Consider the following 58,168-nt stretch of genomic DNA (forward strand, 5'->3'; position numbering starts at 1 on the left):
AGGATCGGAACGATACACATTGCAAAGATACACACATATAGAATAAGTACAAACATTGCAATAACTCTCAAATTGACATATACCAGCTCCAACAAAAGTGAATTTCCCTGTGATTTAGATATATCTATATTATTCACTATGGACAGTGAATGGTAATCATAATTATTTGGTCACAATTTTTCTTTGCTAAAAAAGATGATAATTTTACTTCCCCGTTTTATTCAGAAGCAAAAGGTTATCCTCTCATCTTTATTAACATAGTTTATGACAACGAACTCTTAGACTTAATATTTGATAATTGCAGTCGGATACAGAGTTCTCAGCCTTAATACCAAATAACTGATCTCATTTCAAACTAAACCATATCAGTCACGTCTGCATATTTATCGAACAGTAAGAAAGAGTTCAATCTGAAGTTTCCAAGTATAATATTAGACATTTACAGCTAAACTGTATAAAGCAAATTCCAAATCCAGTTCGGAAATATGAAATTTCTCTGTTTATACTTGTACATCTGAACTGTATAAAGACAGTTCAAAAGTTGAAGTTAGGGTCAATTCATAAGCTGAGTTTGAAAAAAGCAGTGAAATAAAAAATGACCCCGGGTAATTTTACGACTTTTGGTCTCAATTTCCAATGTTAAAACCTACTCCAAGTTCAATATTTACGTTGAAAAAAAAAAAAAGAAGAAAAATCACCCCTAGATCAATTTTTACCGGGGTCAATATTCTTTGATACATCAGGAAGTATATTGTGGTGAGGACGCTTTGATTTTCTGGAGAAAAATAATAGCAAGAATAATTGTCTGAAAATTTATTACGATTTAACAATTTACGGAAGTTTTTTACTCGCAAACTTTCACCAGTGATATGTTTTTAACATATTCTGTAAACCCTGTTAAACATCTAGAATATATTTTACATTTTTATTCGCTTTTAGCGGAAAACCATACAAATACATTTAAAAGGTCTAAACTTTTTAAAATTTTGCAAAAATTTAACAGAAGCTTTCTCTCTGAAACAAATACATTACTGACACAAATGTTTTATTAAATACACATGTTGTTCTGAGACACATGTTCAGACGCATATTTTAAAAATCTACTGAAAAATTTGCACTACAACTCAAGCTCCCAAAGCAATCATAAAAGAAAAATCTGTTTCTCCATGTTCCCGTATAAAAGCCTAGCAGGAAGTTATATCCAAAGTCGACAATTTCAAAAGTGTTTTGAAGATATGATGTAACTTTCATTTATTTCCATAAAAGTGCAATTGTGCTTATCCTGGTTATAAAAGGCGAGGAATATATTTGCATCTATAAGTAAGTTAACTATCCTCGGAATGTCTTATGCAAATGGTGTAGTAGAAGTGTCGTTTCACAAGCAACATTAAAACGTCTATTTAATACAAATTTTCTGCAACTTCGCAGAAGATTTATCTCGTAACTGGTGAAAGACTTACTTTTTATCATAAATGCACACCACATTAATGACGTAGTTTAGAATTTTAATATCGTGATTAAGCTACGATAAAAACATATATAAATGATACGTAAAAACTTCATTTTACCGAAATCGTTAGATTTCTTTTTGGTTCAAATCAGATGTAAAGGTAAATGGCATTAAAATCAATAGGTATCATAACCATTTCTGACAAATATACTCACTTTGTCCGAGTTCTTTGTTTTGTAAGTGTTTGACCAGGTGTGTCAGTTCATTGATGACGTTTTTTATTTCTTTCAATATCTGGTTGTCATTTTCACAATCATTACTGGGCCACTCCTGAGAATGGTAGATGCGTTGTGCTCCCGAAAACATAACAAACAAGGCAACGAGAAGGAATGTTGTTGGTACGAATACCGAAGGTCTTTGTTTCATTGCTCACAACATATGATGTTTAACTGAAACCCAAAATGTACTATAGAAGATTGCGCACTGTGTGTGTCTTTGATGGAAAAAAAGTTTGATACCTAGAGCAAAACACGAATCGTATATAGGAACCAGCACACGCGTATATAAACCCATTTAGTTCATAACACATGATTGCATACTTTTTTACGCATTTCTTTGTATGTGCATTGAAATGTATATTTTTGTCATTTTTCTCCTGGCTTGGAATAAATGCAAAGAATTACATTACAACCAAGTAGCACTGCGATGTAAGACATACGTCCACGAAGGTATAAACCTCTACAGTGAATACATTTATGTTAAGATAGTTCGACACACCAAAATGTTGTTTTAAGTTTATCAGGTATTTAATTTCAAAATAAACAAATTTGCCAATGCACAACGAGGAAAAATCAAACGAAAATAAAACGGGAGAAGATATTTTCTTCTGTACAGTATAACACCGTATTTTAAATGACCATCGCTATCCAACCCTCTTAAGACAGATAAGTAAGTATGCCCGAGCAAATTTTCAACAACAATCACTCTTTATGAACCTAGTGATGCGTCGGAGGAAATCTTATTTATAACCTATTCACCGTCTTAGCAAAAAAACGAGAAAGACATTACAATTTGATAAAAACGAAGACCAGAAAAGAGTCAAAGATTGCACACGTGCATGACTTAACAAATGTCTAGATCTGGGATATTTGTAAGATTTTCTTTATACTTATTCAAATTGTTTCTCGATCCCAAACTCGATTAACCCTTCAGTTAAGACAATGTAGTGCAACACCTACAGTAACCACTTCAAGATATGATGACAATATTAATTCTGTAGGAATAACCCTTTTGCATGTTTTGTGTAAAGTTTGCGAAAAAGTCAAATATGCTATAGATTTTCAGATGGATACACGGAAAGACGCAGAGCAAAAGATTCACTAGAATAAACTTTTTACAAAATATGTAGAAGTTCAGACTACTGCACACGAAAATAAACAGAGAATGCAACAGTAGTTATTTTGGAAATGTGACTAATGGGAGAGATATTGTTTCGTTGGTTACTGACCGCCAACAAAAATATGTCTGTCCAGGCTGAGTCCCCTATGGACTTTAAAAATGCTCCCATTGCCACCGACAGTAGAGCACTATTCAGGTAAACAAAATTATGTTAAGGTCCAAATTTATTGTTTATTAGAAAGAACTATAATGAAAACTGCAATAGTATATACATTAATGTTGTACAGAAGTCGGTATTTTGCTACATGCTTCAAAGCGACAAACAAGTTGTGGGATATTAGTATAGCATTGAATCATGATTTTTTGAAGTATACACTCTCATAACTGCAGCGGTGTGTGCATACAAATTGAGTAACGCGCGTTAGCGCGTTATGAAAATGTGTATGCACACACCGCTGCAGTTATGAGAGTGTATACTTCAAAAAATCATGATTTAATGCTTATATTTACATTTTTTTAACTTCTTGCCTTGTCTGCAAATGTGATTCATACCTTAAAATAACTATCTTATCCTAAGGGTAAGTTAATATTAATGGAAGAGCCACAGTAACAGCCACAAGCGTGAACTTTGATTTTCGCTTGTGACGTTGCAGTTTACAGCGTTCAACGTTTGTGACGTCATAATAAAACTCGTCAATTTGACCTTTGACTACTTGTTGCATTTAGAGGCATTTGAAGATCACAGAATTTAATGGAAAAACACAGTAGAATGTAAATATATACATGTAATAGTGTCATTTTTGTCCGAGGCAAAATAGGAAATCTAATCTAATCTAACTTGCATCCTTTTCATTTAATTAGTTATTGAAATTTAAGATTTGTCAGATAACAAGCCATCATATATCAAAAATTTAGCTAAAACAAAAAGTAACCAGATATAGAAACATAATCTGAACTCGTATTGGTTTCAAAAGTGATGACGTCATCCTTCTGAAGACGTAAGATTGCGAGATTCGATCCGTTATCCTTGTACGAATGCTGTGATTTACTCGTGGCCGCTCTTCCAGCCTCTTTGCCATTCACCAGTAGCGTTGTTACAACCATTTCTTTAGCAATTGTATTCCAAAATACCAAGTATACACCGGATTTTGAAGTTCGGAATTCGGTGTCCGAGAGCGAATCTGTCAGGTCTATGTATTTCCGGGTAAAATTGGCAGGTGATGAAGATGTGGGGGAGTCAGAAGACGCCATAAATGTCGGTCTCGCCTTGCCTTAAATAGAAATCACACGTACACTGAATTATACTTATTTTCTTTACATCAATTTTTAAAAAGATGGAACTTTGTGTGTTCACTTTATGATACGGAAATGTAGTACAATAGACAAAATGCTTAGCATTATATATATAACTTAACCAGAACACGCGCACTATTATTACAAATACTCAAATATTACTTTTGGGATTACTTTATTTGCTCAGATTACTTTAAGTGTCTCTCGATGATGCAAGAAATTTTTCATTATTCCCATCTTCACTAGCCAAGGATTTTCGGTCCACTTTGCTCCCCATATACCCTTGGCGGATTTTATTATGTAAACTCGGTGATGTGGTGGCGCTATCTAGCGAGCAACTTGATAAACCTGCACTTACATGTATTAGACAAAGGAAAAGGGTAATACAATAATACTATTGATAAATGAATAATAAAGAGCATTGGAAGTACATGTATAATTATGATACATGTATTTACATTGTATATTACAGGTGTGATAAATAGATTTTTATTTAAATTTTTAGGATCTGTCAACATTTATGTATATAAGGAAATAAAGAACCTCAAGACAATATTCAGAGTGTTACAGGAACATAATTAACGATGTTATTAAATACGAATTCAGTTATAACCTAGGGAAAGCACGGGATGTTTTATTCATAGTGTTTTGTAAGAACCTGTACCGGGAGTGAAAAGTCGCCGATTGATATGAAAGCTTTTATGCCATGAAATCAGGTATCGTTGTCGTGAATATTGCGGACCAAGGAAATTAAATAAAACACAGCTCACTGAACCCTTAAAAACAATAATCATAAGCAGGAACGTATATACTAACGGGATAGGCAACTCGCTATGTTTACTTCCAATGCTATCACGCGAGCCTTGACAAGTTTGTAGAACTATGTTCATTCCCAGTAAAACATACAGGTTTGTTTTAAAGCTATCTGGTTAGACCATCGTCGGGGAGGCACTGTACTCGAGAACTTGTGTCTCACCTTGTTAAAAGCACCGAATGTTTTACCAAAGATCACACTTGTGTTTTCTTTTAAAGGTAAATCATTGGGAAAATGATTTTAACAATTAAGGGTACATGTTTAACAAATTAAATGAACGAATATTAAAGAGACACTACAGTTCATTTTGCGCAAATACCATGAAATAACATTTTTTCGGTAACTTGGATGCAAAGTTAAAAGAATGAACTTTGCAATAATAACGCTTTTTCAAATCAAAACATTCTCAATATATCGCTTATATAATTGATTTTAGTCGGATAACACTTTGAATATTGTTTGCCCAGCCTTTCGTTGAAAACCACATGAAAAGGATTTCACATAAGTTTCAGCTTTTCCAGCTGATAAGTTTTTAGGAAGAATATTTTTTAAAGAATTACTCTATGTATTCCTATGTAAAAATGTGACCCCCCCCCCGCCCATTAAGGCCGAACCCTAATTCCAGGGGTCATGATTTTCACAACGTTGAATTTATACTAACTGAAAATGCTGCCACACAAGTTTCAGCTTTCATGGCTGCAGGTTCTTTAGAAAAAGTTTTTAAAAAATTTATTAAAAAATCTCAATAATTCCTTATTTTCTCTCCTTGAAAATAAAGTTGGTCTTTAATTTTCACAAGTTTAAATTCCCTTTCTTTAAGGTCAAAATCTAGTAAATGATTTCAGTGTCTTTTTGGTGCTAGAACCATTATGACGTCATTATTGATTTCGATGAATCTTTTCCCGTATTTTACGGCTTTAAAGGAAATATGTAGAAAATAAAACAATATTTTGACATTCTATATTTAATCACGTAAAAAGTAATCCCGGTACCTATATTCAATTTGACATCATTTTAAAGAGGAGGTCAAGAGCTTGTTCAATGCCGTTTTTGGAGAGACTATAGGCATTCTAGATATATTTCATAAGTCAAAAAATGGACAAATGTCCGAGATTTGTTACTTTTTTCCTTCATATTTCATAGAAAATGTTTGTTTAAAACATGATTTTTCATTGAGTTTACCAAACAATTTTACCCCCGGTACACCATATGAAACAAAAATATTGTTATGAAGCATCATCGCGACAGAATTTATACCTTGAATTTCATAAACCTGTAGGCACCTTTCATTTACTAGATCTTGACCTTAAGAATGATTTTTGCCAAGTTCAGTTACGATCGGACCTGTTACTTTTAGAGAAAATGTTGAAAATGTGAAAAGTTTACAAAGAAACAGACACACAGAAAGACAGACGGACAACAGACAAAATGTGATCAGGAGAACTCACTTAAGCTTTTAGCTCAGGTAAACTTAAAATGGTTTCATAGTTGGAAATAATAAAATACCATTTGGTTGGATTAAGTGTACGCAGCATTGTTACATGGTTTTTCAATTTATCCTTTGGTACATGTGAACTAACTTGGTCCAATAAGCCATCCGGAAATAGAAGAACGGGTAGCTAAGAGAGTGCTGTTGGAGAAGGAATACCAGGGTAGTTTGTCGCCGTACGAAAAAGTCCCAACTAACAAAGAGGACGATGTGTCTTCATTTACATATGCCCACATCCTAGGAATGGTATGCATTTCCTCTATGAAGATACTATCAAACGTTCCCATGGTCTCAACAGAGATCGTCAGAGCCCAAATCCCTGTCTCTGGGATGGTGATAACGCCACTATCCGGGTTATATACATGTTCGTTGTCGGTCAACACGCTCTGGAATTTGTATCCACTGTCACGGGAAGCAGGAGCTTTCAAATGAGTAGAGGCTCTGGCATAGAAGGACGGGGTGTCTACAAAAACACAATTACATTTAAGTGTAAGCATAACCAAAAATTAATAATTTTGTTAAGGTACACGTTTACTCAGAATGAAAAAAAATTCCATTGATGATAATAAAAAACCATCTATTGTGTGCTAAAGACCTATCATCGTAGTCCTATTTTTCACTTTCAAAAAAGTGGATCAATGACCTACTTTTCGAGATAATGGCCATTGAATATTTTTCAATGTCCCTAAAAATTTTACACTATGATTGAAATTTTCTTCATTGTGCAAATAATACAAATTGCTAAACTCTTTTAAAAATGAAATACAGTTTATGATCGGCAGTGACACTAAACAGACACAAAGCATTAAGTTTTCATTCACAATTTTTATGAATATTCCAGTCCGAATTTTCTCTACCAGTTTTTAAATTTCTACCCTTTTTTGATTCAATTTACAAAAAACTGATGATGATAATATTAAACAATTATAGCATTAAACTAGGTATATTGACCTTACTCTGCAATCATAAAAGTTATAAGAGGTCAATATTTTTGTAGTGGGTGCAATTCGAATATCTAAACGAAAAAGTGAGATAAAACCAACAGAAAATATGCAAAATTGTGTTGTCTAACAAATAAAATCCTTACTTTAAATATTACAGCACTACCAAAAATATTTCAGTGAAAATCAAATCTGAAAAATTTTCGTCCGAATTTCCTCTAAAAAGTCCAACTTTATTTGAGCCTAATTCGATAATAAAGTAAAAACATCGAATGGTTTGTCAATACTTATTCATTTCATAAATACTTTTAGTGTTTAGAAACAATTTTACTCATGACATTGAACTTTATGACAATCCCAATTTGAAAACTCAAACCCTGAGTAAACGTCCTTAAAAAGGTTTTACGTGTATTCATACCGTGCTGTAGTTTCCAACCCGAAAATGTAGAAAATTCCTCTATAGCTGTTCCTTTGAGGATGACTCTGACCTTGTCACCGACAAGAAGGTCATACACGACGAACCCAGTGCTTGACCCTTTCGAGACGCTATCAGACCCCCGAGAGTATGTAGCTGTAGACCCCACCGATACGTCATTGACGAGGAGATCAGCTGTTGTTTGGTGATGCTGGCTGCTGGCAATGGTCCAAGAAAAGACGTAAGTTCCGCTTAATTGACATGTAAAGATACCCGATGTTTTATCATAAGCCGCTCCTTCATTGGTTTTCACATTGTTGAATCTGACGTAATTATCTGTCACTGATGACGTCAGTATTGCATAGAAAGCTATGTTGTTTACTGAAATACAAAGACGTTTTTAATCATTTATTAGGTTTTAATTTAAATATCCTTTATGGTTATTTAAGTCATCAAAGAAATTGATTTTTATTTGAAATGCTGAAAAATACTTTTAAGACTATATACGTCTGGATAAATTCAATACTCTTCGAATTTATTAAATGACCCATAATGGAATTAATATGGGTTGGTTTGTTTCTTCAAAGAGAAGTTTAGAGCCAATGACAGGAATTTTCATCAGATATGGTAAAAGAATGACATGTGGTAGTTGCGAGAAAAACTTTTTTTTTTTCAAATGCAGGAATTGTCAACTTCTAAACTCCAATTGTATGTAATTACATTAAATAAAACTATGTTGTTACCAAGTACGAATCTGTTTTCATAGATGTGGGTCATCACTATTTCTTGAATCTCCACACAATATTGAGGATGCCCACTGTTATACTGACTGCTTACGTTGTCAGGGCATGTCTGTCTATTTTTCTCCGTTTAACAGTGGTTGTATGTTTGCATTATCTAAGTTGTGTCAAAGGGATATAAATAGACAAACATACGCTCATTGTTGAAAGTAGAAAAATATGTTTCTTTTTACTTTCGCACTATCTTTATTCTAACGAAGGGTTTAGCCTTTTTTAATATTATCAGTGACCACGTAATTTCCCCATCCAGGTAACTTTGTGAATACTAAATTTTATGGGAAAGAGTGATCACATTATTTTCTGACAGTGTCGCATGACTCTGTCTATTAGTTTACTGCACATAAGCCACAAATCGGAAGCTGCGTGTAGAACACATGAAAAGAATGTACGCAAAAAAAAGAGTACAAAAAAGTTCATTTCAGTAAAATGTCTTTTTAGGCCCTTAAAGCATAATCCAAACTCTATCTTAGAAAACAAACAAATACTTTGATTGGTAAAAATATTCATTTGGAACGATTTTAGGTGTTAAGTAACTGAGTGCACATAACCCTTTCAGTTGGTGGGACGAGTTCATTAACCATTAGAGGGGTTGAAGGGTGAATTGTAAACCTCGTCCACCACAGTAAAGTTGAAAAGCGCTTAAAAAGTTTGATGTGATGGTGTGACGCATTTGGGCAGAAATCACACTTAAAGTATTCAAACCTGTGTCAAAGTCGTGCCTAAAGGTCATCAGAAAAGTCGAAGTAATTTCAGAGGAGAAGGACACCCTCCACGGCGTTCGCAAGTATATTTCGCGGAAGACAACTCTGAGCTAGAAGAGATGTTTGATCAATGCACAGTTCAAGATATGTGGACTGTAAGTGCACATAATTCAGAGACAACCGATGATTGGGAAGTTACATTTGACATTGGCAACAAGAAATCAACTTTGGACATTGACAGCGGTGCACATTTCAACATATTATCCAATACAAACGCAGAGAATTTTTCGTCAATTGTTCCAATCAGCGATGGTAACGTTATTATCATTGGTGTAGGTACCAAATGTAAATCATATGGACAAATTCGCCTACCATGGAAAGACAAGGACGCAGAAAGACTACTAGTTAGTTTCCAAGTGATTGATAATCCTCGACCCTGGCTGTCACTTGGTAGAAAAGACAGCATTCTATTTGGCCTGATTGCAAGAGTTAACGGCGTCAACGTTTGTACGGCTGCAGGAAAAATAAGTAAAGACTATCAGATGTCATTGGACAGGACATTGACAGCCTTACTGGCGAATACGAAATTAAAAAAAAAAATAGCACTAGCCATTCATGCACCTAGAGCTATTCCAGTTTCTATTTATGATCAAGTTAAATATGAGATTAACAATTTAGTTCGTTGTGGCATCATATCTTCAGAACAGAACCAACTCCATGGGTCAACAGTTTAGAACGTGTACGGAGGGAAAACGGGCCGCGTGCGAACTTGCATTGACCAATCATATCTCAACAAGGAGATCATGCATAAACATTATCCAATGATCAGTTTTGATGATATTGTGGCAAGATTGAATGGAAGCGAGTATTTTTCAACTTTGGATGCCAACACAGTTTACAATCAGATCAAGTTGTTTAAGAACAGCTCTATATTAATAACATTCAACACACCCTTCAGAAAATATCGATATCTTCCTAATCCAACGAGATTAAATTGTTATGGTGAAGTTTTTCAGAGGGATACGGTGATTCATTTTCACAGCATGGAGGGAGTAGAGATCGTGATATATTACATATTAGTTCACGGAAAGACCTTGGAAGAGCACACAGACCGATTAACAAAGGTTTTGAAAAAAAAACCTACACCATCGAATTTAAGCTAAACTTGTAAAACCGGAAGTTGACTACGTTGGCAATCATCTCAAAGAAGACGGCTTGAAACCATCAGCAGGCAGAATTTAAGCAATTCGGGAAATGAAGGACCCAGCCAAGAGAGAGAGAGAGAGAGAGAGAGAGAGAGAGAGAGAGAGAGAGAGAGAGAGAGAGAGAGAGAGAGAGAGAGAGAGAGATGATGATGATGGTGGCAGTAGTCTGGATGTTAAGGTTTCCACAAACTGGTGCATGGAAAGTCTAATGTGAAAGAAGACCGTTAAGAACCGGAAGCCATTTTTAAAAAAAATATTCATACAGCTCCAATGAGGATACAAAAAATGATGTTAAAATTACAGCATAACGAATTCAACCTCATCTACATTGAAGGTAAAGAAAATGGATTGGCAGTCAGTCTGAGCCAAATACCGTTAGAGAACTGTGACAAAAGGATGATAGACGATGAAAGGATGAGCATGAAACCTGAAACATTATTATATTAAACACTAGTTGAATCTACAAAAAAAGATCAATAACTTCAAATTCTAAAACAAGTTATTTGCCAAGGATGGCCAGGGAGGAAATGTGATGTACCACTTGAAGTCATGCCATTCTGGGACTTTCGTGATGAGCTATCTACTTACAATGGACTCATCTATCGTGTAGAGCGTACAGTTATACCGTTAGAATTAGTTCTCATCAAGGGATCCTCAAGAGTAAACAAAAAATCTGTTAGTTATCACAACATGTCACATAAGAGACAGTATAAATATTTATCTAGTTCTGAGCAAAGGTGTCTCAAAGTCAATTCAAAACACTTTATATAGTGTTTTTGCTTATATCATACAGGTATTTACTGGGTTAGCAGGTCTAGGCAACTTCCGTTTTTTCAGGATAGCTCTATTTCAAGATGGCAGCCAATTTGTTTTAACATATATGGAAATTCGCACTGCATCCTGGATGAAATTATTCCCCATTTTAGAGGATAGCATTGGTATATTTCAAAGGCTTCCTGCATATCTTTAATGAAAAATTGTACCACACCATATGGAATTTTAATGTTAATGAAATAAACTAATGATTGTAGGCAGCGATTTAAAATTCTATGTATAGTATTTTTACAATATTTTCACAATATACTTTAAAAGTGTTTACCACAGCTGCCCAGTTTTACATGTGACAGAGACTATTTATAACTGTTTCATTTAAATAAAATCACAAAATGGATATATTCTTCCTCTTTCAAACATATTTGAATTAATTCATCTTGATCAGCATGGTACATGTACACAGTACTTGTAAATGTTTGCATATCTTTGGAACCTTGTAACTCTTATTTCCTAAATAATTTAAACATTAATATAAAAAACGCATCCCTCAGCAAAAAAACACGTTGTCAAATTGAATCATCAAAATAATATCATTTATGAATATAAATGCTGAATGTTAAAAAACAATCAAAAAGTCTTCGTTTAAATTTAACTTTTCTCTAACAACATCTCTACAATTATTTCAACTTGAATATTTACCAAATATCATCAATTATGATAATTAATGACGGCTTACATGTAATAAGTTGATTTTTTTATTGTCTGATGATAACATTTTATGGCCTATTTAATTATCTTTGTATAAACAGAGTCTTGCATGTGTAAATATCAACCGGGGGGGGGGGGGGGCGCAAGCATCTATCCTCCAATTTTTGGAGGATAAAATTTATCCTTCAAAAACGGAGGTTGCCTATACCTGGTTAGAGGACAACCTAAGATTTGTTGGAAATGACACAAATGTTGTCATCAATTCAAAGTCAAACAAATCATACCTTGCTCGATTCCCAGTCAATCACTGTTTTTCTAGATTCTTCACTTCAAATGTAAACTTGAAAAAATTAGAGAAACAACCAGCTATCATCTGGCACAGGGGAAGGCGGGTTAACATCAAGACCCGTTGAATTAGCAATAACTGTTTTGTTGGACTTTTAGTAGTAGAAACGATACATAATGTTATTAACACAGGTTTAACAATAAGTCTGTGTTAGATTAATGTAATATTAATAGTACTTATTATTTGTTTTCAGCATAAAATATTTATTATTGAAATCAAAGGCTTTTAAATTCACCTTAGTCCCATTGATTTGAGCATATAACTACATTCATCCCTCGCCAAGGAGTTACATCGTGTGTGGAGAATACTAAGCGGCTATATAATACTTTACGTGTTGTTCTTTTTCCTTATGACACATACATTCATCAACTTCCTTTATAAAATTGCTTTATATCTAATAATTTTCATTTTGCCAGGTATATGCATATGTTACCGTGTTGGTATTACCAGGTATATGCATCGTGTTTTGTGTGTACATGAAACAGCTGTCGCATTTAACATAGAGTTTTCAAAAACAAGATTCTGGAATTATTTTACATCATTAGCTTATATCAATGATCTGACTTTTCTGTGCGAGAAATGTTTTAATGTCCTTGTGTAATATATAAGCAAACAAATAAGTCACACCAGAGGAAATAGTGAAAACTGTTTAAAAATCGATTGACTTGGGACACTGGATACTTGCTTGAAGATGAAAAAACCTCTCGGTATATACAAGCCAAATGGCAAGTTAAGGAGGCTGCATGGCCAACAAAGTAAATATCAAATCTACCTGAAACTTTAATATAAAATTGGTTTATCTATTAACTATTAATTAGAAATGTACATTTTCACTCAATTTAGCTTTTTTCTATTGGTGTATTTTTATCTTTTTATATAAAACTCTTCTTCTTCTTCTTCTTCTTCTAAAGGAGATAAATACAGTTTAAAATCACCACGCCCATCGAGCCCTCTTAAATACAACGTCGTATATTTATGGTTTCATTCTTAGTTTTTTAATCAACTTTTACCAATAATTTATGGTAATCTTTAAGTCCATTTAAATAAGTAATGTTTCGTATTTGTCACAAAAGTTAAAGTGTTACGTATAGTAAGAGGATTTAGTCAACCATCAACTTTGACATCAGTTTTATAAACAAATGGATCTCATACATAGCAGCAGTAACATCATTGACTTAGTTTATCATTACATGTACATCAAATTAAACTTTACCATCATAGCAATACTACGATGCTCATCAAACTACTGAACATACCTTAAATATTCATATTAAAATACAATTATCAAAATATTCAAATCAAAATACGAATATTCGATATGTAAGAATACTTTTGCACATGCTTAAAAAACCAGGCTAACTGCATTTTTGCAGAAATAAAATGATTTATCTTTGATTGTCCACATTGGATTTAAAGATGTAAAGTGAAATAACTTAAATAATTAAATTTTCATAAACATTTCTGACAAATATACTCACCCAGTCCTAGTTCCTTTTTCTGTAACTGTGTGACTAGGTGTGTCAGTTCATTGAGGTCCCTCCTGATCTCTCTGAGAATCTGGTGATTATTGTCACACTTAGACCACTCGTTCTGAGGATTGTAGATGGGCTGTGCTCCAGTGAAAATCACAAGAAAACCAGTAAGTATGAATATTGGTCGTACGTATGCCATTCGTCTTTGTTCCATTGCTTACAAAAGGTGGACTACTTGGATTCATATCTTAACTCTGTTTATGGAGGATCACGCACTGTTTTTGTCAATTTATAGTGTATAATGATTTTACTTCCTTTTTTGTTTATCTAATTGTATTGAATTGAATGTATATAAGGGAGAGTATCTGAACTAATTATTGCAAAGCTCATATTATCTATGAAGGATAATTGCTAATTACTTCATTCTGCTGTCTTCGACATTCACTATGTTCATGTTTAACTCTGAAGCAGCCCCCACAAAGTTTGTTCCTCTATCTGATCTAAATTCTGAAACTGCACCACGCATTGCAATGAACCGTCTCATGGCGTTATGAATGAGGAAGAGGTCATTTCCTCAATGACCTCAATGTGGACCGCTCTGCTGTACAGACAAGTGAATAATACAGCCCAGCGTTTTGAATGTGCGCTGCCCCCTCTTGTACGTCTTGTGATGATAGTCCAGGGTCCAAACACATCTACCCCTACAAAGGTGAAGGGTGGTGACTTTGTGAGTCGGTCTTTAGGAAGATCTGCCATCTTCTGATTAAGTGGCTTTCCTCTCATCTTGCGGCACGTAACACAATGATGAATGATAGATGACACTAGGTGTTTCCCTCCAGTAATCCATAGTCCTTCACTCCTTATAGCACCTTCTGTATGATGACGCCCTTGATGGTAAATTTTCTCATGATGATGGCGAACTAATAACCGAGCGATATGACTCTGGCCAGGTATCAGGATAGGTGTCTTTTCACAGACAGGTAAGTCACATAAATTGATACGTCCACCAACTCGCAGCAAGCCATCATCTAGGTATGGAGACAAAGCTAGAATTGTGCTGTCTCTTGGCAGTGGTCTACCAGCATGTAATGCATTTATTTCTTTCTGATAAAACTGTTTTTGAGTCTCTTTGATGATCAACAATTCTGAATCTAGACGAGATATTTCATTTCCTTTCTTACTGAGTCTTCTCTTGATAAGTGTTATGGCACGCACTAGACTCGACCAACTCCCAAAGCGGTTAAAGCGAGAAATGCCTAAAGTTGACTTGGATGATATGGTCTTTAGAGTCACTATCTCTGCCCGTATCTCTGTATCTTTATCTGGATCTACCAAAAAGAACTTCTCATTATTGTGATTTCTTAAGTTTCCTCTGAGGAAGTCTGGCCCATTTAACCATAAACTATCACAAAGTTGTTCTGGCAAAAGTCCACGAGTTCCCTGGTCCGCCGGGTTTTCTTCTGTAGCTACATAATTCCACTGATGTGGAGAGGAACTCTTTCGTATCCTGGATACACGGTTGCATACATAAACATAGAACCGTCTGCGTTCATTGGATAGATACCCCAGTACCACTTTGCTGTCAGAGTAATACTTGATGTCCTCTAAAGGAAGGTCGAGCTCCCTAGATAGCATCTCCCCAAGCTCTACAGCTAGGACTGCCGCACAAAGCTCCAATCTTGGAATCGTATGTCGACTTTTTGGTGCAACTTTACATTTCCCAAATACGAAACCTACGGATATCTTCTCTGAAGTCACACCCCGAAGGTAGGCACAGGCACTCACTGCCTTTTCAGAGGCATCGCAAAAGATGTGAAGTGTCTTGAGGACGCACATTTGGTATGATACAGAAAGTAGCCACCGTGGAATATGCACACCGTTAAGTCTTTTGAGTTGTTCTAACCAAAGTTTCCATGCACCCATGATAGTTGTAGGTAAGGGATCATCCCAACTTTCAATCCCAGTGAAAGCTTGTCTCATGATGAATCGTCCATTTAGAATAATGGGCGCAATGAAGCCGAGTGGATCAAATAAACCATTTACAGTTGACAGCAATCCTCTCTTGGTGAATGGCTTCAGCTCCTCCGAGGCTTTGTAGATGAAGGTATCTGTAGCAAGGTCCCAACTCAAACCTAAGCTGTGGTGTATAGGCAGATCATCTCGATCTAGATCAAGCTGTTCCATGGATTTTGCTAGATCTGCAGTTGAAAACTGTTGCATGACTTCTTCACTATTCGATGCAATCTTGTGGAGTTTCAAATTTCCACCTTCCAGGAGTGTCTTCTGTGTTTGCTTTAGAACATTAACTGCTTCACTCACACTGGGAAATGATGCCAAACCATCATCAACGTAAAAATTTCTGGTAACAAACTGTTTCACCACTTCACTACAGTCATCTCTTACACAATGTCGAAGGCCGTATGTGGCAACTGCTGGGGAGGGTCTGTTGCCAAACACATGAACGCACATTCGGTACTCTAGAAGTTCTTGCGCTGGGTCGTTGTTTTGATGCCAGAAGAAACGGAGGTAATCTCGGTGAGGTTCTGCCACACGAAAACGGAAAAACATTTGCTGAATGTCTGCAATCACGGCTATGGGCTCCTTCCTGAATCTCATGAGCACTCCATCAAGACGATTCATTAAGTCTGGTCCCAACATCAACACATCATTCAAGGAAATGCCATCGTGTTTGCAGGAAGAGTCGAATACCACTCGTATTTTGTCCTTCTTCTTAGGGTGGTACACCCCAAATATGGGCAAGTACCAGCACTCCTGTCCGGGTTGAACAGGAGGCGCATCTCGGCATGACCAGAGTCAAAAATGCCCTGCATGAAACTCACAAAGTGTTCTTGTTTTGTTGTGTTTCGACGAAGGCTCCCTTGAAGCATGAGTGCTCGTTTCAATGCCATTGATCTGTTGTTTGGCAAGATTTCTCGGGTTTCCCGGAAAGGTAGCGGAGCAGTCCAATTTCCGGTTGAATTTTTGGTGAAGGCTTTATCCATCAGTTCAATGAATTGGTTATCTTCAATAGATTGTCCTAAATCATTGTCGTTTGCTTGGCGTCTGAAAATGGGATCATCATCTAATTTGAGTGATATATTGTATTCACATTTGTCGAATACACTAACTCTGCCACTTTGATGCACAGTCGTCTTCAAGACGTTCACATGTACACTAGCAGGTGGATGGAGGTTTCCAAGACAAACGTTTCCGATGAGAACCCATCCCAGGGCTAGCTTCTGGGCAAAAGGAGTTCCTCGTGGTCCTGTACGTTGATCTTCAATGTGGTGAGCCTCTGGTAGATCTCGACCAATCAACAGTAGAACTTGTGCTTTTTGGTTAAGCGGGGGAATATCTACCCCACTAAGGTGTGAATGAAATTTAACAATATCTGGTGTTGGAATTTCACTTTCCTCCTCTGGAATTTGTTCGCACTCTGTAACCCGTGGCAGCAGTAATCTACAGGAACCATTGTTTGACTCCACCACTAGTCCAGAAGCCTGCCTCCCACTTCGTTGAAGGGTGCCGGCACATGACTTCAACGAGTATGTTGTAACTGAAGACATTGGAAGTGTATGGGTACTCTGATCGTCTATCAATGCGTATACACTCAGTGATTTTTCAGGCTGATTCACGGGATATACTCTGACTAGAATAGTCTTGGAACAAGACCTCCCTGTAAAGTCTTTGCCACACAGTTCTGTACAACATGAACTCAGGTTAGTCCTGGATTCCTCCCCGTCATAATGTGATCTGGGTGTAGAGTCTGACTTGTTGGATTCCTCCCCGCCATAATGTGACCTACGTGTAACACCTGGTCTCTTGGTGGACATGTCACTGACGTGTAGTGCTGCAGGATGATTTCTGTTTCCACAAATATCACATTTCACAAATGCACTACAACCTGTATAAGTGTGTGTGGTTGAATCACAACATTTAAAACAGAAGTTGTAGTCTTTCAGAAGTTTCTTACGTTCGTTAAGAGTCAGCTTTTGGAATGTCTTATACTGATTGAGCTTATGCCGGGACACGTGTAAAAAACAGTTGTTTCCCATGTTGATATTGGAATCTTCTTGCGATGTGTTTACAGCTGTTTTCTTCACCTGAACATTGTTTTTCTTAAAAGAGTCTCTGTGTCGAAAATCATTCACAAAGTTTGAACGATTTGAACAGTTGGTACTGGTTTCGCATGTTTCTTGATAATTAAAGCTGGGATCATTCCGGATACGGCTCATTTCAGTCACGAATTGTACAAGGTAGGTAAATGGTGGGTATGTCACCCCGTTTTGTAAATTGTAATTGGTTTCACGTGTCGTCCACTTCTCCTGCAAGTTAATTGGAAGTTTTGCAACAATTGGGCGCATGCCAGTGGACGAATCTAGATATGCAAGGGATCGGTTGAGGGTAGGATCCTCCATCCGCAGCTGCACTTCACTTAACAAATCTGCCAATTCAAATAGTTTCTTGCTGTCCTTACCGGTCAATTTTGGGAATTCTGACAATCTTGATTTTATAGATGATTCAAGTAGGACTGGGCTTCCATATCGGTCATCCAAGCGACTCCACAACTTCTCCAGAGCTTTCTGTGGGTTGTTGAGATTAGCAGTTCGTATGCTCACAGCATGTTTTCTAGAGTCAGGTCCCAGGTAGTGGATCAGTAAATTCAGTTCTTCTCTTGGATTGGCATTCAATTCTTGGGTAAGTACCTCAAAGCTATCCTTCCATGACTGATAAGTTTCAGGACGATCATCAAAGGTGACCAATGACCAACGCAGAAGATCTTTCTTATTCATGTAGTAATGCAGGTTGTGGTGCTTCCGGCTGTGAAGGTTGTGATGGCTGCGATGATGCTGGTTGTGATGATTTTACTTGTGATAGTTTCGGCTGTGCAGGGCTACTATGGTTTGTTGGCTGAAAAGTAGGAGCATATGCGTTCAACGAGCTTGTGATTGGTGGTCGAGTTCGCTCCGTGGATGGCATAACTTGATCTTCACGCTTAGTACACGTCCTAGTAGTTGCACCAGTCTTGGTGTCAGTGTGCTGTTGTACACTGAACACAGGAGGAACACTTCCTGTTTGTGTGTCGGTATTGTTAGAACGCTGTTGTACACTGAACACAGGAGGAACACTTCCTGTTTGTGTGTCGGTATTGTTAGAACGCTGTTGTACACTGAACACAGGAGGAACACTTCCTGTTTGTGTGTCGGTATTGTTAGAACGCTGTTGTACACTGAACACAGGAGGAACACTTCCTGTTTGTGTGTTGGTGTTGTTAGAACGCTGTTGTACACTGAACACAGGAGGAACACTTCCTGTTTGTGTGTCGGTGTTGTCATTCTCCATAAGTTGAGAACAAAAGTATTTGGTGAGAATATCACTGTTGTTGTTATCATCACACACGGAGTCTTCATCCCAGAGATCTAATTCCTCTTTCATTCCAAGGTACTCCGCATCGGCTACAGCAGCTTCTTTTCTGACTGACAGAACGTCCATCTTTGCCTTTAACATAGCTTCTTGTTCTGCAAACATAAGTTTTACTTTGGCTGCTTCTCGCTTAGCTCGTTGTCGTCCGAGGAGAAATGCCACACTTGATGACTTGCTTGAAGATCTTGCAGATTTAAAGCTGTTGGATTTTGTTTTTGGTTCGCGAACTCTGTGAACACTATCCATTTTCTTAACAAATTGTTCTACACGTTGAGCATATGTGGCTTTAATGAGCGTAAGACCTGCCTGTTCGCGTGCACTGTCGTCTGTGTTGTGTCTGATGAGGAAGTTCAGAAAATCAGAACTTAAATTTTCATATGTCTTATAGACTTCAAAGTAGTTCAATATCTGTTTCCTCACATATAGTTGTGTTAAGTAAACTGTCAAGATCTTTTCCAACTCTTGTTAGTTTTGCTGATAGATGGTCCACTCGAGACTGATAAAACATCAATCCTTTTTCGGACAAGGTTCTGTGTTCTCTTGTTGTCACCCCTTCACATGTGTCTGTAAGCTCTTGCTCTTGCTCCATGGACTGTGGAGTGGACATGGTAGGTGTTAAGTCATCCTCTGTTGGCTGTGACATTATGCTGAATTGCACCAGATTTCTTACTGTAAAGCCTTGTGGTCTGACACTGCTTTATTTCTTGATATGCATACATATAGTATATGTATATACTAGTAGACTAATAAGAAATCTATGCGGGACTATAACAGCATAAAATATATGCAATTTGGAGTGGGCGCCATGCCGTGTAGAACATTACAAATACGGAAATGCTACTAAAATGCAAAATGGTAACGGATTCAATCCGGAATTGAAATTTCTGAAAAAATAAAGGGGAACAACTCTATGTTGTAACAATACAAGCACTCTTAAAAAATATTTGTGTCTCTTCCGTCAAAACATTGCAAAAAAGAGAAATGTCTGTCAACATTTTTGTATAATTTGTTTTCTAAAGTTCAACGTTTTCAAAGAGTTATCTCTCTTAATCAAATAGTGTTCCTTCCTTTCATTATCTAGAGTTATCTTTCATTTTTAATTTAGAGTGTTAATTTTCCACTTTCTGTTGATTCCTTGTGTGACCCACACAAGGACATTCACCTTCCAGTCATTTTAATTCTTATGCTGCCACCCACTGTAAGTTAACCTGTATTTTGATTTAATTCTTTCGCGAATATTCGTTCATATGTACCTGTTCTGTTTGATATATTTATATTTGCAATAATAAGAAAACAAACTATTTTCTCTAAAAAGTATGGAATACCTTTACTGTCATAATAATCATGTTCAGAGAAACGTACGTTTGTCACAATTTTCTTTGGAAACCCATTTGTATCAAAACTTCATTTTTTGGATCTTATATTAAATTTGAATCTCTTTATCATAAGCTTATTTAATATTCAGATTTCATAGTGTCACGTTTTTGTTGCCTTTATGTACATTGTTAATGATTTGTAGAATTTATGAGTAATTCATATTTTGTTTCTTGTTCCAGTTTTTTACCACTATGATACCATATACAATATACCTTTATTGTGTTTGTTTAACTATCTGCAAGATAAAGCTTACCTTTACTTACATTATGCAATGAAAAATAAAAAGCATTATAAGAAAAAAAAATGTAAACATAAATTGGATTAACATAAAAAAGTTGCATATTTATGTCTAATTTATAAAGGGAAATATTTAAATTTTTTCAACATTCAATAATGGTCAGAAAAACTCTCGTGATTGTGTATTTTGAAACCTGAAAAGGTAGATATAGAAAATTGATAAATGTTTTAGTGCAAACAATGTATACAAGAGCTTAAAAAATTGGTGGCACCGAATGCACATAACAATTACCTAAAAACATATGTAAAATAAGGTCAGGCTATCTTCGTGCTTTTCAAAATTTTGAAATTATTTGATAATATTAAAATCTATGGATTCACGGGTACAAATATTTTTTACCCAAGCTCAATTATCGCCGACTTTTCAAGAACATTACTATTTGTTGTGTTTATCATGAAATTTTGCATCACAATTTACGCCACAAAAGAGCTATTTTCGACAGATTTCACTTTAACGAGGCCGAGTACAGAACGAGTACGCACGCTTTCGCGCAGCGTTTCATTTGTATTGTGACGTCATCTTTTTGCTTGTTTGACGCCATGGCGTGATAGTTTTATCTGCAGATATTCAGCGAAATTTGTTGAAAATGGCTCGTTTAATGCGTAAAATTAATGTTATATTGTGGAATAAACATAACTGTCTCGAAGTATAAGCTATATTTGGGCTCGGGTCGAAAAAGTGAAGAGGGTTCAGCAGGCCAAACCCTCTGTCACGTTTTCTTAACCCGCCTAAATATAGCTTAATTCATATATTTCAAGACAGTAACCATGTATTTTATATTAATGACCCTTAATATGTGATGTTATATATTTTTTTATTACTTAAATATGTCTGAAGGCTTTAATAATACTATAAAGATCACCTTTTCCGCCTTTGTCAAATAAAAAATAGCCATTATCTGACAAAACTGGGAAATTGGGCATACAAAAATCAACTTTGATAAGACCCCTGAAACAAACCAGGAGGTAAAAGGTTTTTTTTGTTTGACCATTTGATGCCTTTTAGCAATAACTTTAATATGTAGAACAGAAAAAGAAATCCCTAGGGCAGAAGTTTAAAAAAATGTGCAAAATTGATATATTTCAAGCGAAATCCCATAGGGTCCTATGTTAAAGATTACCAAACTTTGAGATGACCCCCTAAACAAACGGTGTGGTAAATGTCTTATTTTTTAATCTTAAAATAATAATTATATCAGTAGAAATTCAGGTAAAAAATTTCATTAAAAAATCTAGGGCAGAACTAATTAGACCCGGCCTCGTTAAATCTCCAGTTGAAACCATGACGCCACGGCGTAAACGAGGCAAAAATATGACGTAACAATGCATTAAAACGACATATTATCACACGAGGTATATTTGGGCATTGACTGAATATAGCTTTGGTTTATTGGGTTACTTATATTTGGCCAATACAAGGGGTAGCTGCAGGGTAACACCCCTTTCCTCATATCCCCTTTGTTATGATCTACATCTCATGAGTTTATAACATATTAATATCAAAAAATCAATTACAGTGTTTAAATGCAAAAATCCCAATGTGCATTTTTAATATTTTTGAATAAATTGCTAGACATGTGACACTTTTTAAGCAAGCCGAAAAAAATGTGGACAGTTACTAATTAAAACTTTCAATACTGGTCTTTCAGTACTCTCATTGCTCCGAATTTCTCCCCCCCCCCCATTTATTCCAATTTCATTAATGTTGCAATATCCTGTTTTATATTATATTATGAGTGTATTTTTATATTATGTACTTATTATACTGTTATACTTCTATAACTTAGATATACTTGATTTATAAGATGTAACTTTGATCCTTGGGGAGAGGACTTACGTTGGCACTGTCTGATGTCCGGTTCTTTTATGTATCCATTTGCATTATAAAATATTTGTTATATTAAAAATTAAATGTGTACCCCTTGCGAAAACTATTGGAAATAAAATTTTGTAGAAATAAGAACTGGACACTCAAAATAGAGTATAAACATTGGTCTAAACTATACCAACTAATGTTTTTTGTGCAAACTTTTGTAATTATGTACGCTTTGCCGGCTTTACATATTAGAATACAATGCATGCAAATGCGATCCAATGTCAATATTTTACCGCTATAATCTCAAAATTCAGTAGTCCTTATGGAAATGGTTCTGTAAAAACATATTTTGTTTCAGTTTTCTGCTTAGATCTATCGATAATGTTGGAGACCTTTTAAACATTAATTAATTCATGATTTATTCAATACCGAAAAGCGTATGTCTTTAAAATCTAAATGGTTTTAGTAAACGAATAAAAAGGAACATTAAAGGACAGGATGAATGACCATCTTTAAGTCCTCCTTAAAGATAGCTTAAAGGTGTTTAAAGGTAGCTTAAAGACGATCTTTAAGCCACCTTTAAGCTACCTTTAAGCTATATGTATTGCTTAAAGGTGGCTTAAAGAAAGCGTAAAGATGGCTTAAAGTCAGCTTAAAGACTATCTTTAAGTCACCTTTAAGCCACCTTTAAGGACAACTTATAGGTCCTTAATGTTCAGACTTCTTTAAGCCACCTTTAAGCCACCTTTAAGCTACCTTTAAGCCACCTTTAAGCCATTAAAAAAAAAATTAATTCAATGTTGTGCTTAATTTCCAACAAAATGTATTAACTTTATGAAAGAAAAAGTATTAAAACGGTTTTTGTTCTAGAAAGAAAAATGAAAAAAAAACACAAAAAAAACCAGCCACGGCGAGAATTGAACCCGGGACCCTTAGTTTACTAGCATCACCACACATCCTCTGCGCCACGGCAACTTACATTTATGTAAGCGTTTTTATATCCTATATATCAGTGGATATTGAATCACTGTATTGAATGTGTTTACTTGAAAAGATTGTGACAAACCATTCAGTTTGTAACAATCAATTATATCTAATTTATAAATTACATGCATGCATGTATTTAGAATGAAATACGGAACTTGGTCTTCAGTGAACAAAAATATATATTACCTAAATGGAAACCGTTAGGTTCACTATAGTAGGCTTTCTGACATGTAGTTAATAAATTTAAACCGAGTAGATATAGGTTCATCTTATTTATAGCTATAAAAATGTAAGAAAGAAAATGAAATCATTTCTTTAATTAAATGCATTGATACTATTAGGGTATTTGTTCAATTTCCCACAATTTCCAGGTTTTCATGATCGCGGTGCCGTTCCAATATGTTTAAATATTTACATGTAATTGTATGTACATGATTTATAAACTATCAATTCTATAACAAACAAAATTACCAATTACCGGTGACGTATTTACTGCATGTGGCAATTGCAAATGACTTGTACATACAATTGTATGATGTGCCAGGCCGGGTATATTTGACATATTTACCCTTATACATATATTTAAATAATCAACCCCTATTTATGATCACCGGTAAATTAATTAATTAGCCTCAAGATTTTACTCTTACATACATGTATCGTTAATTTGTAGACGTAACATCTTTGAAACCCAGAGCTAGGAAATAATACTTTGAAAATGAATTACAAATGTAAATTAACTTTTATTCACTAGACTTATCGTATACTCGTACATACTAAAATTCAACGCCTTTAGAAACCCTGACGTGCACCTGGGCACACGACACACCTGTTGTGTATATCTTGTATATTCTGTGTTAGTTCCAGGGGTTTTCTTAAGTTGGACAAACAGTAGACTTTAATTAGATATACACAAACCTGCACCTGGGCACACGACACAACTGTTGTGTATATCTTGCATATTCTGTGTTAGGTCCAGGGGTTTTTTTTAAGTTGTACAAACAATAGACTCTAATTAGATATACACAAACGAACAAAACTATGTCTAGACAAACAAAGCAGTAATATCCTGCCCGATATAACAAAGGCAGTTGAGAGTCTTTTCATCTTTAACATGTATCTAGCAGATCTAGAGTTAGAAATAATGAAAATTGAAAAAAAAAATACAAACCTTAAACCGATTAACAAATTAAATCATGCATTTTTGGTTCATTATCTTTATTTTGTTTAATAACCGGATGAACTGAGAGAGAGAGAGAGAGAGAGAGAGAGAGAGAGAGAGAGAGAGAGAGAGAGAGAGAGAGAGTGAGAGAGAGAGAAAGAGAGAGAGAGAGATTTTTCACCGATTAATTTATAATAGGAAACAAACATACTTTAATTAGTTTTATGCACATATTAAGATACAGAGACTGCGCTAATCCCTACAATAATTTTGAAACCCCCAAAAAATTATAAATAATTTTTTAACGGCAATCTGTGTCCATCGGAGCGGTGCTGATGATAGCGATCTGTGGAGCGACGATTAAAACCGCCTGGAACACCCTCCCCCCTTCCTTCGAAATTATATTATCACTCGGATGACCCCTTCCATCTCTATAAAAGAGCTTTTGCATTTAATATATGTGTTTATTGTTCAGCTTGAACAATATTGACTTAAAGGCAACTTAAAGACAGTGTAAAGGCAGTGTAAAGAGAGCGTAAATGCCACTTAAAGATGCTTAAAGGTGGCTTAATGGTGGCTTAAAGAAGTTTGGACATTAAGGACCTATAAGCACTTGCTTAAAGGTGACTTAAAGGCGGCTTAAAGGTCGTATAGCCTTTAAGCTCCTTTAAGTCACCTTTAAGCCACCTTTAAGGACTTGCTTAAAGGTGGTTTTTCGTCCTGTGTATAATCATAGGCCTGATAGTTATTTTTAATCGTGCTGGGTAAACTATGCATTGGGGAACAGTGTGATATTAGGCAATTTACAGCATTTTAATTCCTTACGTCCTATTATAAGGATTTTGATGCAATGTTTATTAATTTATTATGTAATTGTTAATAATACGAAGGTGTATGGATCAGTAAGCTACCGATATAATACTTAGTACAAAACAAATCCCTACTCAAAATTATGAAAGAATTTAATTTCTATATTCACATTCACTTTTGCGATCTTCGACTTACTAGTTATCACCTTTACGATGGTGAAGCTAAGCATACTACCGGATTGTGACGTAATGCAATATACTCGAACTTATTTAAAGAGACTTAAATATGATTTGAGCTCCTAATTTTCAAATGTAAAATGTAAATGTAAGTTTGCTATTGTTTTATGTCTATAGAATTATTAATATGGGTACTGTTAATGCGTCTTCAAAATTTGAACGCGAATAGTAAGTTGTTTGCAAGATACAGAGTTTAAAATTCTCTGTTTTGTCATTGTTTACAAATCTGTTGTATTAGTATGCGTTTCAATTAAATGGTGCTTTTTTTGTTGATAATATTATATAATAAACACAATGAATTAATTCTTCTTCTTTGACAATTTGTCAATTTGTCAAATAACTGCTAATTTCTTTACTTTACATTATTTGTAAACAAATATAAGAATCGAGCTTTGTTTACATAAAAAATGCATTCTTAATTTTGTATCTTACTTGTTACTTGATTTCTAATATAATTTTGGTCAATCATTCAAAATGCACAAGTAAACCATTTTATGCATAAAAAAAATAAAAACTAAAATGTTCATCACAAATCGTGTCAGGGTCCTTTAAATACATATACCTTAAGGATGGTTTCATTTGAAATGCTTTAGTTTGTAATGTATTATTGTACATTAACATTAAAAATGTATATGACAAATGATACACCTCTTTCAAATACTGGGGGATTTACATTGCTGGCCACCATTGTTCACTCTCCAAATATCGTTCTATTTTGTGGACCAAAAATACCTTAATAGTGTTTTTATTATTTTATGAAGAGCAAATATATTTTAATGAACTGAACTTGTGAGTTTATTGGTTGCTTCATAATGCCGGCTTGTTTTTCTGGATATCAAACAAAAAAAGCAGAACAGTGCTCATAAACTCCCAAAGGACGATTTTATCAAACATAAACATCGAATCAATGATGCATGAAGTCAAATATTGAGTTGCTTGCAAGATACATAGTTTAAATTTATCTGTTTTGTCATTGTTTACATATCTGTTATATTAGTATGCGTTTCAATTAAATAGTGCTTTTTTGTTGTTAATATTATATAATAAACACAATGAATCAATTTCTCTTCTTTGACAGTAGTCAATTGGTCAAATAACTGGTAATTTCTTTACTTTACATTATTTGTAAACAAATATAAGAACCGAGCTTTGTTTACATAAAAATGCATTCTTAATTTTGTTTCTCACTCGAACTTGATTTCTAATATTCAAATTTAGGTCAATCATTCAAAATGCACAAGTAAACCATTCTATGCATAAAAAAAAAATAAAACTAAAATGTTCATCACAAATCGTGTCAGGGTCCTTTAAATACATATACCTTAAGGATGGTTTCATTTGAAATGCTTTAGTTTGTAATGTATTATTGTACATAAACATTAAAAATGTATATGACAAATGATACACCTCTTTCAAATACTGGGGGATTTTCATTGCTGGCCACCATTGTTCACTCTCTAATTATCGTTCTATTTTGTGGACCAAAAATACCTGAATAGTGTTTTATTATTTTATGAAGAGCAAATATATTTTAATGAACTGAACTTACGATTTTATTGGCGGCTTCATAATGCTGTCTTGTTTTTCTGGATGTCAAAAAAAGCAGAATAATGCTAATAGACTCCCAGAGGACGATTTTATCAAACATAAACATCAAATCAATGATTCATGAATGAACAATGATAATGCACAAAACGATTAGAAATATGAGCAATTAATAACTAACTTTTAGAGAGATGTATATGTTTTATTTATCATTTTTATTCACAAAAAGGGAAAAGTTTTTTCCAGTGAATGGGGAATTGGTCGGCAAATTGTAATGGATGAACGCTTTTTATTCCACTTGAAACATGTTGTTTGCCACTTGTTCTCTATGTGATATCCATTATCAATATTTGATATAGATTTTGATGTCATATAAGAATGTCTCCAAAAGTTTGTTATTTCACAGCTAGAAACTATTTGATATAAATTTTTTGTAATTTCCTTCTTAATAACCAACACACATTTTTTAAGTTATGAAGTGCTCTCTCTCTCTCTCTCTCTCTCTCTGTCTCTCTCTCTCTCTCTCACTCTCTCTCTCTCTCTCTCCTGCAGAGATCACCTGTTTCCCCAACATATCGCTCAGAGCAAACCTTGCAACTGATAAAATAGATGCAGTTGTCTGTGCGACAAGACGCATTGCCCAGTATTTTGTAGGTACGACCTGTAAAGGGGCCCATAAAACTGTATATTGCATGCACAAAAGGCGTCTGGTACTTAAAGAAATTTTAAAGCCACAATTGGGTAATGGATTGCTTAATCTCCCTCTCACTATTATGTCCTTTAAAATCTTTGGGCGTTTAAATGCAGCCATTAGTGGATCCTAGAAAAGGTTAGCCATTCTTTTGATAGTGTAAAGAATGAGCAAATTATTTTTATTATTCTGTTCAGGTTCTTTAGGATGTGGTGATAGATAATGCCAAGTGGAGCCCTCCTTTTGTCTGTTTTCTCTTTGTATTGCAAAAGTGTTTTCTAATCATTTGTGAAAATCTCATCAATTTCTGATTGCACTGTTTGGGCTTTATAGCCTTGACTACACCAATGGGATTTTAATATCTTGCTCTGTTCTAAAAGAAAAAAGTATCAGAAGAACAGATTCTCTAAGAGAATCATTAACTTGCAAGTCAACTTAGTTATCTTAAATGTAAACCCATTTATTCTGCATGTTGAAAAACTTCTTTTGCAAATTGACATGTATAAGGCAAAATTATGCTACTATAGTAGCAGTAACGAGATTCGTACTCCACCACGAATATCGAAAATCCAGCCTTTATTGATTAGGAGTGTCAACGGCTATATAAATGGTTTAACCACAAACTATTGTAGATGCGCAGTAAGAAGATTGTCATCATATATGTAGATTAGTAGACTTTCATCACAGAAACGGGACATTTCTTTTTATTATCATTATGTTAGGGGTCTTTTCCGGACGCTTCGCTGTTTTTATGTCTTTCTTTTTCATTGGTGATATCATTTCGCTTAATGTGAATTTGTATTTTGAGAAAAATGATAAATTCAAAGATCTACTGCCGATTACTGGTGATGATAACTACATCTACACAAAGAATGACCTGAGTTTGTTCGAGTGTGCTGGAAGCTGTAAATTTTGTGCCGGATTTCTGTATAACAGTGGGTCAAAAACTTGTCATCTTCTGAAAAGTCTTCTCAACGAGACAAGTTTTAACAGAGATCATGTGGATATTGGATGGGAGCTTTATGAAAGTTTGAATGGTATGTTAAGGAATTGTTAAACAGAACTGAATAATTGATAAAACATTTTGTGATATGAAAATATAAACAATATATATTTTTTAAAGATAAAAATAAAGATTTATTCGTGTTAAATGAATACATGTATTAAAACAAACTATATAGTAAATGCTACTTTGTATGACACAAAGTGTGGTCCCCTGAATTGCCATCACGTGATATGTGTTGATAATTCTACCAAACGGAGGTCATTAACAAATTTCAATTTTGCACAGGCATACCCTTATTTGAATTAAGAATTTAAATGATAATTAAATTCTACTTATTTAGTAGATTCTGAAAAGTGCTGTTGCTTCGTACAGAGCTCATCTTTTATTAGAATAAATATCAAAGAAATGAACTCTTGTTGAAATGTATATACGTATTTGACTTGGCTTAATATTTTACGTATTTATTAATTCATTCTATAGATTTTTCGAAGCAGCAGCACTTTTTAATAAACTAAATATTCCCTTAATTTATACCCAAAAGATTGTAATGATCTGTTAAGTGTATGCCCTTGTAAAAAGTGGATTTAGATAGGCTTCCCGATGGCAAACACGTCACACTTGTACATTAAACACTCTAGAAAAAAAATAATACACGCTCCAAAAAATAATCGCATGCTGGGTCAAACCAAGCATAATGAATAGGATTTACTGGTGTAATAATTGTATTAAGATTATGCTCCTTTCATTTATGAAATGCATTTTCCCATGTTAAAAAGTTGATTGATCTGCCTCTCTTTACACATAATACGCGTCACAATTTACAGTATGAAGTCACTTCGACAAGTGCATCGCGATCAGTCAGTTGTTTATATTTATCGTTGTTGTACTTATTTGACTACAAAGTTACACGCAGAGGTAGTTTTTAATGTAGTTTAATGTCTTCTACATGTAACAATCGGGAATAATTTTATTTTTGAGCATTTTTGATGACTTGTTGTTTTGTGTGATGTCACATTTAACATTTTCCGTCCTTTCTGGTCGGCGCGACCACAAAGTAGAACTTAACAGTGCTGCGCAACTAAATTCTGCTACATAATAATCTTTTATATTTATCTATCATTAATATACTATTTAAAGCTTCCATACATTCTTCGAACGTCGAAAATTTCTTATTACCACCTCATAATACTAAAAGAATGATTCCTTACTCCTTAAATAAGCTCTGCTAAGCGTAAACACTTTCTCCATAATTCCATTTGTATTATGAATTTTTTCATTGTTTGAAGTTAAAAGTTTAGTCTCCGTACGAAAATGTTGGCCGTTTTCCGGCTGAACTCAGGGTGAACTTAGACGTATTTCGGTTAATATGTAGCCGTACTTAGGGGTATCAAAGGCGTACATGGAAAACGCTTTGCATATGTATGTTAGACGGATTCCATCTTATTCATAACCGGACCTTACCTCAAACCTCTGCCGTATTTTCAGCATCTAGCCGTTTTCTGTTAAAGTTAACCGTATTATTTCTCATTGCCCGGCATTACGTTTGATGACTGATGATGCTTTTCTAAATTAAAGAATAATAAAGGTGTATTTCCTCCTTTTTCTACCCATTTTGCAGTGGATCTAATATGTGCTCTTTTAGATTGTTTATCATAAATAGAATCCAGATCAGCTTCTAGGTGTTTGATTTTTTTTTTATTTTGTAAAGAAAATTTGGTTCTAACTTGTTTCATTGAGAGCGATAATTTTTTTAATTTGAAAGAAAGTGCAACTTGGGTCGCCTGGTTTGTGACCGGGTTTTTTGCAAACTTTACAACGGGATTCTTATTTACAGATGTTCCTGGCATACCCTCTATCTCAGCTAATTTTCGCTGAATTTTAGGTAGACCTTAGTAAAATAACAGACAGCGTATGCCACATGTACATAAATCTATTTCAATATTATGCTTTTTGCTTGTTACCGGCTATCTTATTTTTTCATACAGTATTTTGCTTTTCAACTAAGCTCCTAACATATCAAGAAGCTTGACGACGGCCGATTCATCGGCAGATAACGGTGGCCTACAAAGGCAAAACTTTCAGAGTATTTACAGTACTAGTGGGGTCATGGTTTTCTGAACTGTAAGGATTTGTATCTAAAAAAATTAAAGATATGTTTTGTATAGATTTTTTCTACTTCCTTGGTTTTTTACATACACACGCCACAGATTTTTGTCTAATTGCAAGCAGTGCAAGGAATTCCTATTCACATCAATTACACGCTCCATTATCATAAAGTCCCTTACCTGATTAGCGCCAAAACACTGTAGATCAGAGTCCTTCAGGTATAACGGTTTGATTGTTCTGTCAGGAAGTTGCTCAGCCATGACGAGTGTCGGACACAGGTATAAACACAGGTATATAAAGGTGATCATCGCTCACTGCGTAATCACCGGAAGGTCAATATAAATATACAGTATTTAGTCGAAATCATCAAAATAATCAGAATGTTAACATATATACAATCAATAGGAACAAGCTTTACTCATACCCATGTTAAAGAATGTTTTGGAATTTTTGAAATACAGAAAAAATTGTCACAGAATCAAAGAAATGAGCGTCTAATATGATCCGTATCACGTGACCAAAAACCAAACGCAGAATAATATCGGATCGAGCAAACTTAAACTTTAATCATGCCTTCATTTTTTTGTATCCCTGTATATAGACTTACACGAATGTATAGTCTTTCTTTAGTTCCGTTATGTTTTTGAAAAAAATGTAATAATAAGAATATAAGAAATCCAATGAATTTAGTCATAGAATCAATTGGACCATACAGCCTTACAACTTTTGTGTGAAAAACTCTGATTTTCTTTCCCTAATATACGTGGCATATTATCGTTAATATGTTGAAAACGTATTTCATTCTTTTATCATATTTAGTTATAATCATTATCACTTACAGTTTGCGGTTCGGGATGGCATCTTTACAACACTCATTGTTATACGTACTTGGACTTGAAAATAACATGGGCAGACGCAAAGGTAACAATTAAGTTATGGTTATACGTAAGGAGTAAGGTTTTTCAAGTGTGCAATGACACCAGTTTTATATATACATATACAATTTTATAGAATTTGAAATTACTTAACGTAAAATGAGTTATATTGTTACCAAACCAACATTGCTGCAAAACGCTACAATAACTGAAAGGTAGCTGAAAGGTAACTGAAAGGTGACTGAACGGCATAGCGTGTCTTATAGCATAATCGAAAACGGTATTGGCTACACTGCGTGGTAATACATAGCATATGCTACATGAAAAAATACTGCTTTTAAAATATTGTTTTGAAAGTGCAGAAATTGGAAATAATGATATAAATATAAGTAATACGGAATTGTTCTTTGAATACTAGCATTATGAGGTGATAACTTCGGTCGGAGCACGGTCGAATCTATCATAAAACCCTTCGGGCTTTATTAGACTTGACCACGCCCCGATCAAAATTATCCTCTCATAATACTCAAAAAATGATTCCTTATTCTTTAAATGGACTTGGACACGAATAGGGGTCAAAATTATTTATTTATTTTTTATGTATAAAATTGTTTACTGGTGCATTTTAAATAATTGACCAAAATATTGAATGTTAAAGTTACAAGCGAGATACAGACGTAAGAATTGGTTGTTATGTAAACAAAGCTTGCGTCTTATAGTTGTATACAAAAAATGCTATGTAGAGAATTACCATTTCTTAGACAAAATGATATGTAAAAAAAAATTAAAATAACTCAATATCTTGGTAAATACTAGTATCAACAAAAGAAAGATACATTTGATTAAAACTTACACCAATACAACACATATGTAAAAAATGACAAAATTCGAGCTTTATTTACATAACAAAGAATTTGATATTTGACTTTCAAATTTTTAGATTAAAAACTTCTTTATTAATTAGTATAAACTTTGAAAATGGAAAAATAAAAATTGAAAAGTTTAAGTCAAATCGGGCCCAAGTCCCTTTAACTACTTTAACATACCGAATTAAGAGGTATGGAGAATTAAAAAATATTTATTATTAATCATCATAATATTCCTTTATTATATATATATATATATATATATATATATATATATATATATATATATATATATATATATATATATAATAAAAAATAACAGAAAGAAAGGAAAAGATTATAATGAAACCGGTAGAGTTTTGAATCGGCTTTCTGTTATTTTTTGTTATTTATTACTTGTGTGGATTAACTTTACCCATTTTGGATTTTATATATATATAAACACATTTTCTTATTTGTTTAAAAATAAACTAAAGAATGATAGAAAAAAAGAAATACACAGTCATAGAAAACAAAGTGAAACGTTTTGCATTGTTGACAGGAAAGCTGTGCCAGCATCGGTGCATACCTTGTTCAAATAGACACAATGGATGAAAACAAATGGATAAAAGAAACATTACAACCAGCATTGAATAGCTCCAGTAAGCTTCGTTAATGTTACATTTAATTGTAGCATATACATTTTTTCAATCGTCATTAAAAGAAAAAAAAATCAAAGATTAATTTTACAAATCATGATCACACAGTATGTTCATTGATTTTTATATTTTATTAGATAATTACGACTGTCAAAAACATTTAAAAACTCCTCTTTACCTTTAAAGGACTAAAGTAATATATGTTTATATACCATTTTTGAATAAGTTTTCTCATTATGTCACAAATGAGATAATTTTATTACTATGCCCCGAAAATTGCTGAATCACACCGGAAACAGTTATATTGCCCTCCCGGAAACAGTTATATTTCACAGGAAATAGTTATATTGCCCTCCCGAAACTGTAATATCACCATCGCGTGCAAGAATTCTGCATATTAATTACGTCGGGTTCGAAATTCAACGAGCCAGTTGCTAAGCAAACGTAAACAGATCCGCGAACTTTAAACATGTCAGGCCAAATCTGCGGTTTGTTCATCTAAATTCAGATGAACTCGATAGTTTAATTGATGAAAAAAATTCGGCAAATACGACAAAAGTGATAAACTCAAGCGTGAGTGTTTTAAAAATATTTGCCTCTGCCTTGTGAATTAAATAAATATGTCCATTACCCGACTTTGATTTGTTTAAAAATGTTATATAACATATATTACATGTCTTCTCGGGCGACAATACCAGAATATTTGTCCCTCGGTGACAGGAAAGCCCTGGAGTGTTATGTCGCCCTCTGCCTTCGGCATCGGGCGACATAACACTCCAGGGCTTTCCTGCCACCTCGGGGCAAATATTCTGGTATGTCGCCCTCGATGCCATGTAATATATGTATAATATTAATTAGAGGTTTACATCTTGCGAACCAAACAATACGGTCAAATGTTGAAACAATGTTATATATCTTAATATTTACAGAAACTTGCAGCCATAGGTTTTGTTGTGATGCGTGGATCGGGGCCAGTGACCAAGTTAAGGAGGGTAATTTCCAGTGGACAAACAAAGAAAATGTGGTATTCTCCAACTGGATGGCAAAATGGGGGCAACCCGACAACTACCTCGACGAGGACTGTGTTGCTGTCTGTCTCAATGGTCAATGGAATGATCATCGTTGTTCTTACCTTTTAAATACTATCTGTGAAAAGACAGTTAGTTAATCATGATTTTAAATAACCCTCTGTTAATTGTTGTTGACTAAATTTCTTCTATTATTACCGGCCGTAAAAAAAAACTTTCTTTGAAAATTACTCACTTTGATTTTTAGGGTCTTCCGTTTTCAACGGAAGACCCTCTTGTTATTCTTCGGTTTCTTTTTAGGGTCTTCCGTTTCCAACGGAAGACCCTCTTGTTATTCTACGGTTTCTTTTTCTTTATTAGGGTCTTCCGTTTCCAACGGAAGACCCTATTGTTTTTCTTCGGATTCTTTTTCATTATTATTATTCTTCCTCTGACTTTTTTTGTGGCTTATATCTCAAAAACTATTCAACCGATTTCCACGAAATTTTCAGAACTTATTTGGTATCGTAAATACTCGAGGTTATTAAAATCAAAACTTATGGCGTCACTTCCGGTTTCAGAAATTGACGATTTTGTAAATTTTTAAGGGTCATTTTGTCCACGCATCTTCTCCGAAACTAATCAAGATAGAAGGTTGAAATTTTCAGGGATTGTAGATAAATGTATGTAGATGTACCCCATTGCCTTCACTTATGAAATTTGTGCAAGGCTTTGAAGCTCGCCTGAACCTGAAAATAAGCACCACATTTTTCCACGAAATTTTTTAACATTTTCTGAAATATCTTTTGATGTATACGTATTTTGTGAAATAATGTAATGCAAAAGATGATTATTTTTGCAAGACCTTTAATTTGATATAAAGTAAAAGGGGCTGGCCCCTCAAATTAGGGGCCTAGAGGGCTCTAAAGTCTTCTTACAATAACCTTTTACTGAACAATAATTTGTTATAAATCATAGAAGCAAAAATGTTTTTTGTACAACTGTTTATCTATACAGTACCATAGCTTAATCATATATTACGTAATTAGGGGTTTCAAGGGGCCAGAAGTTCAAAACTTTGATCATTTATATCGGAAAAAGAAAAAACATTTTGAAAAGCAATGTAGAACAAAAGTTGCTCAAAATATTGTTCTTAACAATATACCACCTTAAATTTTTTGATGATGGTCCCACTAAGGATTTTAAGGGTCGGCCCCTAAAACACATTTAAACAGATATTTCGAGAACGTTTAACACTTTGTGAACACTTGGTGAACTAAATATGTTTATTTTTGCAAGACCTTTAATTTGATATCAAGAAAGAGGGGCTGGCTTCTCAAATTAGGGGCCAAGAGGGCTCTAAAATCTTCTTAAAATAACTCTTTACTGAACAAAAATTTGTTATTTGTTATAGAAGCAAAAATGTTCACTATACAGCTGTTTATCTTTACAGTATCATAGCTAAGTCATATATTACGTAATTAGGGGTTTCAAGGGGCCAGAAGTTCAAAACTTTGATCATTAATATCTGAAAAAGGAGAAATATTTTGAAAAGCAATGTAGAACACAAAATGTTAAGGATAATGTTCTTAACAATATGGCAATTAAAAAATTTTTGTTGGTGACCCCTTTAAGGAGTTAAAGGGTCGGCCCCTAAAACACAGCTGTTCAGATATCTCGAAAACGTTTAACAATTCGTGAATACATGTGAACAAAATATGTTTGCGACACCTTTTATTTGATATAAAGAAAAAAAGGCTGGCCCCTCAAATTAGGGGCTAAAAGGGCTAGTAGGTCTTTTTATGATTACTTTTTTATAAGCGATTATTCTTACAGGTACTTCTAGCTTTTCTCTCGACATTAACGGAAGACCCACTCGTTGCTTTGCAACGAGCTTTGCTCTAGTTCATTATTATTATTCTTCCTCTGACTTTTTTTGTGGCTTATATCTCAAAAAGTATTTAACCGATTTCCACGAAATTTTCAGAACTTATTTGGTATCGTAAATACTCGAGGTTATTAAAATTTAAACATATGACGTCACCTCCGGTTTCAGAAATTGACAGTTTTGTAAATTTTTAAGGGTCATTTTGTCCACGCATCTCCTCCGAAACTAATCAAGATAGAAGCTTGAAATTTTCAGGGATTGTAGATAAATGTATGTAGATGTACCCCATTGCCTTCACTTATGGAAATTGTGCGAGGCTTTGATGCTCGCCTGAACCTGAAAATAAGCACAAAATTTTTCCACGAAATTTTTTAACATTTTCTGAAATATCTTTTGATGTATACATATTTTGTGAAATAATGTAATGCAAAAGATGTTTATTTTTGCAAGACCTTTAATTTAATATAAAGAAAAAGGGGCTGGCCCCTCAAATTAGGGGCCTAGAGGGCTCTAAAGTCTTCTTACAATAACCGTTTACTGAACAATAATTTGTTATCAATCATAGAAGCAAAAATGTTTATTGTACAACTGTTTATCTATACAGTACCATAGCTTAGTCATATATTACGTAATTAGGGGTTTCAAGGGGCCAAAAGTTCAAAACTTTGATCATTTATTTCGGAAAAAGGAGAAACATTTTGAAAAGCAATGTAGAACAAAAGTTGCTCAAAATAATGTTCTGTAGAATATGCCACTTTAAATTTGTTGATGATGGCCCCACTAAGGTTTTTAAGGGTCGGCCCCTAAAACACATTTATACAGATATCTCGAGAACAGTTAACACTTTGTGAACACTTGGTGAACTAAATATGTTTATATTTGCAAGACCTTTAATTTGATATCAAGAAAAAGGGGCTGGCCCTTCAAACTAGGGGCCATGAGGGCTCTAAAATCTTCTTACAATAACTCTTTACTGAACAAAAATTTGTTATTAATTATAGAAGCACAAATGTTCACTGTACAGCTGTTTATCTTATAGCTAAGTCATATATTAAGTAATTTGGGGTTTCAAGGGGCCAGAAGTTCAAAAATTTGATCATTAATATCTGAAAAAGGAGAAATATTTTGAAAAGCAATGTAGAACACAAAATGTTAAGAATAATGTTCTTAACAATATGGCAATTAAAATGTTTTGTTGGTGGCCCCGATAAGGACTTTAAAGGGTCGGCCCTTAAGGCACAGCTGTTCAGATATCTCGAAAATGTTTAATAATTCGTGAATACATGTGAACAAAATATGTTTACATTTGCGAGACCTTTTATTTAATATAAAGAAATAAGTGCTGGCCCCTCTAATTAGGGGCTAAAAGGGCTAGTAAGTCTTTTTATGATAACTTTTTTATAAGCGATAATTTGATATTTTTCATTTAGCAAAAACAAAGAACTTTTTAAGGTTAATCTAACGCTGAAATTCGTTTTAAAAACGGACCATGCATTACAGAGAAATTGGGGTTTAAAATTTGATTTTTCCGGAAATTATGATTCTGCGTTCTTGGTTTAAAAATCATTCATACCAAAAATAATCATGTCAAGTCGTACATGAACACATTCGGGTTTATTTTGTTAAGACATTCTTGAAATCGGAAAGGTTTTTGTTAAGTCGTACTTAAAATTATTCGGATTTTGTTAAGTCGTACCAAGAATTATTCGAATTTTTTTCTTTTTGTTTTAGTTACACTTGTTCTTGGCTTAAGAACTCTGCTTCTTACAGGTACTTCTAACTTTTCTCTCGACATTAACGGAAGACCCACTCGTTGCTTTGCAACGAGCTTTGCTCTAGTTATTCTTTTTTTTCTTTTTCTGACTTTTTTGGAGCGCTATTTCTCAAAAACTATCCAACCGATTCGCACAAAATTTTTAGGACGGATAAAGCATGATCGGCGCTACATATTATAAAATTTTTAAAGGATGACGTCACTTTCGGTTTCAGATATTGACGATTTTGTAAATTTTTAAGGGTCATTTTGTCCACGCATCTCCTCCGAAACTAATCAAGATAGAAGATTGAAATTTTCAGGGATTGTAGATGAATGTATGTAGATGTACCCCCATGCTTCCAATGATGAAAATTGCTCAAGGCCTCAAAGCTCGCCTGAACCTGAAAATTAGCACCAAATTTTTTCACGAAATTTTTGCACATTTTCTGTGATATCTTTTGATGTATAAATATTTTGTTAAAACATATAATGCAAAAGTTGTTTCAAATTACACGGGCTTTCGTTTAATATCAACAAAAAGGGGCTGGCCCCTCAAATTAGGGGCCAAGAGGGCTGTAAAGTCTTCTTACAATAACTCTTTACTGAATAATAATTTGTTATTAATTATAGAAGCAAAAATGTTCATTGTTGGGCTGTTTATCTATACAACACCATACTTAAGTCATATGTTACGTAATTAGGGGTTTCAAGGGGCCAGAAATTCAAAAATTTGATCATTAATATCTGAAAAAGGAGAAATATTTTTAAAAGCAATGTAGAACAAAAGTTGCTCAAAATAATGTTTTGAACAGTATGCTACCTTAAATGTTTTTGTTTATGACCCCATTTAGGAGTTAAAGGGTCGGCCCCTAAAACACATTTGTACATATATCTCAAGAATGATTAACATTTCTTGAACACTTGTAGAACAAAATATGTTTGTATTTGCAAGACCTTTCATTTGATATCAAGAAAAAGGGGCTGGCCCCTCAAATTAGGGGCCAAGAGGGCTCTAATGTCTTCTTACAATAACTCTTTACTGAACAATAATTTGTTATTAAATATAGAAGCAAAAATGTTGTTTGTACATCTGTTCATCTATACAGTACCATACCTAAGTCATAAATTATGTAATTAGGGGTTTCAAGGGGCTATAATTCAATATTTTGATCTCTAATATCTGAAAAAGGAGAAATATTTTGAAAAGCAATGTAGTACAAAAGTGCGCGGGGGTGTTAAGGAAGCATATGGGCAATATGCCGTCTTATTTTGACTGTTGTATTCAAAATCGTGAAATTAAATAATTATTTTGAATAAGATCAAAAACTTAGTATTATCCTTTAAAATAGATGTCAGTGCAATAAAATCGGGTAGTACATCACTGCCACATTGGTGCATTATCACGTGACAACTATAAATAGCTTACGTATATTCCTTAACATAAAATGAGATAGAACAACACTACCCCGTGGTTTCTAAAATAAAATAAACATACCAAGTGAAGGCAAAACATCTCAGTTTAATCAAAACCGCTGCTAGAATCCTATGTTTTTCTTTATTAAAAAGTTATTCATCAGGTACTCGTAAAACCTTCCCAACTTTTATAAAGTTTGCACGGAAAACGGCAAATTGCATTAAAACAACACACAATATGGGATTCTAGCAGCACCTTTCAATTTAAGCATTGATCAAACTAACGATACGTATAAAATTTCAAGTTCAATATACACGGGGTAGTGTTGTTCTAGTCGGATTTTTATATCGTAAACAACGACAGAGGAAAGCCTGGCCGAGAAATAAAAGCAAATTTACATACCTTTAAGCGAATGATTGATAAAACTAACATCTCCCCCAGTATTCTTATGTTCAATTCTCAATAAATCACACCACAATACTTTATTAGAAATCTTAGATTAGTTATGTTTTGAATATGTTTACAATGCTTTCCGATCAAATTCACACGACATTCAACTTTTAGTCATGACGTCATCAATGTGTAAATCTACGTAATACAAACTAATTTCTGGCAAAAATTGTCTTCAGTATTTTTTATTTGTTTTTGGTTTACGTTTCCTTGCTTATATATTTGAATATGTACATAATAACTGAGATTTATGATTTCACGGAATTACATGTAACTCAGATTCCATATGCTTCCTTAACACCCCCGCGTGGTTAGAAATAATGTTTTTTACAATATGATACCAAATATTTTGTTGTTAGTGGCCCCGGTAAGGGGTTAAAGGGTCGACCCCTAAAATACAGTTGTTTAGATATCTCGAGAACGGTTGACAATTCATGAACACTTCTAGAACAAAATATGTTTATATTAGCAAGACCTTTTTTTTGATATCAAGAAAAAGGGGCTGACCCTTCAATTTAAGGGCCTGAAGGGCTACTAAGTCTTTTTATAATAACTCTTTTCTGATCAATAATTTGATATAAATCATAAAGCAACAAAGGGGCTTTTATAAAGCTTAATTTAAACTGATATCCGTTTTAAAATTGGACGATGCATTACAGAGATATTGGGATTTAAAAATTGAGTTTTCCGGAAATTTTGATTCCACGTTCTTGGTTAAGGCAATAGTGTTGTGTTCAAAGATAAATTAACTCGTACCTAAAATAATTCGGAAATTGTTAATTCGTACTTAAACATAATCGGATTTTTTTTGTTAAGTCGTTCTTGAAATCAGAAAGGTTTTTGTTAAGTCGTACTTATAATAAATTGTATTTTGTTAAGTCGTACTAGGACTAATTCGATTTTTTTCATCTTTTTATTTTAGTTTTTCTTACTATTGGTATAAGAGCTCTGCTTCTTACAGGAACTTACAGCTTTACTTCCAACATTAACGGAAGACCCACTCGTTGCTTTGCAACGAGCTTTGCTCTAGTTATTATTATACTTTTTATTTTTTTTTCTGACTCCTTCTCGGCTTTATAACTCCAAAAGTTTCCAACCGATTTTAATGAAACTTTCAGCGATAATGTGAAACTATTATAGCTCAAAGATTTTAAAGTTTCCTTGACAACGTCACTTCCATTTTGACGTAACGTCATTTTTAAAATTTTCAAAAAGTCATTTTGTCCGCGGCGTTTCTCAAAAACGTTTTAAGATAGAGGCCTGAAATTTTCAATGGTTATGATTTGGTCGATTTACCTCTGTAATAAGGCTGGAAATGAAAATCTGTTACTTCCGGTCGAAACCGGAAGTGAAACAAATTTTTCGAAAAAATGAATTTTCTGATCAAATCAAAAATGAATATGTGTTTTGTAGAGCTTATTAAACTGAATCTAACACTGAAAGCCTTTTAAAAATCGGACGATGCATTACAGAGATATTGGGGTATAAAAATTGATTTTTCCGGAAATTTTGATTCCGTGTCCTTGGTTTAAAAAATAGCGTAATGTTCAAAGTAAAATTAACTCGTACCAAAAATAATTGTTAAGTCGTACTTGAACACATTCGGATTTTTTTTGTCAAGTCATTCTTGAAATCATTAAAGTTTTTGTTAATTCGTACTTAAAATCATTCGGATTTTGTTAAGTCGTACCAGGAATAATTCGATTTTTTATCTTTTTATTTTAGTTACTCTTGTTGTTGGTTTAAGAGTTCTGCTTCTTACAGGAACTTCTGGCTTTACTTCCGACATTAACGGAAGACCCACTCGTTGCTTTGCAACGAGCTTTGCTCTAGTTATACTTATTTTTCAAAATGCGTTAAATGACGCTTTGTGTTATATACCCTTTAACAAACCATATTCCGTTGACTTGGATTCAATTTTAATGTACTTTGAATTTTTGTTCAGAGTCTCTAGAATTTTTTTGAATCATTTTCAAAGTAAAGTCGATTTGTGGCATGACAGCAAAACTGTTTTGCGCATAATATCATACTGTGGACGCATCGAGTACTAAAAGGACTGTTCAAAAATATTGAGACATTCCATATATTCTACTTTACGGATCTAATTGTAAAATTGGAATATACATTGAACAATCTCAAGGAAATTTAGGAAAGTCGTAAGCACATGAAATGATCTATTGTGGGGGCACACGGTGCAGAGGTATACTCAGAGTGTACACATCTGAAACTTCTGCAACAAAGAACTATTGTTCAGTCTTACAATCTCCATGCAAATTGTTCAAGTCTGTAACTCGTTTGAAAGTTAATAATATTTGAAACTTCTGATTAATTGACAACAATATTTCCGATCAACAAACCTTGTAATTCTCCTCAATCTGACCAGTAAAGTTAAGTTTATTTTTTGTCGTATGCATACTTGTAATTTAAAGACTGAGCTATGCTTATTGCATGTTTTCCTTTTTATCTAAAATAAATATTATTTATTTGTGTATTATATAATCATAGTCATATTAATATTCAGATTGCGTTTGCTTTTATAATGAATGCATTTTTACAGTTCATCAAGCTAAAAACAATAATTTTGCTTGGACAAGACACGATTGAGTTGCCTAAGGATAAAAACTAAACACGAAAAACATAAAATTTGGTAACGAAAATTAAAACGAAAAATTTTACAATGTAATTAATTCATTAGAAATAGTTTTTGTTATATTTTTTTAAGATTCTTAAAAGTACAAGTCTCATTATTCCGATTCCAAAGAGGACCTTTAGTTTAAAAAATAAATCAGGCATCTGACTATCGCTCGATCTAATCTTCCAATTATTTTGAAATATAACTAGTATCAAAGAAAAATACACATCTCATATATTGTTTAAAGCCATTTAAGTTGTCATGAATCGATAAATTACGAAATAAAGTCGTGGCGTTTAACAGTTAGTTTACAGTTTTATTGTTCACACCTCACAGCCTACTCAATATTCAGGGTCATGAACCCTGGGGAGCATTCATTATTGTCCCCAAGAGAGACAACTCTTGAAAACGTACATTAACTATAGTCCGTTTCTTAATCTTATTAAAATAAATAAATTGAGAAAAGTTTTCAAAGTATTTTAATTATAAATAATACATATAACCATGAGTAAAAGGCATGAAAAAGGCATGAAAGAAGTACATTTATTTATCAAATATAGTAGGCTGGTACATTTACCCGGTGAATATTAAATGTATATTGCTTGTAGGTACATGTCTAAATCTACACAACTACATTAGACTTAGATTATCTTCACATCGTCTACGAAACGAATCTGGTAGATATGATAAAAAATGTCATATTAATGAAAGGAAATGTATATATTGTAAATCAAACGATGTCGAAGATGAATACCATTTTGTTTTGGTGTGTGATTTTTACACGGAGTTAAGGAAATTATATATTAAGAAATACTTCTATGTACGACCAAGTATGGCAAAATTTATTGATTTATTCAATTCTGATTCTATATTTATGTTAAAAAACTGGGTAAATATGTGTACGAATCTTTTAATAAGAGGGACAACTTTACCATCAGACGTGAATAAGCGTAAATCAAGTTTATATATAACTACTGCTTTGTTAATCTTTTTGATATTTTTTCATCCACTTTATACCTTTTATATATATTTATATAACCTGCCTTCCACCTGTACCCACAATTATTGTAAAGTACTGTTAAATTGTATGCTATGGCAATGTATGTAATGTATACGCCAATAAACTACTACTACTACTACTACGACGTTTACATACACCAACTTCTTACCAGTAAATATAGCTTTAGTAGCATATTGTACGTTTGTTGTAAAAAGAAAATTTTATATGTTTTGGAGCTGTCCATGCATTTTCGTTGAATTTATTAGGTCACACACATTCAACATAATTCAAATATAAATTGTGCGTATTTTCAATCACTGAATAATTATTTTTCATAATCAATTTTAATACTGGTAATGTTTAAAAATCAATTTTCATTTATACCCCCTTTAATTCATGACGGAAGATATCAAAGATAACGTTGTTAATTGCTAGTAAACAGAAATCCGCGGACCTGGCAAGATCACGCTCGGACGATCACGTCAATCAAACTGGGTGCTATTGTTTCAAACTTGATTGACAAGCGGCATCATTTTGAAGTTTGTACAGGTAAAAAAGGGGGCGTTTGTAAAATGTTCGGCCTTTAATACACTGTGTTATGTAAACTGAAAAAAAAATACACAGGTTGTAAGGGATCTTTTTTAAAATGAATTTTCTTAAAATGAAAAATAAATTAATGAAATTGCACACATCATTCTAAAAAAAATCATTATACTAATAGACACGAAGTTCAACATAAATAAAGTGATACATTAGATGGATAGGATATAATGTAAAGCAATTTAAGATTTAGATGTCATTTTTCATATGAAAGGTAATTAAAACTCCATACCATTTAAACAATGAAAAGGTTGCAGAAGGCCTATTTGTATCTAGTTGAATATAATGAAAATAAATTAATGACCTTGTATACATCATTTTAAGAAAAAAAAGTAATAAACATGCTGTTCAAGAAACTAAAGTGATATATTATAGGAATCAATAGGATATACTGTACAGCAATTTTAATTATATTTTGGATTTGTTTCCAAACATTGGAATAAAGGGAAAAAAAACTTTTATAACTTATTTAGATTAAAAAATATTCTTAACAAATATTAATATTTGTATTTCATGGCTAAAACTGAATATTTTTCTGTCAATTTCTTCTGTTCAAGAATAAGACCTATCCTTTTATCAGACACTTTTATATATATTATGTCTATTTCCCATTGTAACTAAGTATTTTTTGTTCTGTTTGTATACAAAAGAGTATATTCAAGGGACTTAGACACGATTTGAGCTTAAAATTCAAAATTTTATATTTCCATTTTCAATATTTAGAATGGTTGATATGGGTATTTTTAATGCTTTGTCAAAATTTGAAAGTCAAATACTGAGTTAAAAGAAAGATAAAAAATTAAATATTTTTTGTTTTGTAAACAAAGCGCAAGTCTTGTTATTATTTACATATGTGTTTTATTGGTGTAAGTTTAATTCAAATGTTGCTTTTTTCTATTAATAATATCATTTATGATCACATCAAATCAGTTTACCTTCTTTTCTATGAATCATTTTCTCAAAAAATTGGTAATTTCATACTTTATATTATTTGTTAACAAACATAAGACTCGAGCTTTGTTTACATAACAATAAATTCTGACCCCTGTATCTCTCTTATAACTTGACTTCTAACATTCAAATTAGTGTCAATTATTCAAAATGTGCAAGTAAATCATTTTATGCATAAAGAACTTGAAAACAAAATTTTGATCGTGTCCAAGTCCCTTTAAAAAAAACTTGTATAAAATAGTAAGGCTAAATTCCAATTAAAAAAAAATAGCTGTTTCCAAAAATGTTACATGTATATGAATATGTTATATAAAAACATATGTTAGATGGATGGGTAGGAAAAATACAAATTACCGGTAAGTGCACTCGATAAAAAGTTTGCTGGTATTCATTATGTGAACGCAACTCATCCAGTAACATTTAAAGTTATGCAACATAAATAAGAATGTTATGAATGATGTGTATAGAACAAATTCTTCTGTGGTTGGCTCCATAAATCTTGAAAAGATGGTGTGAGTTGGTAAAAAGGCAGAATAAGGTTCCATTCGAATCCTCATGCATTCCATTCAAGAAATATTCATTAATGTCATGGTCTGGAAACTAAAATAGAATAAACATAAAGTGTTAAGAGAATTACATGTAACTTTTGCAAACATTGTGCACTCATCAAATACTTACATGTACATATTCAATGAAGTTATTTATGGAATGTGCAATTACTAACAATGTAATCTTTTCTAATATTGTACATACATGTATTACATCATTTTGCCATTAATTTTAAACCCAGCTGACAGTTTCTTTTTGTTATATATACAGCGTCAAAAGATAGTTGCATCATGTGCATGTACTTTCATTAATTTTAAAAGCCATAAAAACATTTCAGTACAACAAAACACTTTAAATTTGTCAAATGATTTTACAAATGAAATATGTACTAATATACCAGTAAGTCACAAGTGATATATACTTTTTAAAGCAGTACAATGTATCACTTATATGACAACATCAGGAAACCTGGCTCAATCAATTCTGCACACACATGATAAATGTAATGAATGTGTAACTTCAATGGTGTAACTTCAAAGATATTTAGATATCCAGTGGACAGAAAGATATTAAATATATTGAACAAAGATCAAAGTCATGAACACTTATGTAACACTTATGTAACATATGATTGTCTGTATGAGTTTCAACTATCAACATTATATGTACACCAAAATATGATTGCGTCAATAACAAAAACTAATCTGAAAAACATATTTCCAGCATAAGAAATTCATGGGATTTCTGCAAATCCCATTTTCTCAGAGAGTGTAAAACACGTCTCTTAAAGTTTATAATATTTTCAAACTCCTGGTATTCCTTTCAGAGGTTCCCATCCCCTAAAATACAGATAATCAAGCAGATTTGCAACAAGATGCCCATATAAACCTTTCCCTTTTACACAAGACATTGTAGCTATTTAGATGACCTTGCTTGGCTTTCAATCAACTTAAACCAAATATATCTACAGTACATATGGAAGACAAGTTGTAAGTTTATTACATGACAAAGAAGTACCTTCTGGGCTTCAGCAGACATGACTACATGGGTCATTAGCAATATCAAATTGACAATATTTTCTATAATCCCGATCTTCAGATCATCTGGAAACCGCAGGTAAATCTGTAGATTAGAAGAAAAAAGATACACTAGCTATCATTACAAAGCTAAATGCTGTCATTATCAAAACAAAAGGGTGTGTCCTAGATTACACTTTTTTATGGGCACATGCAGTTTCTGAGACATGGTCAAAACATTACCATGATAACAGCTATAACAACTCATTAAGTGGGAAATGACATATAACTATAAAATTTGTTATGGCTTTTCATACTCTCTCTCTCTCTCTCTCTCTCCATGATCTCTTTCCACATCTTTGTCAGCAATATTTCTAGTGCAATGTGGCATTATTGAAATATATATATGGTTCATGGAAGCAAGGCAATCAATAACAATTACATGTACACTGTAATTACACACACACACACACACACACACACACACACACACACACACACACACACACACACACACACACACACACACACACACACACACACACCCTCTCTCTCTCTCTCTCTCTCTCTCTGTCTATCTCTCTCGCATACTCTCAATCGTATAATGTTATATTTACATAACAAATGCTGGCCCTTGAATCATAAACACTCTCATCGTTAATAGATAAATAAGACATAAAGTTAACAGTTTGAATGAGATACAGATATCAAAACCACATGTACAGTGTACATTGTACGTGTCGAGGAAATTCTGTATGGAAATGACTGAAAGCATGATTGACACAAACTCAATATTCTAGGAAAAACATGCAATATTTTTTAACGTATGCTACATAACAATATGTGTAAAAACTGACTATAATACACCTGCATACACATTTCATACTATATAAAACATGTCTTTCAAGTCAAATTTCACAACGACCATTAATTATCGACATTTTTGTAACATGTGTACTAGACTTAATGCATTGTATGCTTTTAAAAGAGTTTTTGAGTAGTTTAACAATGTAAGTAAGTATGTTCTTACCGACGAATTACTACTCCTTAGCACGTTTTAGATTGTTGACAAAATCGAGGATTGCTGTTCAGACTGTTTCATGCTGAACAAAATTTAACGAGATAAGGCTAATCACCCCAAACTTCGACTTCACATTAAGAAACAATTGTTCTGCAACTTTAAATAATTTAAAAGCTTGCCAATATAAGAAACAAAAACTTTTACTTACGTTTTCCATTTAAACTCCTCTCTCGATTTTCACGAGTGTTAGACTGGTCTCGTTAAAATCCCGAGATATACGAAGTTTTGACTTTCTCGGGTTTTTTCATTCTTTCGTGAATATAAAAATCAGAAAGGTTCCGATTATGCTAATAAGGCTGTAAGGTGTGTTGTTTATAGCAGAATATGTTACAAAAGCGCTACATATATTTTCAAAAAGGGGTGGCAAAAGGTAAAAATAAATGACAATACACAATTTGTTGGCATTTGATTCTTCTATATCAAAATATTTGTAGTATATAAATGGCTTCAATTTAGTTCCCTCAATTTACGATAAATTCTAATGACGCGTGAGATACTAGTGAAGGATAGACGAAGTGAGATATCAGTCGTTCTTTGCTTGTGATGCATACTATTGAATAAACAAAGTCTACATTAATGAATAAAGTTCCTATACAACTTGATTGCGATTTAAAATTTTCCTCTACGGGTAAATACGTTTAGACCACAGTCACAGGCTGTGCTTGACGAATGTTCACCAAGTGATGAAGCAATTGCACCCTACACAAAACCAAGGTTTTGAGTAGGCTGCTTGTATTTACCAATATTTGTATTCACCCAATGACATTAAAAAATCGATATTTACTGTTGGGAATGTCAACTTCTATGCTACTACATTAAAGAATAAAATTCCTATACAACTTGATCGCGATTTAAAATCGTGATTTATGGTATATATGGTAGAGCAACAAACTGGAAGGGGTGTAGAAACACTACCATCAGAATAAAGTTAGTCCAAAAAAAATTGCCATTTTTCTACAGATACAGTGATATTCGAGAATGATTGTGTCCTCGACTTTTTTTTACGCCGCTTTGCTTTTTATGATTTTTTTTCTTGAGTTAATGTACCATTGCATTGAATAGGAACTTTAATTTTTTTAAGAGAAATAATACTTTCAAAGCTCTGCTTCCTATCACGGGTAATGTTAACTACATAGAGACCAAGTCTGGCCTTAGTCAGATTGAGTGTGCTATTAGCTGTGTATTTTGCTCAAGGTTTCTGTATAACAGTGGCGCAGGAACATGTAGTCTTCTGAAAATCCGTCTCGTCGAGAGATCTTTTAACATTAGTCGTGTAAATAAAGGTATATCGAGGACTATTTAACAAAAATAAATGAGAAAAAGTCTTCCACGAATAACAATAGCAATGTACTTTAGACAAGACATAACTACAAAAAAAGAAAAAGAAACAATTGATGCTATCAAGTAACAAAAATCTTGAAAAATTCTAACGATTTCTCAAAAATATTTTTTATTTGTTTTCAGTGAGATTAGGCTTAAAGGCAAAAACTAGATTTAAGTGTGATATTTAGCATAATATCAATCCTTTGTTTTGAAAACTTGTCAAGACCAGCTTAAAAATCATTAAATTTAATAACTTTAAAAAAAAAAATAGATTTTAAATTCAGTTATTATGTTATTTCCATATGCATGATTATAATATAAATATATGGAAGAAATCAATTATTTAAGTTAATATGTTCCCTGTAACATTACTTAGCAAAAACTTCACGTTGCAATCTTAAAACTTACTAAATAACTTTTTTCCAACATTGTTATTGTTTCCTAAATACCAAATACTTACATAATATCTAACTGTTAAAATATAGTGTACTTATTTCATTCATTAACTCTGAAATATTAATCATACAATATGTAATTTCGGATGGCATCTTTACTATACTTATTGTTAAACGTAATCCGTGCAACCTGGACAATAACGAACACAGCTCTTAATCAAACGTTCAGAGGAAAAATGTAAAACGTGTAAAATAAACGGTTTTCTATGCAAGCATGCAATGTTGTAATTACTTCTTCAGTATATCATTAATTATATTATTTTTAAAATTTAATTGACAAGTTATCATTCCAATGATGTATACATTTTACTGAATTTCAAATGATGTATCAAGTAAAAGTAGATTATACAATTCATATAAGGAATATTGGAAAATCGTTTATTAATAAATCGTCGTGACATTGATAGACCATATTTTTTTATTCTTCCAAAACAAATTTCTTGTTTAATTTGAATTTTCTAGCCAAGTAACTCTGAATTGAAGATAAATATCAAAATTGAGAGAGAGAGAGAGATTTCTCAGTTTTACTACCATTGGAAGATTTCATCATTCATACTTTTAATATAGTATTAGCATTCTTTCAATTGTCATACGTTCAAAACAAAAATCAATCAAACATTAATTTTCTCAACCATGATTGTACAGTGTGTTCGTTTGTTGAACTTAATCAGAAAATTTGCGGTGCTAAAAAAGAAAAACTTTTTAAAAAATCGCTATAAACTTTAACAGACAAGTGAAATGTATTTTGATAAAAATAAATTCGGGTTTATATCTTGCAAGCCAAAAATTAAGGTGAAATATTGTAAGAATTTTCTAGTTATATGAATCCTACCACTCATAAACATGCTATAAGATGAAAAATCTTTGCTGTGATATTTAGATCGGAGCAATTGATTAACCGAAGAGAATCTGTTCCAGTGGACAAAGAAAATTCGGTTTAAACCATCCAGATATTAGGTAAGCCTAACAAGGACATAGGCAAATAAGACAATGTGTCTATGTTTTACAATGGTCAGAGAGAAAAGAGAAACGTTGATAGATAGATAGATAGATAGATAGATAGATAGATAGATAGATAGATAGATAGATAGATAGATAGATAGATAGATAGATAGATAGATAGATAGATAGATAGATAGATAGATATCCGGTCCTTTTATGTATCCATTTGCATTATAAAATATTTGTTAGATTGAAAATTAAATGTGTACCCCTTGCGAAAGCTATTGGAAATAATGAAATTTGCAAGACGTCCGTTATTTTTCTGAAAATAATTATCAATTTTGGAGAAATTAGTACTGAACACACCAAATTGAGTATGAACATTGGTCAAAACCATACCAACTAATGTTTTTTGCGCAAAACTTTGTAATTATGTACGCTTTGTTTGCTTAGCATCTCAGAATACAATGCATAAAAATGCGACGCAATGTCAATTTTTGTGCTTTTTCGTTGATAGTATTATTTGTTAATACATTGAATCAGTTGTTCTTGTTTGCTAGTAGTCAATTTGTCAAAACATAGTAACTTTACATTATTTGTAAGCAAATATAAGAATCGAGCTTTGTTGACATAAACATGCATTCTTAGCTCATTTGTTTCTAATATTCAATTTTGGTTGATTATTCAAAATGCACAAGTAACATATTTTATGCATAAAGAATATAAAAATAGAATTTTCATCACAAATCGTGTCAAAGTTTCTTAAAATACATATACATTATGGATGGTTTCATTTGAAATACTTTAGTTTGTAATGTGTATTGTATATTAACATTAAAAATTTATATGACAAAAGATACACCTTATACAAGTACTGGGTTTTTTTTATTACATTACTGACTAACATTGTTTATTCTCTATGTACGATCTCTATTTATTGTTCTATTTTAAAGACCAAACATTATCTCAATAGTGTTTCATACATTTTATGAAAGAGCAAATAAATTTTAATGAACTGAACGTCTGATTAACTGGCGGCTTCATAATGCCGGCTTGTATTTATGGATTTCTGGTTGTCAGAAAAATAAATGCAAAACATTGCTCATAAAGGCGATCTTATCAATCATAAACATCATGACAATAGTTAATGAATGAATAATGATCTTGCACGAAATTATCAGAAATATGAACAATGAATAAACTTTATGTATTATATATAATTTTTATTCACCAAAAGGGAAAAGTTTTGTCAATGAATTGGAAATATGTTGGCAAATCGTGATGTATGAACGCTTTTTATTCCACCTGAATTCTATATGATATCTATTATCAGTTTGTGATATAATTTTTTTTCAAAATGACATAAATAAGTAGCATGTGAACATAACTCAGTTGCATGTCGACATAAATAAGAAGCAATTAGCATCTTGGATGTCACATGTGGCCGATATTTGTGATTTTTGGGAGTTGAATTTAATCAACCCTCCTATGCAGTTACTCAAGCAAACCGAGAGTGAAACAGTGTTTGGACCTAAGCACAAATCAAAAATATTGTCGAAAATTTTTTGTGGTATCGAACCCATAACATAAACACCCTAGATATATAAGGTAAGCTTATGTCAGGTATTCTAACCACCTAGCCATTTCAGACACAACAAAGTGGGCTTTTTGAATATTATGTATGACTTTGGCCACGAACCACCGGACTTGTATTATTTTTTTCAAAACGTTCAATTGTTGGAATGAAAAATTATATTTTTAATGTATAGTGGGCCATCTCTCCACGTTTTTGTTGATTGAAATCGGTTCGTTTTCCAATAGACCTTAATTAAACTATGAGAAAAATATGGAGCACTGACTCACTCTATAAAAGAAAGTTAAAAAAAATGAAAGTATTTGCAGGTTTTGATACGTATACGCCTGTTTGAGTCAACATATTCCAAGTATTGAACATATAGGTTAAAATTGATGATTCGTTAAATATATATTGTTTTACATGATTTTAAAAAACCCATCAGATTTATTGATACTCTAATTTTTTAATAGCCTGTCCGACCGTGTATTTACACACCGTATCCACCCATCTTCTTACTTGCATGCAAAAAAACATATCGTTGATTTTAAAATGAATAACAATCGATAAAATCAACTCCCGTCAGTACTTTGATTTATAATTCTTATTTGATTTCAATTTTCTTGCATATCAACAAAGTTCAATCTGCAATTGATGAGATTGTTACTAATGATTAGAAAACCCTTTTGTAATACAAATAGAAAAAAGACAAAAGCAGAGCACTTCATAAAATAAGAAATGTGTGCTGGTTATAAAGAAGCAAATTACAAATATTTTATATCAAATATACTTATAACTTTGAAATAACAATGCTTTAGAAACATTTTTTTACATGACATTTATATCACAAACTGATAATAGATATCACATAGAATACAAGTGGAATAAGAAGCGTTCATACATCACAATTTGAATGTATTTATCATGCATATAACAGAAAAAAATTTGCTTACAAGGGGCAAAGATATGCCACCATACGTTTGGGCTTTTTAGCCTTGATTACACAGATGGGATTTTAAGATCTTGCTCTGCTCTTCAGGTAAAAAGTATTAGAACACATTCTCCAAAGAATTCGTTCACTTGCATGTCAACTAAAATATCTTACATGTTAACACATTTATTCTGCATGTTGAAAAAACTGACATGTATGAGGTAAAATCATGCTACAATAGTAACGAGTTTCGTACTTCGTCACGGATATCTAAAATCCAATCATCATTGATTAGGAGCGTCAAAAGGTATATAAATGGTTTAACCACATACTATAGTAAATGAGTAGCAAGAAGATCATCATTGATAAGTACCATTCGTTGAATTTTATCACAGAAACGGGACTTTCTTTTCATTATCATAATGTTAGGTGTCTTTTCCGAACGTTTCGTTGTTTTCATGTCTTTCTTTTTTATTCGTGATATCATTTCGCTTAACGTGAATTTGTATTTTGAGAGAAATGAAGCTTTTAAGGATCTGCTTCCTATCCATGGTGATGTCAACTACATCTACACAAAGAATGACCTGAGTATGTTCGAGTGTGCTGGAAGCTGTAAATTTTGCGCCGGATTTCTGTATAACAGTGGGTCAAAAACTTGTCATCTTCTGAAAAGTCTTCTCAACGAGACAATTTTTAACAGAAGTCGTGTGGATATCGGATGGGAGCTTTATGAAAGTTTGAATGGTATGTTGAGAACTTGCTAAACAAAACCGAATAATTGATACATTTTCAACAGAAATGTAAGCTAAAAATTGTTCACAAATAGAAATATAAATACAGTGGAACCATTTTGATTCGTGGGCATCAATGTTCGAGTGTAGACAAAATTTTCCTGGGGATCTATTAAAAAAAAATCGGACGTTTAATCGTTGACGTAGGTTTGACGTAAGAGTTTTTTGTAAGTTTTTGTTTGTTTATTCACAAAATTTCGTACGTTTACGTCTACTATTGGTTTGACGTAAGTCTATATTTGATATGTTTATAATTGAGTTATTGCAGTTCTACCTTCTTTTTGTCATAAGCAAAATTAAGAAACGAAACCTTTACTCCTATACGATAACGCGCTATGGTTTGCCATGAAAAGACAGTGCCAGAGCTCCTTTTGTATCCCGTATTGCAAAATATATTAATGGTGGTTGAAATTTATATTTCTTAATCTTATTTGAAGCTCAATCATAATCATTCAAATATATAATCCATAATCACCATTTAAAACCCTACACATATTGGAAAAGATATATGTTACGCGACAGCAATTCCGAGTATATCGAATCAGTATAAGTTAAATACTACGAAAATTATTTGATAATATAGGCATTTTCTTTTATTCCTAAAATGCATTCAATCATTTAAACAATAGTCATATGCATACACACTAATTAGATATCAGTATGTAATGTAATCAGCGTATTACATATCACGCATGGACCGGGGGGGGGGAGGGGAGGGGGTCCGTCTGGTCCCCCTAGAAAATTTAATTATTTTAGGTATACCCAGCCTTTAAGAAATTGGTGTCTAACCATTTTTTCTTTGAAACAACTTTAACACTTATTAAAAAGACCGAAATATTTATACTTTTGCACGTTTTTTTCTATTGTGAGCTTCAGCTCACAACAAGGTCCAAATATTCAACCGCCAAATGTTAATACAATGAAACATGATCTCAAGAGTTATTAAATTATGCACAAAAATTCATCATGTTAGGTCATATTTTTCATTTAAAAAATCTAATGATAGTCATGAACTACATAAATTCTTATGATTTTTCTACAGAAATAATATGAAAGAAATATTACATTTATTCTTCAGACGACCTTTAAAAAACTTCACAATTATCAATCGACACGCCGATCTGGGTGATAACACTTAGTAACTATATTATCGCCGAAACAGACAAAATAAACCGGCATATTTGGAATGTACATGTAACGATAAACTGAAAGTATTTTTGACAGTATTTTAAAAATACCACGTTTTATTACAAACAAATTCTGCAGTAAATTTTTTGGCAGTTAAAAACATGACATAAATTTCATACAGAACTAAGATTTTCTCACATGCGTCTGACGTTCAAAATTTTTCTTTTTCTTTTTACAACAAAATTATTCCCAGGAATATAATAACACTATTATAAAACAGGGAAATATTTTATTATAATACATAAGAAATATTTTTAACGTCAGGCACATGTAGATTTTCTTTCTGTCGATACTTGTAAACATACAAACATTAGAATAGGCGTATGGGAAGAAAAGAAGTAACTTCGTTATATACGTCTGTGCTCAAAGGCGCTAAAAAGTTCTGCGAATATAAATGAGCGAAAATACAGCGTGACGTCATTTCTCCACAATGCACACTGCGCATGAGCATTGTCGGTAACTAAGAACTTAGACGCACTTACGACTGTAACAGACGTACGACAACATTATTATCTTACGACATCTTTTGTTAACAGCACCATAAACGTAAACGTACATTTGTTGTAAGATTAAAGTGTAATCGTAGAGGTACGATTTTTGTGAATAGATCCGCAGGTTCGTGGGGACGTAATTTCGTTGGTAGTGTCGTTAGGATAATTTTAATAGATAATAAACAGATGCTTGTATGTATGTCCGTGGGGATGTAAATTCATGGGCAAGAGTTACCCACGAAAGCCATGAACATTGGTCCCCAACGATCAATAATGATTCCAAAGTAAATTAAGGTTTTTGCAGATGTTTGTTTATCGAGATTGAACATGTATATCAAATGTACATAAACCAAATACTGCATGGTCAAATTTTGAAGATAAAAATAAATATTTATTCGTGTTAAATAAATGAATGTAGGGAAGGAGAAAAAAATTAATAAAATTTAATTAGCTCTTGCGAAATAAATGGAGTAAAAAAAAACCAAGATAATTAGGATTTTTTTACAACTCGTTTCACTCTTATATTATAAAGTTTATCCTTGTTATATAATTAACCTGAAATATTTTAAAGCAAATTATATTTTTTTCTAATTTTATTTCCCAAATTCCTAGTCTATGACATAGTTTCAATCCCTAACATTTTGAGATTTTTGAAAGTAGAAAGGCAGTAGCCAAGGATAGGCTCTGATTGAACTCATTCTAAAAATACATTTTATCATTAACATATACATGTAACAGAATGTTGATAATTCTAGGTAAAAAATTTATATATTTCTTTTTACATCTAGATCGATTTCTATCAATATTATAATTTCCATAAAACAATTCATAGAATATGTGTGTAAAGTATATCAAAACTGATTTTGTATTATTACATAGAATTTAACAGAGACATAAATAACAGAGATTGGCAACTGATCGAAATCTCGTAAATCCAGCGATCCCTATTATAAAGTGTTCCCAGTTTAAATCAGATTATCTTTTTATAAACAATTATATCGAAACATAAACAGCTTAAACCTTTTACCAAAACATTCAAAATATCATATTTTCATGAGTTTATGTCATAAAACAATATTAAGGAACTTCACTACACCGAGACTTATATTTTTTAAGACACTACGTCACAAGATGGCGATTTAAATGTTTTGTTAAACTGTTTGTATCAATCGATTCAGATGTATATCGTAATAGCTCAGTGGTAAAAGTATCAGGCTTGTGAACCGCAGGTCATGAGTTCGAATCCTGGGGGCTTTTGTTCATGTTAACAGAATGACATTTTTGAAAATATTTTTTTATCTAAAATTTCACATTTTTTCGCCTATTTGACACATATATTTCTTATCCATCATGCTATCTATCATAATCGAGTAATTTTCTGTTGTTTTGAGAGAATATTTTAAGGTGTATGGAGGCACCTTAAAAGAGGAGTTTTAGGATGCAGTTGACTACCCGTCGTCTGAAATTTCGTTGATGTTTTATAGCTGCCCAATATATTTTCTATGTATTAATCTTATTTTTGAATTTTTTGTTTCAAAAATGTCTAAAACCTATGCACACTTTTCATTAAAACAATATACTTTTGGTTTAAGATCATTATCTCAGTTTACTAATATTTCTCAAAGTAAGATTGGTCCCGTACCATTTTTCAACAACAAAACACGCCAATGGCGGAATTGCCAATCACTGTAACTTATGTCTCTGATTAAAGTAAACAAATAAAATATCCCAGAACAGGTATTGAAATATTTTGTATAATTTATTATCATTTAAAGTTTACAATATTAGAGTTGTTTAGTTGAATTCCTTATGAATTAAAATAATAATATTTCATCGCTGTTCTAATTGGACTTACATATCAATTCCCCACATTTAATTTAAATTTACAGTGAAATAAAAAATCAAGATATTTTGGGAGTGCAAAAACTTTGGTCACCAATTTGCATTGAGATTACGTAGAATTGTTAAAAACAAGTAGATATTTACAGTGATTGCAAATAATATACTCAGTTTCATTAATAGACTCTACAAAGCATTTTTGATAATAGTCTACTCCTATTTTCTATTTTTCCCTTGAATTTTGTTTCTGAACACTGTTCTTTGGAACCAAATGTCATTAATAAGAAAAACTAATTATATTACTACATGAAAACATTAATTTTAAAAATTTGATGAAAATGATACATGAGAAGGGGCGCCACGCCTTTAAATTAGAAAAAAAAAAAACACCAAAATTTCAAAGATGGGGTTTACTGTAGTAAAATTAAAATGTGTATAAAATATAACAAAAATATTTCATTTTTTCGATGACATTTGTCTAACCCACGTGTTCCTTAATTTCAAAAATTCAATTGTCGACGAAAATCTATAGTTATAAAAAGCATAAACATACTAAAAGTCTAGTATTTCTTTTATTTCGTCTAAACCTGTCAATTCTGACAACGTTTTGTGCTTTAATTAATGATTATAAAATTTCTTTTTATAACAG

General features: G+C 33.0%; 4 protein-coding genes and 1 long non-coding RNA gene across 6 annotated transcripts in view; 2 read left to right on the plus strand and 3 right to left on the minus strand.

Annotated features, from left to right (window-relative positions):
* Positions 1-3,320: 3,320 nt before the first annotated feature.
* LOC128161356 (uncharacterized) lies at positions 3,321-14,061 on the minus strand. The gene is made up of 4 exons (XM_052824631.1): positions 13,813-14,061; positions 7,804-8,181; positions 6,536-6,907; positions 3,321-4,119 (listed from the first exon to the last, which is right to left on the minus strand). Exons 1-4 carry the CDS (start codon positions 14,018-14,020, stop codon positions 3,764-3,766), a joined length of 1,314 nt encoding a protein of 437 aa, XP_052680591.1. The 5' UTR covers positions 14,021-14,061; the 3' UTR covers positions 3,321-3,763.
* A 285-nt stretch (positions 14,062-14,346) lies between these two features.
* Positions 14,347-19,873, minus strand: LOC128159129 (uncharacterized). Its single transcript, XM_052822181.1, has 4 exons — positions 19,737-19,873; positions 18,676-19,567; positions 16,571-18,533; positions 14,347-16,451 (listed from the first exon to the last, which is right to left on the minus strand). Exons 1-4 carry the CDS (start codon positions 19,871-19,873, stop codon positions 14,347-14,349), a joined length of 5,097 nt encoding a protein of 1,698 aa, XP_052678141.1.
* Positions 19,874-28,763: 8,890 nt separating this feature from the next.
* Positions 28,764-34,910, plus strand: LOC128160456 (brevican core protein-like). Of its 2 annotated transcripts, none has more exons than XM_052823775.1 (4): positions 28,764-29,188; positions 32,105-32,184; positions 33,546-33,654; positions 34,572-34,910. In XM_052823775.1, the coding sequence occupies exons 1-4, from the start codon at positions 28,867-28,869 to the stop codon at positions 34,808-34,810; spliced, it is 750 nt and encodes a 249-aa protein (XP_052679735.1). In that variant the 5' UTR covers positions 28,764-28,866; the 3' UTR covers positions 34,811-34,910. The 2 variants fall into 2 exon arrangements, with proteins under 2 accessions (XP_052679735.1, XP_052679736.1); XM_052823776.1 differs by having other exon boundaries at positions 33,546-33,645.
* An 8,341-nt stretch (positions 34,911-43,251) lies between these two features.
* On the minus strand, positions 43,252-47,359 carry LOC128161590 (uncharacterized). Its single transcript, XR_008240392.1, has 2 exons — positions 46,907-47,359; positions 43,252-45,940 (listed from the first exon to the last, which is right to left on the minus strand). It is a non-coding gene; the product is annotated as an uncharacterized LOC128161590 (long non-coding RNA).
* A 6,207-nt stretch (positions 47,360-53,566) lies between these two features.
* LOC128161769 (collectin-12-like) overlaps positions 53,567-58,168 on the plus strand; it is a 15,096-nt gene continuing 10,494 nt past the window's right edge. The window contains exon 1 of the mRNA XM_052825161.1: positions 53,567-53,954. Coding sequence (XP_052681121.1) covers positions 53,633-53,954 — 322 coding nt within the window. The 5' untranslated portion in view covers positions 53,567-53,632. The remainder of the gene's footprint in view (positions 53,955-58,168) is intronic.

Source organism: Crassostrea angulata, chromosome 8, assembly GCF_025612915.1.
Source record: "Crassostrea angulata isolate pt1a10 chromosome 8, ASM2561291v2, whole genome shotgun sequence".
NCBI lineage: Eukaryota > Metazoa > Mollusca > Bivalvia > Ostreida > Ostreidae > Magallana > Magallana angulata.

What these genes read in the sequence shown, in the direction of transcription:
- LOC128159129 (XM_052822181.1), bottom strand. Translation starts at nt 19,873, where the DNA reads ATGTCACAGCCAACAGAGGATGACTTAACACCTACCATGTCCACTCCA. An exon ending in CACAGCCGAAACTATCACAA is followed by an intron (nt 18,534 to 18,675) that starts GTAAAATCATCA and finishes GAAACTTATCAG; the next exon opens with TCATGGAAGGATAGCTTTGA. An exon ending in CAACCCGGACAGGAGTGCTG is followed by an intron (nt 16,452 to 16,570) that starts GTACTTGCCCAT and finishes TGTTGGGACCAG; the next exon opens with ACTTAATGAATCGTCTTGAT.
- LOC128161356 (XM_052824631.1), bottom strand. Translation starts at nt 14,020, where the DNA reads ATGGAACAAAGACGAATGGCATACGTACGACCAATATTCATACTTACT. An exon ending in GAAAAAGGAACTAGGACTGG is followed by an intron (nt 8,182 to 13,812) that starts GTGAGTATATTT and finishes TTTGTATTTCAG; the next exon opens with TAAACAACATAGCTTTCTAT. An exon ending in GGGTTGGAAACTACAGCACG is followed by an intron (nt 6,908 to 7,803) that starts GTATGAATACAC and finishes GTGTTTTTGTAG; the next exon opens with ACACCCCGTCCTTCTATGCC.
- LOC128160456 (XM_052823775.1), top strand. Translation starts at nt 28,867, where the DNA reads ATGTTAGGGGTCTTTTCCGGACGCTTCGCTGTTTTTATGTCTTTCTTT. An exon ending in TAACATGGGCAGACGCAAAG is followed by an intron (nt 32,185 to 33,545) that starts GTAACAATTAAG and finishes CATTGTTGACAG; the next exon opens with GAAAGCTGTGCCAGCATCGG. An exon ending in GAATAGCTCCAGTAAGCTTC is followed by an intron (nt 33,655 to 34,571) that starts GTTAATGTTACA and finishes TAATATTTACAG; the next exon opens with AAACTTGCAGCCATAGGTTT.